At 56.6% G+C, this 65,229-nt stretch overlaps 5 protein-coding genes and 1 long non-coding RNA gene across 8 annotated transcripts; all 6 read left to right on the top strand.

The window, feature by feature from the left end:
• Nucleotides 1-18,966: 18,966 nt before the first annotated feature.
• HOXB9 (homeobox B9) lies at nt 18,967-24,141 on the top strand. 2 transcript variants are annotated; one of them, XM_054708917.1, is made up of 3 exons: nt 18,967-19,505; nt 22,124-22,355; nt 23,208-24,141. In XM_054708917.1, the coding sequence occupies exons 1-3, from the start codon at nt 18,983-18,985 to the stop codon at nt 23,227-23,229; spliced, it is 777 nt and encodes a 258-aa protein (XP_054564892.1). In that variant the 5' UTR covers nt 18,967-18,982; the 3' UTR covers nt 23,230-24,141. The 2 variants fall into 2 exon arrangements, with proteins under 2 accessions (XP_054564892.1, XP_008151970.1); XM_008153748.3 differs by lacking the exon at nt 23,208-24,141 and having other exon boundaries at nt 22,124-22,359.
• A 981-nt stretch (nt 24,142-25,122) lies between these two features.
• On the top strand, nt 25,123-30,262 carry LOC129147315 (uncharacterized). The gene is made up of 4 exons (XR_008554679.1): nt 25,123-25,187; nt 26,289-26,576; nt 27,731-27,789; nt 30,060-30,262. It is a non-coding gene; the product is annotated as an uncharacterized LOC129147315 (long non-coding RNA).
• Nucleotides 30,263-30,576: 314 nt separating this feature from the next.
• On the top strand, nt 30,577-32,174 carry HOXB8 (homeobox B8). 2 transcript variants are annotated; one of them, XM_054708918.1, is made up of 2 exons: nt 30,577-31,036; nt 31,863-32,174. In XM_054708918.1, exons 1-2 carry the CDS (start codon nt 30,613-30,615, stop codon nt 32,168-32,170), a joined length of 732 nt encoding a protein of 243 aa, XP_054564893.1. In that variant the 5' UTR covers nt 30,577-30,612; the 3' UTR covers nt 32,171-32,174. The 2 variants fall into 2 exon arrangements, with proteins under 2 accessions (XP_054564893.1, XP_027984514.1); XM_028128713.2 differs by having other exon boundaries at nt 31,866-32,174.
• Nucleotides 32,175-34,412: 2,238 nt separating this feature from the next.
• HOXB7 (homeobox B7) lies at nt 34,413-37,810 on the top strand. The gene is made up of 2 exons (XM_008153751.3): nt 34,413-34,891; nt 37,010-37,810. The coding sequence occupies exons 1-2, from the start codon at nt 34,492-34,494 to the stop codon at nt 37,261-37,263; spliced, it is 654 nt and encodes a 217-aa protein (XP_008151973.1). The 5' UTR covers nt 34,413-34,491; the 3' UTR covers nt 37,264-37,810.
• Nucleotides 37,811-46,182: 8,372 nt separating this feature from the next.
• HOXB6 (homeobox B6) lies at nt 46,183-49,134 on the top strand. Its single transcript, XM_028128714.2, has 2 exons — nt 46,183-47,259; nt 48,268-49,134. The coding sequence occupies exons 1-2, from the start codon at nt 46,842-46,844 to the stop codon at nt 48,525-48,527; spliced, it is 678 nt and encodes a 225-aa protein (XP_027984515.2). The 5' UTR covers nt 46,183-46,841; the 3' UTR covers nt 48,528-49,134.
• A 2,054-nt stretch (nt 49,135-51,188) lies between these two features.
• HOXB5 (homeobox B5) lies at nt 51,189-52,689 on the top strand. Its single transcript, XM_008153753.3, has 2 exons — nt 51,189-51,750; nt 52,442-52,689. Exons 1-2 carry the CDS (start codon nt 51,189-51,191, stop codon nt 52,687-52,689), a joined length of 810 nt encoding a protein of 269 aa, XP_008151975.1.
• The last annotated feature ends 12,540 nt before the right edge of the window (nt 52,690-65,229 follow it).

A 65,229-nucleotide genomic window follows, 5' to 3' on the forward strand; every position in this document is an offset into this window, starting at 1 on the left:
TGGAATTATGTGCTCCCGATTGTGCTCAATAATAAAGGTAGCGGGTGGGAGATTCATGTCATCACCTATATATCCTCATTCCAAAGTACAACAGTGCGCAATACAGTTCCCATATTCCACATGTCAAATGTGGAAACATACAGCATAGAATAGTACTTTCTAGAATCAAGAGAAGCATAAAGATACAGAAGTGGAAGTTTGCGTTTGTCAGTGTGCTTCCCTGATCCTTGCAGGAAGAGAGCCAGGGCTTTTCCTGATATAATCTTCCCTCCGAAACCCCCTTTTCCTAGTGAGACAGAGAGGCCTCCTCACTCCCCCAGCCCAGGAGGGGGGAAGCCTTCTTCGACTCCCAACCACATGGCCCTGGGCTTCCCAGGAGGCAAGTTGCCCGCCCCCTGCCAGGGCTAAGACCCACCACCCCAACACACACATACACACACACATACACACGCACATACACACGCACACTGCCCCAGAACAAGTGCGAGAAAAGGCTTTCCTAGCCCCAGGCAAGGCACTGTGGGAGACCTCAGAGTCCCCTCACTCTCACACTGCAAATTGGACACCCAGTCCCCCACCTCTACCCCCAGCAGATGGCTGGCAGTTCTGCCTTATCACCCCCAGAAAGCACTGATCCTATGACGGGAGCATCTGTTAGGCCGGGACTTCGTCTCCAGCCCACCCCGCCTCCGACTTCTCTTCCTGGCCGGATTCAAACAAGCACCAGGCTGCAAGTGCTGCTGGATGAGACAGTTTGGTTATTTTGATCTGTTGGAGTTTTCTCTTGTTTTCTCCTCCCTCGTTGCTCTTTTTTTCTTGGGTTTTGGCTTCTGTTTCTCTCGAGCATAGAAAGACAGGAAATCCTAACTTCTCTGGGCTTGGAGGGAAGGGATAGAGAAAGGAAGGAATAGTTGACCCTCCCAGGAAGCACCCAGAACTGTGATTGGAAACATGAAGTCATCATAGTAGACCCTTCCCTCCAAGGCTGAGAGGCCATGAAGTTCCACAATCACCCCATCACCCCCCCCCCCCTCAATGCTAGCATCTTCTCTGAGAGGAACTAAGAATGTGGAGCTTCTGCAGTTTTCAAAAATAGGAAGAGGAAAAAATTCCTGAGGTTATTCAGGTGCCGGATGTGGAAGGAGTCTGCAGTTTGGCCAGGAGGCCTGGGCTCACAGAAAAATGAAATCCTCGGGGCTGACGGCACTGGGGCAAGTCCTGCTTCCTGAGCCTCGGGTTGCGGGCAGGCTTGGCCCTGACCTGGGCTCCACAGGGGAGCTGGGCTGCTCCCCAGGAGGAGGTGAGATCAGGGGACTGGAGGTCCAGGTCCCTCTCCTGCCTGCATGCCTCATGGGCCCCAGAACCTATTCTGAGCCAAAAAGCAGGAAAAGCTGAAAGAAAGAACATCCAGATCTGTAATCTGCTTAGACGCCCAGAGCCATGCTGAACGCAGTGGGGATAAGCCTGTCTCCTTGACCCCAACTCGCCTGTTTGGATGGGGTCGGCTCCAGGTTCGGATCTTGGCCTCTAGAGCACAGTGTCTATGGAGCTAGTTTATAGGATTTGTGGCTTCTTACCTCCATTCCCCGTGGCTCCCCTTGCTTCCTTCCTTCCCTCCCTTTCCAGAGCTTCTCAGAAGGTGACCAGGGCTTTCTGTAGAGCCCAGATCCCACAGTTTCCGAGGGTTTAGACCCCTGAGACAGCAGGTTAAGAACTTCTATTTGGATTGATCAGAGGAGTTTATGTCTGGAAAGTGCCGAGACCAAATACGAATGCTCATGTGGCTCTCCACTTTCTGCTCTTTAGCAGATGCCCGGTGCTTACGGGGTCCACCGCCCGTGAAAGCACCCGGTGGAGGCGTTCCTATCCGCCCCCCAACTGTCTGGAAAGCAAAGGGCAAAAGACACCCCGGCCTGAAAGGTGGTCACAAATCTCAAGCCTTTTCGTCGGGAAGATGCCTGAATGTACACCCTCACGCAGCTCCCTCTCCATCTTCCCCAGCCCTCTCCTCAGCCCCTGACAGGAATAACAGACAGCCTTTACCACAAGGTAAAGCGCCCCTATCCCCATCCCATCGCCCCTCTTGGGGTGGCCTTGTTGCCCCCTTCTGAGCCCCCCCCTTTTGAAGTCTTCCTGGGCTAGTGTTCCAGGCTGAATCGGAGGCAAGGGCTTAGTTCAGAATAAACTGGGTATAAAATAATAATGATGAGAAAAATAACCATGAACTCCAGAGCCTTCTCCCTCCTGAGAAGTTTCTCCTTAAACTAGGGCGGAGGCCGGTGCCGTGGCCCAGCCGTCAAGGACTGATCCGAATGCCCCAAACTCTGTCAGAGGGAGAGAAGCCAATATCCAGAGACCTCATCCTCGAACAAGTTGAAAGAGAGAGGATCCAAATGTCTAGCTAGTAAACTTCTTACCTCTTCCGCAGTCCATCCCTCCTCGCCCCGGGATCGGTCTCCTGGGCGGGGTGGGCCCGAGGGAGGGAACTAGGCGACTCCTGCGAGCTGAGACTCTCCGCTCGGCCGCTCGGCCACTCGGCCGCTCTGACGGCTCCGGGAGAGACCGCGTCCCTGCGTCGTTGCCGTGGGTCCAGGGTGCCTGGGGGTTGGGGTGATTGGAGAAGTCGTGGTGAGGGGGTTTGAGATCGCTGCGTCCTTCAGTCCCCAACTCCGCCCGCCTTTAGCAATGCGCCCCACGTCCCAAGTCCTGTCTAGGGTGCCCTAGCGCGGGGCCAGCGCGGCGGTCCCCCACGGCCGCACCCCGAAGTGCTTTGCCGAGGATCAGCAGAGTGAAGCTCCCTGGGCAAGCCGCTGGCCTGCACTGCGACTGTCCCCGCTGCGGCCGGAGGACAGGAAGATCAGATCGCGGGCAGGGCGGCGGCTGAGTCGGAGCCTCAGAGTTGGGGGCACCTCAGGACTCCGTCTCCAGCCCCGGGTGCCTCCCGCTCAGCCGAATTGGAAAAGGGGGGTTTGACATGGAGCTGCAGTGTCCGGAGCGACAATCACGCGGCGAAGGGAGGTTGCAATGAACACAGGTGTCCCTCCCTACGCTGTCCTTGCGAGCGCTGCTGTCTAAGGAGGAATGGGCTGGGCGGGGGGCTCTGTCCAGCCACCAGCGTAAGGAGAGGCTGGGCCAGCGCCTTGCCCCAAGCGGATCCTGGATCCTCGGTGGCGCGGGGGCCGCGCAGGCTGGAAGGGGGGGGGGGCAGTGAGTAGCTTCTCCCCGCGGTCGGCCCCCGAGGAGAGTGGGTCCTGGTCTCTGGGCCTCGGCTCTCCCTCCAGGCCGCCGCCGGCGCCAGCACCGCTGGCCCCATTTCCCGGCTCTGGATTTTCCTCCCAGGTGCGCCTTTCCTCACCACAAGCCCGCCAGCTCCCCCGCGGAGAGGCACCGCTGTCCTCCTGTACCCACTCATTAATCAGAGAGCCCTGGGGAGGCCGAAGAGTTGCAAATGGGAGGTTTAGAGCGAGGGGGCGCTGATGAGGCCAATAATCTCCCGGTAAAGACGCGAACCGAACCGGAGGCGCGCCTGGCCCCGGAGCCGGCACCTACGCGCCCTTCTCAGCACGCGGGTTTGGCCGCTCCACCTGCCCCAGCTCCCGCCTCCTGTCGGGCTGTTCCCCTTCTCTCTGGCCACCTTGGAGGACCCCTTTCTCCGTGCCTGCTTCTGTCCGCCAGTCCAGATGTCTCTTGCGCCCTTTTCCGTGCCCAGCCTCGACCAAGAGAACTTGCAGGTCAGGGCGAGAGGTCTTGGCCGGCGGCCTGGCTCCCGGATCTCCGACGCAGCACCGCAGGCTGGGCTGGAGCTGAGAGAGCTAGAGACCTGGGGAAATATATGCCCACCCCCACCCCCAAGAGCGAGGACATTTGCAGGAAAAACAGACCCTGAAACTTTTGGTTCTCTTTCCGGGTGGACCAGCTCAGGACAAGGCGGCAAGTGGCAGGAGTGATCCAGGCCCCAGGGGAGAAAAGCTCCGTTTTATTTTTGTTAGAGACGTAGAGGCTTTGTACGCGCCTTCTCTGTGTGGACAAGGGGGACAAGGTAGGGCCTTCTGAGTCTCAGCACAGTGGATCCTGGGGAGGCCTGGTGAGACTATCACCCAACTTTGTGATACACACAATGTTAGTCCTCTCTCTTCATTTATCTTGCGGGAGACCCAAGTCTATTTTATTGCCTCTCTCTGCAGCCCATTTGTGATATCTGTATGTGAATGGTGAGTGAAAGGTTCTTAACATTTTGGGAGGGGGTGTCACTCATTGATCCTTTAAATCTGATGAAAGTTATTGATTCCTACCTCCCCAGAAAAAAATGCACTTATGTAATAGTCACCAAATCCCACAATTTCAGAGGTTTTCAGACCCTTGGACCCAGGTTAAGATCTCCTATTTGGATTGATCAAAGAAGCTGGTATCTGGAAAATGCAGAGACCAAATATGGTCCTTTAATGTAGGTCTCACCTCCCCCCCATGCCCCCCCGCAACCTTCTGTGGCTGATATCTTGGTGTTTGCCAGGTCAACCTTCACCTTTATTTTTTAAAAATATATTTTATTGATTTTTTTTACAGAGAGGAAGGGAGAGGGATAGAGAGCTAGAAACATCAATGAGAGAGAAACATCGACCAGCTGCCTCCTGCACACCCCCTACCGGGGATGTGCCCGCAACCAATGTACATGCCCTTAACCGGAATCGAACCTGGGACCCTTCAGTCCGCAGACCAACGCTCTATCCACTGAGCCAAACCGTCAACCTTCACCTTTAAAAGTACTCCTCTCCCCACCACTACTAGTGGGGTCTGGTTTCCCTGTGGGGGTTTGTCTTTCCTCCCTTCCCAGGACAAGGGGGCTCAAGCAAGGGGGAAAAGCCTTGCTGGGGAAAACTGATTTGGGGCTGGGACCATCTGCTGGAGGGAAGTTGGGCTTGGGCAGCCTCCCAGGGAGTAAAAAAACACTGAAACTCCTGGGAAGAGAAGGCTATCTAGAGACAACCCCCTAGATAATTTTGTCTGTGAGTCAAATAAAGGGGACCAGGCAATAGAATGTTCTAATCTACCTGTTTCGTTTCCTCAGAGACTCTGGGCTTAGCCAAGGTTAGAGGCTGGGGGATACCAAACTCTGGGCTGAAAGGGAACAGATTTGTTCCGGAACATTTGTGTAACTTGTTTGTAGGAGCCAAAAAAAACCAAAACAGGTGACCCCTGACAAACCAGGGTGAAGGGGTAGAGGTTGAGTGGGAGTGGGAGTGGGGTGGGAGGTTTAGGAACCTCCTAGTCTCACCCAGCCCACTGTGTTTGGCTTACGTAGATGTAGCTCTTCCTCCCCAGCCAGTACTAGTAAAAGCTCCTGACCTCCTCCCACAGTCCTGTGAACTGACCAAGCTAGGTCTTTCAGAAGAAAATCAGGTTTCCTTGAGGTCTATGATATGAATAAACTTCCTTCTTTTAGGACGATATTCAGATAAATGAAGGGAACTGGAAATTATCTGGTTTATTGTATCCTCCCCCTACACACAGACATACACATTCCAAACCCAATCCCGCCTGGCTGGTCCTGAATTGCCTACACATCTCAGGCAAATGTGACTTGGGGCAGGAAAGACCCGCACCCATTTCTGCCTGCCCCTCTCTGAGCTGGCACAACCATCACCTACCAGCCCAGTAGTTCTGGGCTGTAACAAGAAGCCCATGATTGGTTGGCTGATAGTATTCAGAATCCTGCCTGGGGGGAAAAAGAAAGAAAGAAAAGAAAAACAACAACAACACGATTTTCTGCTTGGGACAACTTAAACTGAGTAATTCTGGCTGTGAACACCTTGCCTAAATGCTTTTAATCAGAGCAGAAGAACTATATGTCTATTTGTTTCCGACTTTCCTAATTAAAAAAGTTAATTGGTGTTCTCAGGAACTTCCCACTGAGGGTCAGAAGCCTCTAGACAGTTCTTTGCCCCGCCCACCGCAAGGCCATCCCCCACCGTGGAGTTGGCCTCTTTCTGACAGACAGTGGGAGGGGGTGCCCTCAGACCCTCTGGCTCCACCCTTGCACCAGGACTTTGGCCCTGAGAAGGCAATGCTGCCAAGGCCAGACGTTCTTGCCCAGCGAGGTCGCCCCCTCCCAGGGTTCCTGGACTCCTTTCCTGGAGCAGACACCTCTCCCGGACCCTGGCTGCACGTCAGCACTCTGACCACTGGTGGGGTGCAGCTCCGGCTGGAGCCCTGGAGCTTAGCCCGCTGCTGGGCACACAGTAGCCACTCCACTCGGGAAATGTTGTTGAATGTGGAATGAAAGTTCGCACCAGGCAGAGGTCAAAAACTTGTTTGGGGCGTCTCTGCGGCTGATGCACGGAGGGCTCCGAGGCCTCCTGGCTGCCCAGGAAATGAGCAAGACCTCGATGTGTTAATTCCAGCTTCCTGGGCCCCCTGTTTCTTTTCTACTCACTCTCTAAGGCGGGATCTGGCTACTCCGGCAGAGGGAAAAGGCTCATTGAGAATCTCCATGAGAATATGCTGCCACTCCCCAGACCTTTCCCCCACCAGATCCAGATATTTCAGGCTAAAGGGAGTTTGAACCTGAAATGAGCCAGATAATTGCCCCAATTCTCTGTTCCTCATTGAAGAGGGAGTTACAGGCCAAGGGGTTCAAGTGGCCTCACTTTTATGGACATTGCTCTAAGTCAAAAGAATTCATTATGCATATGCAGGCTGAGGGGCACACACTCCGATCTAGACTGGTTCTCTGGGAACAAAGCAGGCTCTTCCTCTCCCCCTCTGCCTCCTCCTCCACCTCTTTCTCTCTCTTCCTCCCTCCCCCCCCCTCCTTTTCGTTATTAATAGTTGCTATTTACTAAATGCTCCCTGTTTACCTGGCATTGTGCTAAACCCTAGTCACATTGTACATTAATTAATCCTTACAAGGATCCTAAGAGTTAAGATAGCCAGATTTTGCAGATGCAGAAGCTAACTTATTTTTCCAGGCATGAAGCCATGAAGCCCGTGTGTGTGTGTGTGTGTGTGTGTGTGTGTGTGTGTGTGTAATAATGTTGCTGTGATACTGGCAGATTTGAATGCTCAAGAGGTTTAACATGGAATGGAATGGGAATAAAATTGACAATGAAAAGCTCTTAAAGTTTTTGAAATTTGGAATGTTTCAATAGAGTACAGATAGTTTCTCCTGTCTTAAAGTGAACAAAGAAGTGATGCAATTAACTGGCTAATTCTGAGCCCCAAATGCTTTCCCTTGAAATGGGCGGATAATGAGGCTGACAGAATGTTCCCATTTGAATTTGCCTGATGTTGTTCCATGTTTCCCTCCTAACTTGTGAGGCGTACAGACGCGCGCACACACACACACATTCACCCACACAGGAATGCTGACGCACACAGACCTAGCTCTATCCTGCCTCCAGTCTTTTATGACTCAGCCCTGGGAATGAAAATAGGGTTTGAGCAGAATAACATGCCCAAGGCTCCCGGATGTGCTCTCAGCAATTAGGCACCCCACCCGGGACAGCCCCTGCCAGGCTGGGAAAGATGTCTCTCCAAGGCCCCAGCCCTGGGCAGGCCCTGCACCCTCGTCTACCATGGTAGGCAAGTGCCCTTTGCTGGCCCTCTATCCCTTTCCTTCCCTTCTTTCCCTGCAGAGTATTCTCCTCCGGGACCACTGTCCTGAGAATAACTTTGGAGAAACGTCTGGAAGAGGGCTGTGAAGTATAAAAAGGCATCTCTGCCTTAGGGGAAGGGAGAGAGGGACCCCCATTTTTCCTACCCCACTCTTCTCAGATTCTGGATGTTTCTGAGCTCAGAGTCAGAGGGGCTGAATGCAGAACAAGGCTTCTTTTTCCCTACCCCACCCTATAACTCAGTCTCCATTCGAGTCAAGGTAGTGACCCCACTGTCTGCCCTAAATGACCTTCTCTTTTTGGTTTATGGGACAGTCATGTATTCAACACCTTCTCTTAGTCACCAGAGCCTCTTCTATAAAGCATTCAAACCTCACAACAACCCCTTTAAAGGTCTTTTTCATCTGGGCCTTTGAGGGCCTCAGGCACTTGCCCGCAATCACACACAGCCAGGGAGGTTGTGAGCTGGCCACGTCCTGGAAGGGAGGGGGCCATACTTGTCTTGGCTCCCAATCCTAGCTGAGCTGCTCCTATAGTGGCTTCCAATTCCCTTATATGCTCCCCCAAACCTCAGACCCAGAAACCCCTTAACTTCCAACATAGACAACCGACAAAGGCTGCCTTTCTGGAAATGAATTTTGCTTACAAAAAAGACATTGTTGCCAAGGTCCTCAGAGTTTGGGGGTAAGAACATTCCATTCGAGGAGAGGACACATCCTCCAGTTCTGCTTCACCACTTGTAACAGCTGCTCTGATCTTGGCCAACCACTTCATCTTTCTTTCTTTTTTAAAATATTTTTATTGATTTCAGAGAGGAAGGGGGAGGAAGAGAAAGATAGAAACATCCATGATGAGAGAGAACATTAATTGGCTGCCTCCTGCACGCCCCCCACTGGGGATGGAGCCCGCAACCCGGGCATGTGCCCCTGACCAGAATCGAACCTGAGACCCTTGATTCCACAGGCCAACACTCTGTCCACTGAGCCAAATGGGCCAGGGCCGCTTCATTTCTTGGGGCCTCCGTGTTTTCTTTTGTAGGTTAGGGAAGGGGGATGTTGAAGATTCTGGCGCTGCCCTTGGGCTGGCTACTGGGGAGATCAAAGGAGATGTGGTCTGTGGAAGGCTCCCTAAAGGATGGGGGTAAAGGGTAGGGAGCGGATGGAGTGATTCCTTTCCCAGCCTTCACCCGTTTAATGGTGTTTCTTTCGCTTGGCAGAGGTCGCCAAAGGCGCCATACCAGCGGCCAGCTCCAAGCCAAGCCCAGTGAGTCTGCAGGAACCAGACCCTTCACCCTTCACCTGGCTTGGGACCCGGAGCTGCAGGAAGATCTTTCTAGTTCAGCGTAGACTCAACGCCAGGGCGCCGCCTAGAGGCCAGCCGCGGCCTCAGCGTCACCCGTCAATGACCATCGAGCTACTCCAGCCTCGGTCAGAAATTGGGGGGGAGAGAGGGAATCCAGCTTGTTGAGTCTCAGGGATGTGGCTTCTGCACTTCTGACTTCTCTGAGACACCCCCAGCCCTCACCAGCGAACCCTAAGAAGGGATCAGGAAGGCCCAGAAATATTTATTCTTGCGACTCTCACTAAATGGAAGGGAGTGTCAATTTCCGTTTCTTTGAGGATCCTGTGTTTTGCACTCTGTGTCTATATTGCCTCCTCTCACCGTCCAAATTGCCCAGCCCCCTCCAGTTATGCTAAACTCTGCTTTATCTTCACGGAGGGAGGGAGTAGGGAACCCTTACCCCTAAATCTGACAGCATGGTTACCTTCATTTTTAATTCTCTGAATAATTTGAAGATCGACGTGCTTTTGGAAAAGCCGTCAGAAAACTTTTGAGCGTGAAAAAAAACCCACACCATTGTCTAAGTGGCCTTTACTCGCTGAATGGCCATCAGCTCAACTAGTGTATGAATGACAGTCTGGAGGGTGCTTGTGGGCACTAGCGCCCCTGTCGGTGGCTGTCTGTGCTGACCATTTGAAAGGTGACTCCTTTGGAATGAGAAGGCTGGCTGACGCCTCTGGGAATGGGTTTGAGCTGTTGTTCCACGACATGCAGAGAGTTTCCTTTTTAAAACTGGGATCCATGGCCTGGGTCCTGAGAATGGGGGTAGGGGGAAGCCACAGAGCCCCTGAAAAGTGTATGCAAAACTTATATGTCATTTGAAGGCCATGGCCTCTTCAGATTTTCTAGAGTCTAGGACTAAAATAGTCCAATCCCCTTTCCTTGGCCCAGGGAGTCTCTGACCTCCCCCCCCCCCACACACACACACTGCAGGCCCCTGGGGTGGGTCAGGGCCTGGGTAATAGTCTTGAATGGTGTGGAAACTGCTGGTCCCTCAGTTCTGCCCTCTGCCCGTTACTAACAGTTCCCAGAGGCAAATCCTGAGAGGAGGGGTGACTGCCAGTAGCTGCCATCACAGTATTTTTAATAAAAATATAGCATGATAAAGTGCAAGATGAGGGAGTTCGGGCAAATAATGGGGAGGGGAGCTGGAGGGGCCTCCCCACGCATATCCTAGAATATGAATGTTGGGGTGGAAACAAGCTACTTCTTGTCCTTCAGCTGTTAGTTCCCCTCTTCCTCCTCCTTGGTGCAAGGAAGGGGCCAGTGGCCCCCCTGACCCCTTGCGGCAGAGTGGGACTGCCTGCATCAGTTAGCCTTTCAGAAAATGCAGGAACTGTAGACCACAGCCTAGTATTTTTCTGCCCATTCCACTTTTTTCACCACTGAGAAAGAAATCCCCAGCAGTTCTCAGGCACCTGTTTGGTGTGTGTGTGTGTGTGTGTGTGTGCTTTAAGGAGGGGTATGGAAGGCCACACCTGTGTGTGTGGCTGGGGGGGGGGGGAGAGGAAGGTGCCTTCCAGGCACCAAATCCCCACCTGAGTCTGCAGCTGGGTCCCACTCCTGTACCTGAGCCTGAGCTCATCTCCGCTCTCCAGCGCCTCTTAGACCTGACCCGTCTGGTTCGCGGGTGAATGACTGTGAGGTGTGCTCAAATTCCTTCGCTCTGCCACCCAGAAGCAACCCTCACCAGGCCCCTCAGCAGACCAGTGAGCAGGAAACCAGTAACTTCGCTCCCAGTTATCTGGAACCCACCGCGCACAGGGTTTTTTTTTTTCCTAGTTGTGGTGTATGATGGCCTAATAGCGATTCCAAACGCGGATTCCACAAAGTTTTATAAAAACCAAACCCGAGTAGAAAAGAACCGGGGCGCTCTGGAGAGGGTCCTGGGCATCCAGGTAGCGGCTGCTTTTGTTTGATGCTGAGGCTTTTTAAGAGCCGGGGAGAGGAGCCGCGGCGGAGCTCGGCGCGGGCGGGTTTGGACACTACTCCGCGCGCGGCGGGCGCTCCACTGCCCCAAGCGCAGACCCTCGGGGTTTCCGCTAGCAGCCCCTGCCCTCAGGCCCCGACCCCTCTCCTCTTCAGGCAAGTACCTGGCAACAGACGGGCGGGCGGGGCGGGACCAAGGTCTGGCCGCTGGAGACGGAAAGAGAAAAACAAAAAAAACCCGCTTTCAGCGGACAGATGCAAAGAACGGAGTGGTCCAGGGCATGGTGGGCAGCGCCGGGCTTTAGCCTAGAAGGGCCGGCCGCCCGACCGCGTTGGTGAAGATCCGGGAGTCCCATTCGGGCCGGTGAGCCCAAGCAGTGGCGTGCGCGGGGCCCGGGACTGTGGTGCAGGCGGTGCGTCCCGTCCGGGCCTCGGCCCCGCGCCCGCCGGCGGGGACAGGGACAGCGCGGCGGCTCCTCCGAGCGCAGGGCACGCCTGGCAGAGCCCGGGGCCCGGGGCTGCCTCTCTCGACGCAGAGTCTGCTGCCGCGGGGGGGAAAAAAGGGGGGGCACCGAGGCGGGGGATTTTGCGGCTCGTAAATTTGTTTCCCCTGCCTTTTAACCCGCCCCCCGGCCGTCTGTCTTTTCAGGACGCGAGGGGATGTAAACCGTTTGAAGTTCATCAACACGGTGAAGTTTTATTGTATTTCCGGTCCCCAAGATTTATACCCGGGAGGGCGAGCGGGCGGCCGGGCGGACTTCTTCGCTCCCTAGGACTTCCCCGCCGGACACGTGGCCGCTCGGACACTCACCTCCCGGGCGAGGGCGGGAGGGAGCCGGGCGGGACAGGACTCGCATCCGCCGCACCTTCCCGCAGCCGCTCGGGTCCAGCGCCTTCGCCTTCGCCGCCGCCGCCGCCGCCCAGGTAAGTCCGACGCCGCGGCCAGCTCGGCCGCCAACCGCGCGTGGGAGAGTTTGCGGGAGCACCTGCGAGGACGCGGGTGTCTGGAGAGGCAGAGGTGGCGGTAGCGGGCATCGGTGGCGGCCTGGAAGCCAAGGGCCCAGGCTGAAGGCCGGGAAGAAAGAAGCAAATCTGTTCTCCGAGTCCGCAGCCTCCCTCCCGGCTTCGTTTGTGAATTCCGAATAGATTGTCTTACCTGGGACAGCTCCGCCTCGGCGGGGCCAGGGCCCTGGGACCTTCCCGGCAGCGGGACTTCCCAGCGACTGTTCAGGTCAGCAGCCGGCCTTCCCTTCCAGTCGCTTCTTCTGTTTGCTCCCTAGTCTTCCCGATAACTTTCTCGCACTCCCGCCCACCGTCATTTCTCCGCACTCCTCTCCACTCTCCTGTCTGCGTCCCAGCCTTGAAACCGGGGTTTGGTGTCGGGCTTGAGGATTTGGCTTCTCAGAGCTACTACCCTGGGCCACCCTGGAATAGAGCCTCACCTGGACAACAGTTTGAAGTTGAGAAATCTTTTTGTCTGTGGAGACCTCCGGCTGCATACACAGAGGTTGATAAACCAAGCAGGAATATCCACCCACCCCGGAGGCCCTGTCCAGGTCTGGGGTTGGGCCCGGGGCCCCTCCGGCCAGGGCTCCTGAAAGACAGCAAAAGTTCCTGGAATCCGAGCTGCCAGGACGCGCGAGCTCCAGAATGGTTTTGCCTGGAGTCCTGCCTCCAGTTCTTTGGATATGTTGTTTAATGGCAACTGTGTTTTGTGAGGGAAGAGGTGGAGGGAAATGAATGAAGTTAGCCCGCTGGCCGTTTTGGCCCACAAAATGGCTGCAGGGCCCTGCCCCCAGTGAGCCCTTGACCCCCCGGAGCCCGAACTGGAACTGCTGAGTGAATTAGGTAGTTTCATGTTGTTGGGCCTGGATTTCTGAACACAACGACATTAAACCACCCGACTCACGGCAGTTACTGCTCCCCGCTTAGCTGGAGGAGTAGGGGCGTGGGGAGGGAGGCAGAGTCAGGACTATGCAAAACAGTGAAGCGGTCTGAGGTCCCTCAACCGGGAGCAGCCAGGGTGTTCCACGGAGAAGAGATCTCAGAAGTTCTAGAGTGCCTCCCCACCTCTGCATTTTTAAAATGTGTATTGGGAGGGAAAGGAGGAATGGGGCGCGCTCCACCCTCCAAAGGGCACATTGCTGAGCTGTTCTGCAGAGCCCAACGGGTGGTAGTGGGGGCTTTGAGCTTCCTTCCTTGGGGTCTTGGGCTCCTGTCTGCCTTCAGATTTCCCAATAAAAGTTCCCCCAACTTGGCAAATGCTAGCTTTCCAGAGACACAGGGCGTCATTGAGGTCTTGGTAACCCTTTGAGGGGCAGGGCTCCAGGCAGCTTTACTTTAGGTCCTTGAGGAGGGCTCAGCATAGCTCATCCCCAAAGGGAAACATCAGGATCCTTTGCAATTTCAGCCTCTGGGCCTCCAGGCTCCTTCCTAGAGCCCCCTAGTGGGACAGCGGTGGGTTTAAAAAAAAAAAAGTCCTTTGCTCAATCCCACAGTTGGCTCCTGCCCTACGGAGAGGCCCAGGCTTCCTCATAGACCCTTGGTCTGGCTGCAGGTTTACCTAGGTCTTGAGGGCCAACTCCTGGGACAGAGGTCTGACTTGTAGGCTAGTGGGGAGCTCAGTCTTGGGCAGTTCATTCAGACTGATAGGGTGACCGGTGATGGAGCAGGGGGTGGGGCAGGGGCAAAGCTGTGATACCCTCTTTGACCCCAGCCCTCTCCAGGCTCCTGGCTCTCTGCCCAGGGAAGGAATAACTAGAAGTGCTGGCGGAAGGCAGGCGTGGGACGGTCCAAAGCATAAGCTAACTTTTGTTCCCAAACTACCCACCCCCCCTGCTTGAGGCAGAGGAAATGTAGAAAGGGGCCCAACCGGATGGGGCTCCGTGGCGCCAGGCTGACTTGGATGGCAAAGGAGGGGGGTCTCTGAACAACAGGCCTCTGCTAGGGTGGAGGGGCCCTCAGGAGACCCACCCCCCACCCAGAGGAAATGCAACCTTCAACGCCGTCCTGGTGAGCAAGGCCCACTCTGCTGCCCCCTGACATTTTCTTGTCCTCGGTCTGGGTCTGGGTGAAGATGGTCTGGAGCGTCCTGCTGCCTTACCTTGCTTCTCCCTGGGGCTCTCACAAACCTGCCCAGCCACTCGGAGCCTCACTGTCTTCCATCCCTGGCGTCCCCTGGCCACCCCCTCCCAGGAACAGTGCTGTAAAAAGAAAAAAAGGGGGATGTTAGAGAGAAAGGAGGAAATAAAGTCTTTGGAAAGCAGAGAGTTTTACAACAGCCACAGGTTTTATGGAAGCAATTTCGTAATAACCTTCTACCTGCTCAGCTCCTTTCTGTCCCGCCGGCTGCCCACCCCGTTTGGCCTCCTGGATGCTCCCTCCCAAAGAGTCAGCCCCACCCGCCCCCACCTTCCAGATCCCTGATGGCTGCGAGTTGGTAAGAGGAGATTCCAGAGATCTGCCTGGGCCGCTGACCTCTCAGGCCTTCCTTTCACCTCTGACGCTTGGGGAGGGAGGTTGAGCAGAAGAGTTCGTTGCTTTTCAATGAAAATCCCCACTCGCAGGGCGTGGAAGCTCTGAGGTTCGAACTCGTGTGCAGAGTCGATGTGACTCATTTTGGAGGCCGTTTTGTATAAAGGGTGAGGGTTCTGGGGTCCTTGATTTCTCCCCGCCCTGGAGCAAAGTGTCTCCACATCTCCTTTCCCAAAAAGGGACTGGACTCTGATTGTGGGTCAGAAGAAAGATCTCAGGGTGCTTGGGGACAGAGACTCAGGGACTTTTCTGATTTCGTTGTACACAGCAGTGCTTTTTTTGGTGTGACCTCCACAGTTACCCGAGAGCTTTCCCATTAAACTCAGCTCTACCTACTGGTCCAATGCACCCTTGTGTGGAACATACTCATGCACAACTAATAGTGTCTTCATCTGGTGCCCATCACCACCATGAAATAAGGATCACGCGACGCACACTGCCCCTGCAGCTTTGGGAAAGATACGCAGTAAAGGATTTCATGGTCGGACAAAAAAGTCACAAAATTCCATGACCTCCCTGAACCAGTTTGAGGCATTTCCTTCACCTTCCAGAGAAATATTTTAGAAGGAAGTTGTAAAAGAATCCAGATTTAAGTCACATGCATTTGTTGGAGAATACGGACGGTATATATATTTTGCCTGAATATCAAGTCAACAGGCAGATTTTCAATGGAAGCTTCCGAATCAACTAATGTTTTATAGCTGCAATTCAAGTATACAAATACTCAAGTTTTTGCCCTTTTCATAGGGGTGTGATGGTTATAAAAACGTACACAAAAGCTTTTGGATCATAGATCTTATATGAGTAGAGCTGTAAATCGACATTACAGGCGTTATTCACACATCCATCCACATACATCCCACTAGATCTTACATACAAATGCTTAAGCAATCCAGTATTATGGTTGGGCAGATTTACTCATTACATATTCTATATGCAGCATAGAGTACAGTATATTTGCACACTAGGTTCAGTATTGATTTGAAATATACATATAGGATATACACATCTATTCAAACACAGCATGCATAAATTTCAGCTTAGCTTATCGATTAAAAACAATCTTTCCCCCTTTATTATTTTTGTTTTTACTTTCTTCTTTTTTTGTTTTTGTTTATTTCCCCCTCTGTTTAAAATTTTCTCTTGCTGACAAGGACCCTTCTAAAAGCCACCCCTCAACCTAGGCACTCACCAGCTGGTCCAGGCCAGGCTTGGCCTCTGCGCTTCCCACCTCGGCCTCACTCGTCTGCGCTCAGGGCCCCCGTGTGACCAGGGCTGCAGCCTGTCCCTGCCTGCTCTTCCCGGAGCCACCAGATACCAGCCCAGCTGTGTTCAGGCGCGCTCCTGTGCAGGGAATGGCAAGAGGCTTGGAGGGAAAGCGGGGTTTCCCTTCTTCCTCTTTGGGATTGGGGGTGGGGTGGGGTACAGTTTGCTCTCTCAGGACAAGGTGACCCCCACTCAAGGAACCCCTCTATTAGACATCTTTAGAAACTGGGCATCACTGGCTGAAATCCTGTTTGCCTCCCTCGGTCAGGGTAGGTAGCATTGTCTGGGTGAGAAAAGAAGGGTTTTGTGGTTTTTTGGAAGGGGCGGGGGAAGGCCTTCAGAACACCCAAACAAGGGGCTCCCTCTCAGCCAACCCTTTCGGCATTTGTCTAAACTGGAGTTGAGTTTCAATTTGGAGCAACAGTGTTTTCTAGAAAGCCTACCTGGGTGGGGCTCAATGCTTGGTTGCACCAGGGTCCCCACCTGGAGGGAGATGAGCTGAGGGGCTAGTTCATGCTTTTCCTTTGAGAGTCCCCTCTCTGAGGAGACTGAGACCCTCAAAGCCTGTCATTTTGACATCGTCCCCATTTCCCAGCTTCTCTGTGAGCTAAGGCTAAGTTCTGCTGGCAGGAAAGAGCCTGGGTCCCCTCCTTATTCAGCACCCAGGAACCACCCAGGGTGAGGGGCAGACAGCAGCCCACAGCCTGGCCCCTGCCTGCTGGGACACTGCACCCCGGTAGGGCACAACCCGTGAGCCCCAACGCTCTTCTTCCTCTCACTTCTCCCCTAAACTAAGTGGCCCTCTTGACTTGTCTCTTGCCAAGGACAAACCCAGAGTGGGGCATGGCAACCAGAAGGGCTGCAGGCAGAGTTCAGTGCCTGCACAGCCTGAGTCTTAAGAACAGCCCAGTGCTGTGACTTTTCCATAAATAAATAAAAAAAGTCTCTGCCCACAGTCCGAATGTCCTTTCGGGCCCTAATTTATATGCCACAGAAAGCCATGTCCGCAGCCCACCGTGCTTCATGGCACCAGTATTGACGGCAGGAGAGACTTCCCCCCTGAAGAATATATTTATTACAGGTGAAGCCAACAGCGGACTCCATACAGCTGGCAAATTCCGAACAGGCGCTGCGCCTTAACTGTGCTTCATCCACTCTGCGCCCAGCTTCCCGCTGGCCAGTCCAGGTAGCTCTCTGGACTTCCCCAAGCGCCCAGCGGCTACTTAGAAGAGTTGGCATCGGGGTTTATTTTTTATTTTTTTTGCCTCCGCCGCACTTGGGTCCCCTGGAAAAAGCAGATCTTCCTGCTGCTGGTTTCGGATATGCCTGGCTGTCACCCTCGGAGAGCTGGGGTGGGAGAGGAGGGGGGCGGCTGGGTGCCCGCATTGATCTTTAAAAAATCATTTTGAAATCGCCATAATGTGAAGAAATATGGCGCTTTGCCCTCGTATTTCACATGTAATGACACGAGATGGCTTCATTTGGAAAGAAAAGCTGGCGGGAGGGTGTGTGCGCGCGGAGGTGATCTGCAGCCTTCTGCACAGCAGAGGGGTCCATGGGCAAAATGATAAAACCTCAAAGTAGAATCGCCCTATTTATTAAAATAATGGGGCTGGGGGCGGCCTATTTTATCAGGGCCCAGAGTTGGAGAGTGCCGAGAAAACCAGCCCCAGCCTGCCCCTAAACCCAACCTGAGGAAGGAGGGCGAGGGGAAGAGAGGAGAATCCTCTGTGCGGGGCTGCCCTCCCTGAGTGCTCGCAGGCCACTGCACCCAGGGCAGAAGCGGGGAGAGCAAGGGCTGGGAGGTGAGCCGGAAGCCAGCCAGTGGCCCCCCAGGGAATCCCAGCTCAGGGCCCCAAGAATTGATTCCAACAAAACAGGGGATTTGGAAACTCCAGCCAGAGAAGGCGGCGGGTGGGCGGGAGACTCACCCCCCAGGCTGCCTATGCTGGTTGGTGCCCAACACTCGTGTTTGGAGATCTTTCTGGACGGCAGTGAGGGGTGAGAGGAGTGGGACAGGAGAGCCTTGAAAGGCTCCATCCTCCCTGGGTGGCAGGGGAGGTAGCTGGACCCCTTCCCACACCTCTGCTCGCTGACACCTTAGGCAAGTCCCCTCAATCCTTTGTCACATCCAGCTCCCCATCTGGGCAATTTTAAGGGCCTGGCCTGTTATTCCGTGGAGGGAAGGAGAAATGGCTGTGCCCTCCCCCCACCCCAATCCCATACTTCCCTCTGGCCAGGGCCAAAGAGAGGTCCAAGAAGTCTGAAGGAGCTTTGGCTAGGTGTATTCCACTCTTCCAGAGGCTCAACTTCCCAGGGCCCGATGAATCCCTTTAAACTCATGCAGGTTCTAATTTTAGGACAGCTAAAATTTTAGGACAGGATTTTGGGACACTCACCCCCCCTTATATTCCCCTCTCTCAGCTACTGAGGGGTCAGGAGAAACTCCCAGGGCAGTAACCTTCCTCAAAGAGTCACAGAGAGCCCCCCTCCAAAGAGGATACCCGTCTTTAAACCCCCCAACTTCTCTCCCCACCATCTCCAATGAATGGCTGCTGCGCAGTTGTTTAATACACATCTTGTGACAAGAAGACAGAAAAGAGGAAAGGAGGACCCCGAGGGATGGAGTGAAGGTGTGTGTATTGGGGCGGGGAGGGGGGGAACACTCCCCCGGTTAATTATGCCGTGGGCCCTTGTAGCTGCTCCCAAGCTGGGGCTCCGTCCCTCCCACCGTCCTGCTCTCCCTCTCTCCCTCCCCGACCCGCCTGGGGAGAGGGCTCCGCAGCCCGCGTCCCTCCAGAGGCAGCCCGCCGCTTCCCCTCCGCCTCTCCTCCGCCCCCGCCACCACCCCCCCCCCCATCGAGAACTCCACCCCCCTTCCTGCAAAAGGCGGGGGGACCGGGCGGCCGGCTGCTCTCGCTGAGGTTACGTGGCCGCCCGAGCCCTGACGTGGTAGCACATTGCATCAGCATAAAACAATCCATCCTCGATATGGAATGCGGTGCGGACGGCTGACAGCGAGCGCGGCCCCCTCGCCGGATTGATTTACGCCGGAGCTGACGCTTTATCAGGCAGTCGGAAAAACTTTGACCAATCATTTTGCAAGGAGCGCCGAGCCGGGCTGCTCCACTGTACTTTGTTGGCTGAGAAGTTGAGCAGGGGGTGGGGGTGGGAGGGTGGGGGGCCGGGGGGGTCGTGTCCGAAAGCCCTCACCCCGGTCTGGGTGCCACCTCTCCCTTGCCTGGGCGCCGCCGCGCGAGCGCTTCCCTTCCCCCTTGCTAGCGCCCGGATAATGTCTGAGAATGTCCATTTCTGGGACGCTTAGCAGCTATTATGTCGACTCGATCATAAGTCACGAGAGTGAGGACGCGCCTCCAGCCAAGTTTCCTTCCGGCCAGTACGCGGGCCCCCGGCAGCCGGGCCACTCGGAGCACCTGGAGTTCCCCTCCTGCAGCTTCCAGCCCAAAGCGCCGGTGTTCGGCGCCTCCTGGGCGCCCCTGAGCCCGCACGCGTCCGGAAGCCTGCCGTCCGTCTACCACCCCTACCTCCAGCCCCAGGGCGTCCCGCCGGCCGAGAGCAGGTACCTCCGCACCTGGCTGGAGCCGGCGCCGCGCGGCGAGGCGGCGGCGGGGCAGGGGCAGGGCCCGGCGGCGGTGAAGGCGGAGCCGCTGCTGGGCGCGCCGGGGGAGCTGCTGAAACAGGGCACGCCCGAGTACAGTTTGGAAACTTCGGCGGGCAGGGAGGCCGTCCTGTCTAATCAAAGACCCGGCTACGGGGACAATAAAATTTGCGAAGGAAGCGAGGACAAAGAGAGGCCGGATCAAAGTAAGTTATAAAAAGTGAGGAAATACCCAGGCCGAAGGCCAGGCGAGGGGGAGGGGAGAGGCCATAAACTGCGGACAATGTGAAGGGAAACCGCGGCGCAGCCGGAGAGCGAGCGGGGGGCGGAGGGACGAGGGCGGAAGGAAGGAAGGAAGCCGGCCGGGTGTCCCCGAGGGGAGCCCGGGGCCGCGGGAGGAGCGACGCCCCCACTGCGCCAAGTCCGGGAGGAAACGGGGGAGCAGGGACCAACTCGCTGCTCTCTCGGCCTCCCTCCCTCCCCCCACTTGCCCGGAGGCCCGGCGGAAAGCTCGCGGGGAGGCTGGGGACGGCGGGCCCGGGGAGGAGCTGGCGGGGCCGGCGGCAGCCCGCGAGGCGGAGTGCCCGCGCGGGCAGGGAGGGAGCGCACGCGGCGGCCCCGGCCCGCGCGGCTGGCAGGGCTCCCCGCGCCACGCGCGCACCGTAAAAGCGGGCCAAGGGGAGGTGGGAGGGGGCTCATTAGGATTTTATTTGCGATGCAACAGCTTGGCGGAGGACGGAGCCCAGCAGATTTCGAGCTGGAGCGGCTCAGGGTCCGCGGCCGGCGCTGGGAGGGGCGGGGAAGCCCCGGACCCGGGCACTGAGCCCCTCCCCGGGTGCGACGGCCCCTCCCCGGGAGCCTTCCCTCCGGCCGCCTCCTCCTCTCCTCCGCTTCCTCTCCCGGGCTGCGGCTTCCTTTTCCTCGGCCTCCCGCTGCTCTCCCGGGGCTCCCTAGCCCCAGCCGGCGCTGTCCGCCTGGCGGGGAGTCGGGAATCGCTTCCGAACTTCGGGACCGACAGCCAGAGTGGAAGAGAAGAGACCCCGAAGGGACCCCCGGGGAGAGGAAGGGTGGGGGGAGAGAGGCTTACGGAGAGGCGCAGAACTTTACCCTCTGACGGCAGTTTCTCTTCACCTCCCACTCCTCCGTCAGCACCCCCTCCGGGAACCGAGTCTGGCAATTTCCCGGAGGTGCTGCTGACTGAGGGTGGGGCGGTGGTAGGGAGGGTCCAATTTTTTTGTCTTTAAGGTTGAGAAGAGGAAATTGGTTGGGGACTCGGCCCCAACCAATAACCCTCAGGCTGGTGGGGACAAGTCCTCACCCCTTCCTCTTTTTGGAGAGTGGGGGGTCAGATGCTTACTCTCTGCTTGCTTTGCCAGATTTCCCACAACAGAGTGGAGCACAGGCCCTTTGGGGTGTTCCTAGGGCCCCACTCCCCTGAGGGCCCTGTGGGGTCCCACCTGCCAGAGCTGGCATTTGGGTAACACCAGGCTCTTCCCCAAACCCTCCCTGCTCACACCCAAATGGAGCCCCCCACCCCCAGGCCCCCCAAACTCTGCCTGGAAAACCCATTATTGCAAGGCAGCAGTTTGGTTAGGATCAATTATTAACATTTTTTCCTCTTTCATATTTAATGCGAATGTAGGTCCTATCACAGGCAATCACATTAAGGAAATGGCGCTGCAAATTGGTAAGACATGGTACTCAGTGTAGGATGGACCAGATTATTTTTTAAAAAAATATTTCGTGCTTTTTTTTTTTATTTGGGGAGAAGGAATCTAGTAGAGGGTGGCTATTATTTTTAATAGCTCGGCTTTATTTGGCAACTTTTCTGAGTTCCAGGATAGGGAGAGAGAGAGTAAGGAGAAGAGAAGCCGGTAAATAGTTCTATCCCACCCCCCTCAATTACCCCTTTCTCTGTTCCCCTTCACCACACGGAGCCAGTGGGATGAAGTGTGCTGTGAAGAGCGCTCTGTTACCCCCGCCCTGTCCTTACCCCTGGCTCCCCGCCTTGGGACTGGAGCAATCTCGCTTCCCAATTTCCCTGAAGTTGCTTTCCCCAAACTGCGAGCTGAGCAGGAGCGGAAAAGGAGAGACTATTGCAGCCATAAGTTATCGGGGAGCCCCCGGCGCTCCCTGGTCCACAGACTGGAGCTGATATATGGTTGCAATTGGGGTTGCTTGTGAATTGGAGTGTGCTGGATGTTTGCATCTCTAAGTGCGGACACACATTTGTGGTGTGTGTGTGTATATGGGGGGGGGATCTCTACATGGGCATTACATGCCTGCTACCATGTGGCCAAGAGACTAGAGCTTGTGACCGAGGCACGGTGGACTGGGACTGGGCTGGCGGGCCAAGAGGTCTCTTGTCTGTGGCTGAACAGAAGCTGCTCTCCCCCAGCCCAACCCGCTCACCTCCCAGACCTAGAGCGAGGACCTTCAGATCAGCCACCCCTAGTTAGACCGGTGGTGCAGGGGGCGGCGGGGGGGGGTCACCATGCTGGGCTCTGACTTGAGTCCTTACCTGTTTGGACCCAAGTGTAGGAAGAGATAGAAAGAGGACCGCAGGCGGGCAAAGCTTTGGCCATGCGGGGCGGCCTGGCATCTGGTTGGCTCCCTCCTACCCAAGTAACCTCCACCTGGAGATGTCCACAGCTGCTCCTGACCCAGTGCTGGGCCCCTTTCTGGGAACTTGAAGGCCCCGGTGCCCCTTTCTCCAGTGCCAGATGGGGAGTAGATTGCCAGGGGTGTGCCCTCTTGGAAGGAGAACCCTTCATTCCCCCACCCCCCCTTCCTTTCTTTGATTCTATCGCTGCTTCTCTTTCAGCCAACCCTTCTGCTAACTGGCTGCACGCTCGCTCTTCCCGGAAAAAGCGCTGTCCCTACACCAAATACCAGACGCTGGAGCTAGAGAAGGAGTTTCTGTTCAATATGTACCTCACCAGGGACCGTAGGCACGAGGTGGCCAGACTCCTCAATCTGAGTGAGAGACAAGTCAAAATCTGGTTTCAGAACCGGCGGATGAAAATGAAGAAAATGAATAAGGAGCAGGGCAAAGAGTAAAGACCCCCCCTCCCCTCCCCGCTCCCTCCCCATCTCAAGCTTATTTATAAGTGGTGGCTGCAAAGCCAGTGCTGTCTGGGATGTATTCAAGTGGGTGGGGAAGGGAGTCTTGCTCTTCAAAGTCCTTTCCCCCCCGCAATCTAGAGCCTCCTTTCTGCCGCCCTCACCAGCCCTCTTCTCCCTAGAGCTCAGGAGAAAGTTTTGTTAATTTAGAAGGTAGATGTAGTTGGTTCTTAAGAAGGGAATGGGCCACAAGGAAAGAGAGACCCTAGTTGAACCCCTAGCAATCCCCTCCCCCGCCCCCAGTTTTTTCGGGGAAGCCCCAGCCCCTCACTTCCAGCCTGCCTGTTTCCCTCTCCACCTATCCCAATGCCACCCAGGGACACTCCAGCTGCACACAGCCCAGCACATGCCCTCATACATGAAGCCTGGGGCCCACAGTAGTGACAGGGAGAGCTCACAGCCAACAACTCCAAGGAAGTAACCTCCCAAGTGCAGACCATCCGGGCACCGCCAATCTGTTGGAACAGCCAGCACACCATCAGGCAGATTCTACCCCTGATGCAAACACAGAGCAGGATGCCTAGAGACACGCTCCTGAATGAGGCATCGCAGCCCAAGGGGCTGAATATCACCATGCCACCCCCACAGAACCCCCAACTCTACCCCGCCACCGGGCCCAAGGGCAAAGGGGATCAGCTCAGCCCCCAAACTGGTGGGCTAGAGGGGGTAAGGGAAGGCAGCGGTAGTCTTAGGAGGGGATCTTAGGTTTTATGAAGGCATTCCACACATTTTGTTGCAGGAAACGTTTAATTCTGCATGTTGTTTTCCTCTCCTTCCCACAAAAGGAGGTCAAGTCGTGGGTCGTAAGCCTTGACAATGTTGTCCATCCGTTCATCTGTGTCCCGCTTGTCTGAGACTGTAGCTCCTCTTGCTCTCCACCGGCCCTGCATCCTTCCGCATCCCCCCCAGCTCCGAAATCAACTCTGGTTGGCCAAATCCACCTTGCACCAGCGAGTCAAGCCGGCCCCTGTAGGAAACCCTCCGCCCTCCACCCCTCTAGGTCAGCCCTGCCTCGGGCAGGAAAGCCGGGGCGGAGAGTCCCGTGGAGAATTGATTGAGAATCGATTCCTGAGCGCCCTTCCGGGATAAGTTGCGGCGGACAAGGAGGAGCAAAGGCTCCCGCGCGCGCGCGGCCCGGGGCGCACGCCTCCCCGCCCTGCCCAGGTCCGGACCCACTCGGAGGAGTCCCGGGAATTGGCGGCTGCCCGCCCGGGGGCGCAGAGAGAGACCGGCCCGGCGCCGATCTGCGATCCGCTCCGGGCCTGGATGGCGACCTGCACGGCTGCTTCACGCACGCTTCTGGGGATCAGTCCCGCGTGCAAAGGAAAAGGCGGATGGCACCTAAGCTTCAGGCCGAAGCTTCTTCCTCTCTCCTTCGCTTCCGCCCCCCTTTCCCCCACCTCTCCAGTCCCTTCAATTCCATGGACTCTTGCTTCTGCGTCTCCCGCCCTTGCAAGGGGACATTCCAGTAGAACTTTTTTTTTTTTGCTTTGTCAGTGGCTGTGAAATTGTGCTGTGTTTTGTGATTTCTTTGGGGGTGATTGTCTCGCCTGTTTTCAGTTGTCTCTTATGTGGGAGGGTGGTGGGTGGGAGTGGGGAGGGTAAGGGGCCTAGAGCTCTGATTGTTTTGGAAGAAAAAAAAAAGAAAAAAGAACAAAAAATATATATCACTCTAGAAAATAAACCTCCTCTTGTGTCTTATTCTGCGCTGGCTCTTCTCACCTGGCCAGGACTAGAGGGTCTCGTTCCACGAGGGTGGCCTGGGAAAAAGGAAGTTTCTCCTTAGACGGTGCAGAGCAGGCTCCTGGTGGAGCTGAGAGCTGGGCTGCACCCAAGGGCCCAAGACCACTGCTTCCACTGAGCAAGAGCCTTCCCCGGGGAGCTGGGAGCTGGGGGGGCAGGAAAGGGAAGAGGATCGGTTTGGAGAGGGGTCTGGTCTCGCTTCCTCCCAAGTTGCACCAGGGACCTCCCACAAGTTCCAGAGCCAGAGGGAGGGCAAGGCCGGGCCCTGTGGCTCCTGGAAGCAGCTCTGCTCTCAGCTGCCTGAGAATGTCACCGTGGTTTGGTCACTTTAAAAATCTCATGCCAGTAAGGAAGGCAGGAACTTCCTTCTGCTGTTCCCCGCAGCCGCCGGAGGAACGGGTTAGGCAGAGAGGCCTCCGGGAGGCTGAGCCCTCCTTTCTTCCATTCAAGAGGATCAAACCCCTTAGGGCTCTCGGTTCCCCTCCTGGAATCTGAGGCTCCAATTTGAGCCCAAGGTAGCTCCCTTGGTATAAAGCGGGTGGAGGCTGGTAGAGGCGGCGACCTGGGCAGGCAGCTCCCAACGGCGGCAAGGAGAGAGGATTGAATGTGGAACAGAATTGTCTCAGGAGAGAGAGAAAAACATTCCCTTTCCAATCAGACCCCAGAAGTAAGTTCTGCTGGGAGAGGCACCTTTCTGTCCCCCTCAGACGGCGGTGTCCCCACCAGCGCCCCTTTGGAGACTGCTGTTCTGGGGGCAGTTCTGTCCTTCGCATCCAGGCTCTGGGACTGGGCTCGCACTGGGCTGGCGCTGGGGAACCCGCCTCCCTCGGAGCCTCCCACCTGGCCACCGCCGCAGCCCGGGGCGGCCGGCAGGGACCCTAAGGGTTGGGGTAGAGGTGGGGACAAAGCTGAACCTGAGTGAAAGGATCCTGGAGTGAAAAGGCCGGGCCTACCCCTCTCCAGCGAACAAAGGGATGCGCTAATCAGACCGCTAGCCGGAGGCAGGAGGAAACGGAGCTCCGGTACACGGCACCCGCCTCGTCCAAGGGTTCCATTCGGGTTATCGAATGGATCTGGCTTTAGAGTCTGTGTAGACTAGGCTCCCTCCTCCTCCTGGTCTCCCCGGAGCCAGCCGGGGCTGAGAGGGAGCCGGGAAGGCCGGGTGCCGCCCAGAGCAGCGCCGCGGGGCAGGGGGCGACCGCGCAGGGCGAAGGCTCGGGCGGCATCGGCGTCCTCCGCGGCGCTGGCTTCTTTCAAGACAGACAAAGGCGAGGGTGCGGAGGCCGGGGAGCCGGAGGTGGGGAAAGCTGCTGCCATAAAAGAAAGCGAGAGACTCGGAGAGGAAGAGCGCGGAGAGTGCCAGACAGAGAAGCCGGGAGAGGCATTCAATGCCGTGCGCGCAGCCATAAAAGAATATGACCGCTATAAAAGTTTATAGCGTATAAATTTCTGAAGGTTAAGAAACTAAACAGCAGCAAAGCAAACAGTGAGGGGAAACTTTCCGGAGCTGAGAGAGCCGCAGCTGGGCCTGGGCTCCGGGCCTGGCGGGGGGTGGGGGGCGAGGGGGGCGAAAGGTAGGAGGGGGGACCGGCTCCCAAGCACCCCCCCCTTCCCCGCCCAGTACCGGGTTTGAGGTTTCCGGGGGCCCCAAGGGGCAAAGAGGGGAGAAGAGGGAAGGGAGAGAGAAAAACACTTCGTTGTCACCAGTGCTTTAGAGAACGCAACTGGAACTCTGGTCTTTGTTCTTCACACCCCCCCGCCCCCCCCCAGAATCGGACGTCATAAAGAAGCCCCCTGCGCGTACACACACACACACACACACACACACACACACACACACGTCCGGCGGGGCCAGACGTCTGGGCGCGGGCAGCCTCTTGATCCTTTTACAGTCCCATTCCACCCTCTCAGGCCTCCTCTCCCCCCACAAAAAGCCCAATTGTTTCTTCTCAGAATCTGAAACAATCGTGTTGGGTTTGAAAAGTGCTCTAAACGGCTCACTGCTGGGCGGGCCGCACCAGCATTTCGGGTCTTGAAATGGGGGATTGGTGTCAGCCGCGGCTTTTCTTTTTTTCTTCCCCACCCCCTCACCCTGTGTTTTGGTTTGTTTGTTTTTTTTTTAGCTTCTCTGCACAATTCGACGAACCGTTTTCTGATTCCTTTTCTCTCCCCGCTTTTCTGCCAATAACGAGAAAGTTTCTCCCCGCTTCTCGCCCGGGGTGGCTGGCTCGCAGAGAAACTGGCCGAGCCGGTGGCGACGGCGCCTTTTCTCAGGACGGCCGCTAGATGGCAGCCTTGCTCCACGTGAAAAATCCCCGGTGCGGCGGCTGCGGGCGCGGGCGGCTGCACTTCGCACCTTCGGTGGGCCCTGAATCTACGAAGCGAGCGCTGCAGAAAGTCATGAATAATTTGTGCGTAATAAAAATATAGGGTTCATTATGGCCATTTCCCCCATTTTATAGATTTCAGATGTACTGATGTTGCGCCCCCCCCTCAAATGGTCAATTTTATGCATTTCCCCCAGGAGAAGGGCTCAGTGCTTCTCATTCCCCCAGTTCCTGTTCTGTGGGGCAACAAACGTAAATAGAACTGGGAATAGTAATGGTAGCAGTAGTAGTAGTAATAATAATAATAATAATAATAATAGGAATAATGGGTCTAAATAGAAGAGAATTGGTTCGGGAAAATGAGAGTTTTCCGGGGAGGGGAGCAACAGGAATGTCTGCGGATGCGGGTGAGCAAGTCAGGTGAGAGGGGAGAACCGGCAGAAGAAGGTCAGATGGAGAGGAAGCTGCGGGAAATCTGCTGCCAGATCCGCAGGAGAGGGACCTGGGTGAGCTAGCCCGGGAGGTGGGGGGGTAAGGGATGGAGGGGGGACAGTTTTTTGGGGGAAATGGATTCGTGTCTCTGGTGGGATTGGAGGTGCCCATAGCCGGCGAGGTGGGCTCCGCATGGACTGAGGCTCCAACAGCCTTTGTAAGTGTCGGGGTCTGGGCTGGGCGCGCGCCGGGTCCACCCCGGAGCGGGGCAGGGAGCGGGGCAGGGGCTCCCCGGAACGGCGAGGTGCGGAAGGCTGCCTTGTTTCGCCCGGAAAACGTGCGCGTTTTTCGGAAACGCGCGGGGCGGCCCGGCGGCGGCGGCTCGGTGTCACCCGGGGTCCGTGGTGTCCAGGTGCGAGCTCGGGCCCGGGCTCGGGGCGCAAACGTGGGGCGCACGGGTCCTTTCGCAGTTGAGCAGCTGGAGGCCTGGGCTCCGGGTGTTTCTCATTCTGAGCCCCGTGCACTGTCTGCCCATGGGCTCCTCGATTCCAAACCTCCCATTTCCTCCGGACCCAGCCCGGTCCGCGCCCCTCCTTGGGACCAACCTGCGCGAGAAAGAGACCCCCTCCCCCCTTAGAACCAGCCCTCTCCTCCCCCAGGAGCGGGGGCGCAGAGGCGAGCGGAGTTTCTCAACTTGGGTTTCGCTAATAAATCTGCGCTCCGTTGGGTGTTTATAAATTATCTCCTCGCTCTTTCTTGTTGCGTGTTTTTCTCTTCTTATAACAGAAACATTTTCCTTCCATCAGGAATTTCTGGCACGGTGTAGGGATGATTTAGAACAAGTCATTGAATTTCTACCTCACCGGTGAGTCCTCAAATCGTGACCATAAAATCCCCCCCCCACTCCCCCAGCATTTGATAAAAATGTTGCTTCGGCAACAACTTAACTCTCTCTCGCTTCCACTGCCTCGCCGCCCTCTGCGTCTGGGGTTGAAGATCCAACACTTTCCCTCCCTCTTCTCCCTTCTCTCTCCCTGGTCGCCCCGCTCCCATTCTCCAGATTCACCTTTGAAGGGCCAAGGGGCCCCGTGGTCACTTCCCCTGAGAAAGGCGATGGTTTGCTTTTTACAAAGGTTGGGGTGAATCGGATCCCCGGAATACATAGCAAACCACTCTCCTGAATAAACAACGAATGGAATGTATTTGTAAAACCTCCACTTTTGTTGCTAGAAAATGTCTCTTCTCTCTCTCTCTCTCTCTCTCTCTCTCTCTCTCTCTCTCTCTCTCTCTCCCTTCCTTCCTTCCTTCCTTCCTTCCTTCCTTCCTTCCTTCTTCCCTTCCCTTCCCTCCCTTCCCTTCCCTTCCCTTGGCCAGTGAGCCCCTCCGGAGCCCATTGGTTCAGACCCTCAGACCAGGGCCTTCTGGAGCCTGGCCACCACCATCACCAGGCCAGGCAGGCCAGCAGAGGCCACCCGCTTAAGGGCATGGCACCAAGTCGGTTCGGATCTGCCGTCCACATTTCAGGCCCCAGGCCCTCAGGTCTGGAGGGAAAGCCAAGCCCAAGGGGGAGGAGAGAAAATGGGGGACCCGGTGGCCTTGCCACATCCAAATCCCCTCTACTCCAAGGTCAGTTTAGGCGGTGACAGTGGCTCACGGGACGCTGAAAGCTAAAAGGTGCCCCCTTCCTACTCTCCCTCCGCAGCCAAGGCCTAGGGCCGAGGAGGGCGCCCGGCAGGGGCATCAAGGCCAGGTGCCAGGGCCTGGTGCCCAGCAGTGGCTCCAGTGCCCTTTGCTCCCTTTGATGTGCTGATAGGCTTGGCGGTGCCCTCTCCCCCAAGGATGCTGGGAAGGCTGGGAGGCAACTGGGCTTGGTTACCGGGTCCCCAGGCCTGCGTGCAGGAACGAGACAACCCAACTGGGAGGCACCTTGCTGGTGGCATCAGGCTCCTCTCCCATCACAGGAAGTTGGCCCCCCAAAGCCCTGGCTGGGCCCAAGTGTCTTCTAGAGACCTCCTCCCCATTCCAGACCCCCCCCCCCCACCAGGCTGTACAAAATCTGCAGAATCCTCGGTTGCAGGGGGAACTTTGCTCCGTGCCCATTAACCAGAAAGTTTCTTCTCCCTCTCCCGTCCCTCCTCACACCCTCCCAGACCCCTTCTCCAAAGGAAAGCCTGGCTAGTGTGTTGAATAGGGAACCGTTGGTGAGTGGTCTGGAGGTGTCAGAGCGGGTGGTGGCCTGGGGGCTCCAGAGAAGGGGGTGGGGACAGGTGCTCTCCACAGCTGAAGGAGGCAAAAAAAAAAAAAAATCTCGGAAAAGCCACCGTTTGCACCGAAAAAAAAAAAAAAACCCATAATCATTTTCATTTTGGCTTTGCCGCCCCCACCGAGCTGCAGCCGTGCAGCGGGGCGATCGAAGCTGCAGTTTTATAGCTGTAGAGGAAAGAACTCGTAAAATGCTAACAGCTTTTATGCGCTGCGGCATAAACAACAACAGACTCCGGCTTTATTGCGTTTTATAGTTTGTTAAAGAGTTTACAGGCGTTTTTCTGGGGGGGGCTGGTTACCCAGCCAATTCCCTTCACACGACAGTTAAACCTTTATCAATAATAAGGAAATTGATCATTAAAGCTTTAAATATGACTACCTCGTTTGTTGGAAAATATGTTTAGGAGAGGAAGCTGTATGATTTGATAACTTGTATTAAAATACCAATTACATTTATCGGACCTTTTAAAACTCAGCGCAATTAAGCCGTGTTCTTTTACATTTTTCCGAAGCGACCCTGACATTTAAAAAGACTCCAACTGCCTCGTTAAAAATCACGAAATTAACAGCGTGCCTGCGTCTGGCGCGTTGGGTCTCTGTGTGTGCGTGGTTGTGTAGGGTTTTTTTTTTTTTCCGTGACTCCCCCACATCAGCCTTTGGGGGTGGTCTGCGAAGGTATTTGATTTGTTGTGAGGGGAGAGATATCTCATTAATGTAGGTAGTTAAACAGATTTAATCCGTATTCATTCTCTCTCCCCCCTCTCCCTCTCCCCCTCTCTCTCCCCCCCCCTCTCTCTGGGTGTTTTTTTTTTCTTCCCCTCCTCCCCCCCCCTCGCGCTCTCCTCACTCCCTGGCGCTCGCTCGCTCTAGCTCTCTCGCTCGCTCGCTCTCTCGCTCTCACCCTCGTTCTGCGTTCTGTCCGGGAGGAGTACGGAGAAGCCAATAGGATGCGGGGTCTCTAATGGATGCAAATGATCATGAAAAGACAGTGCAAAATATGAAACAACTCATTTGCAGGGAAGTAAATCACCGAAAACTGTTTATGAACTGGCATCCTTTCTTCGAAATGTAAAGCGAGGACCTCTTTAAGTGGCGGTATATTTTTGTTTGGGGGGTGGGGGGTGGGGGGAGGGCGAGCGAGCCGGCTGCCATGCGAGCTTAGACTTTTGGAGGATTCGCTGTCCTTTTCTATTCCTGGAAATCACAAAAAGTGTGGCGGCTTCGCGGTCTTCTTCGCCTTTTTCCCTTTCTTTTCTTTTTCCCCCTCCTCCCTTTCCCTCTCCTTTCCTGGCGAGGGTGACTGGGAGCCGGCGAATCCGCGTTTTTTTTCTCTCTCTCTCCCTCCCTCTCCCCCTCCCCACCCCCTCCCCAACAGCCCCCAACTACAGCCGCCGCCGCCGCCGCCGCCTCAAAATTCAATAAAATGAGCTCTTATTTCGTCAACTCACTGTTCTCCAAATACAAAACTGGGGAGTCCCTGCGCCCCAATTATTATGACTGCGGCTTCGCCCAGGACCTGGGCGGCCGGCCCACCGTGGTGTACGGCCCCAGCGGCGGCGGCAGCTTCCAGCACCCGTCGCAGATCCAGGAGTTCTACCACGGGCCGTCGTCGCTGTCCACCGCGCCCTACCAGCAGAACCCGTGCGCCGTGGCGTGCCACGGGGACCCCGGCAACTTCTACGGCTACGACCCGCTGCAGCGGCAGAGCCTGTTCGGGGCGCAGGACCCGGACCTGGTGCAGTACGCCGACTGCAAGCTCGCGGCCGCCAGCGGCCTGGGCGAGGAGGCCGAGGGCTCGGAGCAGAGCCCGTCGCCCACCCAGCTCTTCCCCTGGATGCGCCCGCAAGGTGAGCTCGAGGCCGGGCCGGCGCGGGGGGCGCGAGCCCAGAGGGGCCCCGAGGCCGGGCAGGGGGCTGGCCAGGCCGGGGGTGTTCCCTCCGGCTCCTGGGAGACGCGCCTGCTGCCTCCAGAAGGTCTCCCACTGCTTTCCTTCCTCCCTTTCTTCCTCTTTCCTTCTCTCTCTCTTTCTTATTCCTTTTTGTGTGTGTGTGTGTGTGTGTTTCCCTTGAAGGAGGGTCGCTAAGAGACATTTCCTGAACCCATAAACCCCTCACCCCGCCTGACTTTTCTTCTTCTCCCCCTTCCTTCCCCCCTTTTACTGTTTTATGGGGGGTAGTGGAGAGAGGGTGGTGGGAGTGGGGGGGGCGCTCAACTTTTGCACTTCTCAATTGCTTTATAGTTTAATTACCCTGAAGAAACTTTTCTTCTGGGGGCTTTTCAAGGTGGGTCCATTCGTCCCCATCCTGGCATTTTTATTCTTATCCCCCCCCCCTTCACATCCTTCCTTCTAAAGTTTATGGCACTTTTAATAGATTTGAACCCCCACCCCCCCCCCTCACTCTCTGGTGCTTGTTACCAGGGGAGGTGGCTCCCCCTTTCTGGCTCCCTTAAATTCAGTGGTGTCTGATCCCCCGCACCCCCCCACCCCACCCCCCACCTCCAGCTGACCGCGGCCTCCTAGCGCCCCCTCCCCCGCGCGGGGTAGAAGGTCCCCTGCCCTTACTGATCACACTGGTCTCCCAGGCTGGTTCACGAATCTTCCAACCTTCCCCGTCTCTGTCCCCTCCCCCACCCGCCCCTTCCCTCCGTCTCGCCCTTTTCCCCCATTCCCAGCAGCCGCCGGACGCAGGCGAGGCCGACAGACCTACAGCCGCTACCAGACCCTGGAGCTGGAGAAGGAGTTCCTATTTAACCCCTATCTGACTCGCAAGCGGCGGATCGAGGTGTCGCATGCGCTGGGACTGACAGAGAGACAGGTCAAAATCTGGTTCCAGAACCGGAGGATGAAGTGGAAAAAGGAGAACAACAAAGACAAGTTCCCCAGCAGCAAATGCGAGCAGGAGGAGCTGGAGAAGCAGAAGCTGGAGCGGGCCCCGGAGGCGGCGGAGGAGGGCGACGCGCAGAAGGCCGACAAGAAGTAGGCTCCGACTGGGACTGCCAGGGCCGCGGCCGCCCTCCGCCCGCCGGGCCCCCCGCCCGCCCGCGCCGCCGCCGCCGCCGCCCGCCCGCCCGCGCCCGCGCCCGCGCCCGCCCGAGAGCTCCGGTCCCGCGAGCGGGGCCCGGAGCCCGGCCTCCCGCCGCAGCGTCCCCACCGCGCCAGTCCCCGCTAGTGGTAGTATCTCGTAATAGCTTCTGTGTGTGAGCTACCGTGGATTTCCTTCCCTTCCATGGGGGCCGGGGGGAAGACAAGGATTGGGAGCAAGGACGCCCTCGCCCAGCGAGGGTGAGCGGTTGCTGCTTGGCCGAGCCCCCCCCCTCCCCGCGCCCCCATCCCGTGTAAAAAGCCTCCTTGTGCAATGGTCCCTTTTCCTTTGAACGTGCTTCCTTGTAATGACCGAGGTACCGATTTCTGCTAAGTTCTCCCAACAACATGAAACTGCCTATTCACGCCGTAATTCTTTCTGTCTCCCCTCCCACTCTCTCTTTCTCTCTCTTTCTCTCTCTCTCTCTCTCTCTCTCTCTCTGCCCCCCCCCCCTCCTTCCTCATTTCCTCCTCCCACCGCCTCTGTCCCCGCAGCCCTACCTAGCTCGCTGGCTTTCTCTCTTGCTTCTCTCTTTCCTCCCCCCCACTTCTTTGATTTGACAATTTCGTCTTAAGTGTTTCTCAAAAGAGGTTACTTTAGTTAGCATGCGCGCTGTGGGCAATTGTTAAAAGTGTTCTTAGGTTTACTGTGAAGAGAATGTATCCTGTATCCGTGAATTGCTTTATTGGGGAGGGAGGGAGGGCTAATTATATATTTTGTTGTTCCTCTATACTTTGTTCTGTTGTCTGCGCCTGAAAAGGGCGGAAGAGTTACAATAAAGTTTACAAGCAAGAACCCGAGACTGGCCGGGCCTCGCTCCTCATTTGCTCCAGGCGCCTTGCAGAGCTGGGGGGTAGCTGGTCCCGGGGGCTCCTGCGCCCGCCAGGCCGGGACGTGCGGAGGAGGGGGCGGGGGCTGGAGGCAGGTGGTGCGAGTCCCTCGACCCAGGGGCGCAGGGGGGCGAGGGAGGCGGCTGCTGCGTGATTGGAGGAGAGAGGGACGAGGGAGGGGAGCCAAGAGAAACCCCCACCCTTTGCGTTCCGAGACTGCGTGGCCCTGGAGACCCCAGCCCTGGCCAAGCAGGAGAGATGCGCCTGGGCCGGTGGCTGTATCCTCGCCACCTTCTTTGTTTCTCTGTGCCCTCGTGTGTGTGTGTGTGTGTGTGTGTGTGTGTGTGTGTGTGTGTGTGTGTGTAGGGGAGGGGGCGGAGGAGGAGTGCAGGGCTACTGAGCAAGCTTACATATTTTTATTTTTCCGGACTCTGATGGGGGGAACAGGAGAGGTGAGATGCTCTCGCCTGCCTCTCCCTCGCTGGGACTTGGCCACCCAGGCCCAGCTCCGAGGTCTTGGCTCGCCGCCTGCCTTCCTTCGCTCCCTCTGCTTCTCCGGCAGCCGGGCAGCCGCTCGACGGAGGCATCCGCCTCCCGGAACCAGAAGAGCCGTGTACCGGGCCGCCCTCCTCCCTTCCTTTCTCTTCCCACCCACCCCACCCCCCTTCCTTTTTAAAAAACATTTTTAAATTTTCAAACCTTTTTTTTTTTAAGCCACCAGAAAAACGCAGCACCCAACACCCGTGGGCTGGATCCGGCGCCTTCAGGAACACCCACGAAGTCTGGCTCCTTCCCCGCCCTAGGTCTGGGGCGCCGAGAGAGCCAGGCTCCCCGCGCTCCTCACTCTGGAGGACCGGGCCGAGCCCCCCCAAAGGCCCAGCCAGGCCGACCTGGTCCGGATTAATAAAGACCTGACTTGCCCACACCCACCCGCCCCGTGGCGTGCAATCCCCGCACTTGCTTCTCGCTGGGCAGCGGCCTGGGAAGGAAGGGTGGGGGGCGGCCACACGGGTGGCTCGGAGGTTATTTATTTTCCCGGCCCCTCCACGCCTAGCTCCCCGGATCTCGCCGGCAAGCGGCCTCCAGCCCACGGGGGTCGGCAGCGGCCCTGCAGCCCCCAGCCCCAACCCACAGAGCTTGTCTTCCCCATTCATTATTGATCATATTTTATAAATCCAACGCCACACAATTTTTTCCACATTACCGGAGCCGTGGGGAGGCGGCCCGGCCATTGGCGGAGGGGACGTCACGTGGGCGGGGTCACGTGGCCCGGGGAGGAAAAAGGGGGTCCTTTTTGGTGTAAATCTGGACTCTAATTCTGTAATATATCAAGGAATCTCGTAAAACCGACACTAAAACGTCCCTGCCTACAAATCATCCGGCCAAATTATGAGTTCATTGTATTATGCGAACGCTTTATTTTCTAAATATCCAGCCGCAAGTTCGGTTTTCGCCACCGGAGCCTTCCCCGAACAAACTTCTTGCGCGTTTGCTTCCAACCCCCAGCGCCCGGGCTATGGAGCGGGGTCGAGCGCCTCCTTTGCCGCCTCGATGCAGGGCTTGTACCCCGGCGGGGGGGGCATGGCGGGCCAGAGTGCCGCCGGCGTCTACGCGGCCGGCTACGGGCTCGAGCCGGGTTCCTTCAACATGCACTGCGCGCCCTTTGAGCAGAACCTCTCCGGGGTGTGCCCCGGCGAACCCGCCAAGGCGGCGGGCGCCAAGGAGCAGAGGGACTCGGACTTGGCGGCAGAGAGTAACTTCCGGATCTACCCCTGGATGCGAAGCTCAGGTAACGCCACGCACCGAGCCGTCCCGAGCCGCAGTGGCCTGGGGCACAGTCCCCGGCAGGCGCCCCCTTCCCGGCCAAGCGCCCCTTTCCGCGTCCACGGCGCTCCCCCGGCAGGAGGTGGGCCCTGGGGACGCGGCACCCCCTTGGCCGCGACCCGGTTTGGCTTGGTGCTCTCAGGCTCGCTCTGCTTCCCGGCGGCTCTCTCTCCGCCAGCAGCACAGCGCTCGGCTCCCCCAGCTCGCCCCGCACCCTTCCTCTCAGCCTTTTAGCTTTAAATATTTATCAGCCGCGCCCGCAAAGGCCGGAGCAGAGGCCGTTTGTCTTGCGGAGGAAGGCTAGGGTTTGCAGAGAATAGCCATTAGGGTTCTCCCCCCTCCCCGCCCCCCTTACCCCCGCTGGGGATCTCAGTCTGTGTCCCCCAGTCTCAGCTTGGAAAAGGTCTAAGGGAGGGGGCTGCAGCGATGAGCACTTCTCCCCTCCCCCTTCCTTCCCAGCCAACCCTGCTCCCCCATTATTCCCTTCTGGACAATTAGAGGTGGGCTCTAGAGGGCTGGCGGGAGGAAGGGGTATGAGAGATTAGGATCCAGCCTGGGACACAGAGCCAGAGAGGCAGGTGGAGAGAGGGGGCAGGCTGAGGCCAAGAGAGATGAGGCTCCTGACCCCCCAGTGAACTTGGGAAGGGGGAGGCAGGAGAAAGAGAGAAAGGGGCAGAGGCCTCATGGGAGTACAACGGGCTTACTCAGGTGCCCTCCCTAGGGCTCCCAACCCCCCCCCCCCCTGGAGAACTGGCCAACAGGTCTGCAGGTATTATTCCAGAAGGGTGCCGGTCCTCTTGGGGGAGGCACTAGGACTTTACAGAGCCAAATCAAGAGTTAGAAAGTACAGGCCACTGAGCCAGCTGCTGTAGGAACCCCAAGAGTCCAGGTGCTCCATGGAGTTCCCTGACAGGCCTTTCCCAGACATTCTGCCCTGGACTCAGCGGTCAACCCCAAGGTCCAGAAGGCCCAAGACTTGTGGTCAGACGCTCCCAGTCCAGCCGGGGCTGAGGGCCAGGAGCAGACCAGCTTCTACCCCATCAGCATTGGTGGTCACGCTCCCCATTACCTGCTCCGTAATTCAACTGCCTTTCCAGTTGATTTATCAAAGTCCCAATTTTTCTGCTCGTAAACATTTCAGCTTGGCTTTTATCTTGACTTGAAATTAGGGCCCCCAGTCTCTCCTCCCACCAGCTTCTTCCCCGGAGGGCTGGCACCAGCACCTCCCCCAGTTCAACCTCCCCCAAGCCGCCTCAGGGTTTGGGGCCTAACCTGGGAAGCCCTCCTCTGCCCCTCAGCCCCCATCATCCAAATACTTTATGTTCTACCCCCAACCCAGGCTGCTGTGTGCACTCTCCCCTGTGCTTCCCTGAAGGCCCAAAGATTGCGGTGGAGAGCTAGGTGGTGGGGCAGGTGGGCAGGCAGGACAGCCTGTCCCTGTGAGAGCCTCTGCCACTCACTGGAAAACAGTCATCAGCGGGCAGCTGCTCTCAGACCAACTCCATGCTCCAAGGAAATCTGTAAATTCTCACCAACTCCTCATTCCACAAGGGAGGGGGCGGGTGGGGAAGGAGGGGAAGGACTGGACATATGAGGGTCCTTTGTCTCCTTTTCCTTTTGGGAAAAGCACTCAGGCCAGGCCTAGTGCTTTCTATCAGGGTCACTCACATGGTTTCCATTGCCCCCTTCCCCAAAGACCATCAGAGCCAGCCTCCAAGGGCTTGAGGCCTCTAGTCCTGAGGGTGGTGGAAAGATTAAGGTCCCTTCATCCCACATACATCCCTTGGGCGCTGGGCCTTTAACAGGCAGCAGTTTAGACGTTGGGTTCAGAAGCCCTGGGCTGGAAGACTTCTTAGCTGGAAAATGGGAATATTTGCCTGCGAAGGCCTGTAGCAATGTCTGCACACCCAGGAAGAGGGTGGGCATCGGCTGGGGTATGGAAAGTGAAATGTTCGTTTAATGGGAAAATGGGCTCTTCCAACCACTGACTCCAAATCACACCCTAGGTCTAAGAGGGAGATGGGCACTCTCCTGGCTTCCCCCCCACCCCACGCACTGATTTTTCTCTAAACACTGTGCGCAGGGGCCGACCGCAAGCGAGGCCGCCAGACCTACACGCGCTACCAGACCCTGGAGCTGGAGAAGGAGTTTCACTACAACCGCTACCTGACTCGGCGGAGGCGCATCGAGATCGCGCACGCGCTCTGTCTCACGGAAAGACAGATCAAGATCTGGTTCCAGAACCGCCGCATGAAGTGGAAAAAGGAGAACAAGACGGCGGGCCCCGGAGCCACTGAACAGGACAAGGCTGAGGCTGAGGAGGACGAGGAAGAGTGAGGGATGGAGATCGGGGTAGAGGAAGAGAGAGATGAGGAAGGGAGAGAGGGAGAAGCCCAGCTTTGGGAACTGAACCAGGAAACTCAGATCAAATAGGGGAGGAAACCCTATTTAAATGGAAAACCGTTAAATTTTTTTTTAGGAGAGAAGGTGAAATTTCGGTTTCTTAACACTGAAAACAAAAACTACCTATAGAAACGTCCGCCGGCTCTGTTTTGTACAGCATGGGAAGGACACCATCTACCTGTTCTATAGCTTTCTGGAATTTGCCTCCCCTTTTCTATGTCGCTATTGTAAGGTCTTTGTAAAATGTTGCTGTTTTGTAAGCCCCCTTCTCTGAGGCTGTCTTTTGTGGTCTGTGGGTCTGGACTAACGTGTTGTTCCCCCGCCCTCATGAGCCCACCTTCCCAGTAGAGGCACTGACGGGGCCTTAGGGAGCCCCAAGGACCTACTGACTAGCTCCATTGTCCTCCGTGCACCTGCCCTGCCCCACGCTCCTTGCTCCCGCCAGCGCTGTGATCCTCTTTACATTCTATGTGTATCTGAAGAATGGAGAAATAAAACACAATTTAAAAACAAACGGATGCTCTATTTTCTGTGTCTCCCTAAGGCAGGGTGGGGGTCAGGGCTAGCCATGCCTCCCAGCACCCCTCTGCTGTAACGTCTGATGCTGGCCTGTTTCTTTCTGCGCTGGGGTCTGCTCTTTTTCCTGGTGCCCCTGCTCTGGGGGCTGCCAGCTCGTGAACTCCAACATCATACACACATCCCCTTTACATTTTTTTACAGACGATGACACACACAAATGCACACCATCCTATATTTATAGGCGGACATCACATATAAAGAAATATATGTTGTCACATACAGTCACAAAGAAACACTCATCTTTATCTATTCACAAATACATGTACAGGCATCCTCACATCCCAACTTCATGCCCAGATACGTGCATTCATGTTCACACACACTCACAAGTAAACACAGATCCACACGCACTCCCAGACACATTGATACATACCAATGTACACTCACACACTGGCTTATAAACACACAGATTCACATTTGCCCCCCACTCCCCCAAGTAAACACATCCCCGAGCCCACATGCTCAATCACACACAATCACAAAACCTAACTACCCCCTCCCAGTTCCACAGACTTCCTCCACCCAGGCCTTGCACCCGGGCCGAGGGCTGGGCAGTGCCGCCAGGGCCCCAGCTGACTTGCAAAGTGCTGGGCCCCGAGCGGAGGGCGAGCGGAAGGAAAGGGAAAACGACCACCCAATTCCACTGCGATTCTTGGGATTCCTGGGCGGCGGCGCTGGGCTGAGGCCAGACCAGAAGCAGGAATCCGGGAGGCCTCCGACGCCCGGCGCTGCCAGCTCACTCGGCAGATATTTTCTGCCAGACCCATGCGGTTATTTTATTTCCATTCATTTTTAACTTCCATGGAATTTCATTTATGTGTTCCAAATGAACACAGTGACCCAGATGAAACTTTAAAATGGGGGCTGGGGGGCCGAGGGGAGAGAAGGGAGCCTGGGCAGCGCGAATTTACCGGCTGGTGTGGCCGCATCCCGGCGCCCCGAGCCTGCGGCGCCGCCCGCCCCTTCGCCGCCGGCTTCTTCGGCGCCTTTCGGCTCGCGTTTGGCGCCGCCAGCAACCTGCAGTCTCCTCCGGAGCTCAGGGAAAGAGAGAGAAAAGAGAAACATTTGCGGGGAAGTTATTTCGTTTCCGGAATTGGGGCGCTAGTAGCTTAATTCAAAATAACGGAGGATTTTAGGGGGGGCTGAGAAACAGGAGGTGGATTGTGTTGTTCTTGGGGTTGCTTTTGCTCCAAAAAACTTACTCCCTAATTGAGGGACAAAGCCCCAGAGGCTGGCATCTCCGAAGCTAGACCTGCGGCGCCGAGTTTTAGTCTGTATTCGATGATAAACCCTGGATTTTTATTTCAATGGAAAGAGCAGCAGTCGGCAGACTGTAGGAAGAGGATGGGAAGGGAAGGACGTTTTAAAATCTGTTTGATTGGAATTTGTAAGTAAAAGGCCCCCTAAACCTGCAATTCCCCCCATTAATGACCGCAGAACCCCCTGGAGAGCACATGGAGTTGTCGCTGGGAACCTGGGCGAGTGGGCATTTGGGTGGGAGAGGCAGGGATCCCGCCTTAGCCTCCTCCAATTCGTGGGGTGCAAAGGAGAGAATCGGGTTGCTACACGTCCGCCTGGCCCTCCATCAGGGCCACCTTTCCTCCCTGGGGGAAAACTAGGGCCCAGGGGATCTAGGGCCCCCACACCCACAATGCTGCAATCCTCACAGGTGGGGGTCCCGCCATTAATAGAGCTGGGAATGAGGGGGGCGTTCAGAGAAGCAGAGGGGGGCACGGAAGCTTTCATTTTGCCTCGATGCAATTGGCAACTCAGAACACCAGCTGCTGCTCCCGACTAACCCCAAAATTGCCTCAGAACAGTCCCCGTGTGGAGTATTTGGGGTGAGTTTTTACTAGAAGAGGGGGCAGAGTTCCTGTGAGAATGGGGAGGTTCCAAAAAGAACCCCCTTCCCAGCTGGACCCTTGTGGCTCCTCGACCTGATTGCCTGCACCCCAAATATCACCCCTTCTTAGGGTGGGGTTTCCCCAAAAAAGCGAGAAGGAGAAGAAAAGAAGATGGCGACTGAGAAAAGGGTTGCTGGTGGAGCAGCCATGAAGAAATGCAATAAATTCCTTGTTGTTTTATGAAAATTTACAACTTTGTGATAGAAGTTTATGAGTGGTTGAATCCAGCGATTGGCCGGCGCCGGTCATGTGGCCGGGCGATCGTGAACATGAACTTTTTATCATTTCCCTGGTGGTTATAATGCAGCATTCTTTTGGACACCACACCTAGGTCGGAGCACTGTCGTCCTTCAGGGCTCCAGCCTCTTGATATTTTTATACTTCAGTATCAGTTCGATCAAGCAAAAGAGAGAGGGAGAGAGAGGACGGGAGAGGGGGAGAGGAAAGAAGAGAGAGAGGGGGGAAGGAAGGGTGGGAATTACACAAAAGAGAGAACCTAAAATAATTTTAATTCCTAAGTTAATTTCCTTGCTGATCTGGGATTTTAGTCACCATGGAGGGTAAATGGACAATCTGCCCAGGACTGCAGGCTGATGCCATTTTTCAAAGCCAGAACTTGCTCCATTTTCTATGCAAATATCAGAAAAAACGAAACACCCTCTCTCCCAAGTCAGAGAAGGGGAAGCGACGGCTCTCAGGTTGGGACAATATTATCTGGAAGATGAAGAAGAAACCGAACGCTCTTTTTTCCCCCCCTCCTTCCTCCCCACCCCTTTCAATCGGAGGACAGAAACCTCAAGGTCTGCAAAGGTAAGGGAGATTCTACAATTCTCTTCTTATTCTTGTGCCTCGATTTTGTAGGTGGGGCTTGGGTTTGTCGCCCCCCCTCCCCTGTCCAAGATGGGGCTGAACCCCACCTCTGGGTGCTGCAGGGAGAGGCTTCCCAGGAAATTCGGCGGTAGAGAGAGGGGTGGCTGCTGCCTGGAGGAGGAACGAAGGCAGGGAAGCTGGGAGGAGGAACCGAAAGGGGCCACAGAGGCGAGCTCTAAGTCGCCCATTTAAGCTGGGAGGAGAGGCTCCAGCGAGGGGGCTTCGAAAGGGAGGATGGGGGTGTTTGGGCTTCAGGGCACTCGAAGGAGCCGGTTGCTACAGCCTCTGTGGGTTTGCGCCTCCACCCCCTCCCACCATCCCTCCCTCGTTCTGGCCTCCCCCCAATTGCCCCGGTGCAGTTCTCTTGCCCGGTTCGGGTGTCGGCAGTTTCCCGGCAGCATTGGCACGAGGGGCGGTGGCGCTGAGGGACGTCCTGGTCTCTGGAGGGCCTGGGATCTCCGCAGAGGCCACGGAGGGCGAGGAGGCGGCTAGAGAGAGGCAGAAAGAACAATTTACGGAGAAACACGCTCATTCTCTCTCTTTGGAAACATTTCTGAAATTCAAGGGCTGTAAGTGGAGGCACCTAAATGGAGTTACTCCCCTCCCCCCCGCCTGCCTCAGAGTGCCCAGGTCTCTGGCCGCTCCCGAAGGAGGGAGCCTGGCTCTGCAGGGAGACAATTTTGTGGTTTTTTAACGCGGTAGGTTACAATGTGTTGGTTTCTGGGCGACGCTGATGCTATTACTTGTGTTTTGTCGGTTTTGGGGGGGGGGGTGAATTTCGGTGGAGGAGAAAATTGTCATTTGCATAACTGATGTTGAAACATTTCAAACTTTCCTGGATCTAAACCTGGTGATTGTGAAGAAGCTGTTTTGTGTGTTGTTGTTTAAGGCTTGTAAATAAAATTTTTTAAAAAAGGAGAAGAAAATGAAAAAGAAAGCCCAATTAGGGGGCCTAATGGTGTCCGGGCTAGAGGGCTGCCTGGCGCTGAGCTCAGACAGCTAGTCCTGTCCCTTGGGCGCCAGATTTCATCCCCCAGCCAGGCCTTCTGGGGGTGAAGGGGAAGCTTTGGGCTGGAGAGGGAGATTCCTAAAGTAGATGGTGGGGGTGGAAGACGGTGCAAGTCTCTGGGTGTGGAGTTAAAATAGAGTAAGAGGGCTTCTGGGGAAGCTGCAAGCCAAGAGGTAAGCGACTTTGGAGAGATTGATGCAGTTTGGTTTGCACGATGCGGTGATTGCTTCTCTCTTCTTCAAGACCAGAGGCCGAGTGGTTAGCCTCAGGCCCCTGGCTGCCTAAGGAGGTTGTGTACGGGGATACTGGCCCCCTTGGTCCCCAGCTGGGAGAGAGGGACTCAGCCACTTGTGGCGAGGGAGGGGTCCCTGGAGGCCCAGGTGGAGGCCCTCCCAGCAGGCCGGGGTGGGGTGTCCGGAGGGACCCCGGCGCTGCGCATAGCCAGAGAAGTTCTCGGCTAGCACCCACGGCTCTTGGAGCCTATTCTCAAAGGGAAAATCCCCCCAAACCCACCCAGACGAAAGGTCTTTTTCTCCTGTAGCCTCGGCGGGGTATAAATCATCCCTTAGTTTGCTGTGATCCCCAAATTATGCGGTTTGCTGCCATCTACCGTCCGTTCGGAGACATGCGGCTTCGGCGCCGCTAGCCCCGCGACGCTGCCCGTACCGTGCCCGACGCCCGGAGCCCGGTCTGGCGGGATTTGGTTTAGGTTTGGCGGGATTCGGGGGCTTCGGGGCCCAGATTGTCACTTCCCGTTGGATCCCGGTTCCCGCCCGCCCGGGTGTGGATTAGAGAACAAGTGTCCTCTCGCCCTCGCCCGCCCCATCCTGGCTCCGAACCGTGTGGCTGGCGGGGGAAGCGGCTTTTTCTGGGGGATATTTAAAGGGACTGATACTGCCTTCCGCGGGCAGGGGGGCCCCCCATCCACCCACCGCGGGCGCTAGAGGGGACCCTCCGGGCCTCTCGGGAGATCCGAGGCCAAGGCTGTTCCAGGTTTATTTGGTTTTCTTTTCGGCCAAGGGAGGGGCCCGCAGAGGAGGCGCCGGCCCGGCAGTTCCACTCGGTTGTCAAAAGACAACCGGGTCTGTGTTCCCCGGTTGGCTGGTGGGTCTTGCCAGCTCCTTGGCTGGTGAATCGGTGGTGAAGGAATTGAGCCTAATTTTCTGGAAACTGTCGGTGTCTGCAAGTGAGTGTGGGCCCCCTCCCTCATTCTCAATCGTTTCAAGCGAAATAATCGACAAAGATGCGTTGGGGGGCGGGGGGGGGGAATTGGGAGTGGGAGTAAAGATCAATCATGGAGGAACCAGACCATTGTGATGTTCGTTCCTGCCGGACCCCTCACACCCGCTTTCCCAGAAGGGGTGGCGGGGGCGGGGGGTGGGGGGTCCGCGCCGCGGCCGCCTGGTTGGAATATGGGCCCCTGTCTCTCGGGTTACTGATTAGCTCGGGCTTTCAAGCCTCTGGAGGAGGCTCTGGCCATCCCTTTCAAGGTGCTGTGGCCCCGGCTGCTGGGCGGGGGCTCCAGGAAATGGCCTGCGGAGCCGGGCGGGCCGAGGTGTTACTGGGGTCTGGCCTGGAGCTGGAGGGGCCCCGGCGGGGCTGAGGGCAAACGCCAGGGCTACCGCCCCCCGCGCCCTCGGCGCCGCCTCGGGAGTCTGGGCCGCAGGGGCAGCCCTTTCAGGTTCTCCGCTGCGGGAGAGATTCTCCTGCGGCTGGAAGGCCCGGCCCAGGGCGGGAGGCCCCGAGGGAGCGCGCCCCGAGGGAGCGCGCCCCGCCGGGATGGGCCCCTCGGGGATTTTTCCTGTGGGCAATCCAAAGGTCAGGTAGGGAGGAGAAGGTGGCTGGTACCGGGGGCTGAAACAGTCCAGGGCTCCTACAGTGCTGGTAGACCTGGGGGTTGGGGGAGCGGGACCTGAGCACCGAAGCCCGCCCCACCCCGAGATCAGAGACGAGGTGGTTCATTTGCATATGAAAATGAGGTCCTTGCCCCGAGCTCCGGCCCGGCCCATTTCAAGGCCCGGTCCCACCTAAACAGCTCGCAAACGTTGGGAAGCCGTCACATTGCTTCCTCTGGGAACATTTATGCTCCCCAAACCCAGAGAATCACAGAATTGGGTCGATAGGTTTCAATCTGCCACACCCCAGCCAGAGTTACAAGTGGGGTGGGGGAAGGTGCCCACAACCCAAAGAGCTGGGGGGGGGGGCACGCTTTGTAGCTGAGAGGAAAGGGGAAGCCTGGACAATGTCTCAATCCCCCCCTCCCCTCCACACACATGCAGGCGGACACCCCTCCCTGAGGTTGCTGGTGCTGGGGAATTTTCCTCCTGAGCTGAACACAACTGAGGCATTTCCCTGGGAGCTGGAATGTGTGTGCGTCCACAGGGCTGCAGATTGGAAGCCCAGAAAACTACAGTTAGAAACCCTGCCTGGGAGGCTTCTGTGCAATCCTTCTGTTGTGTACTCAAGACTTGGTACACATTTCTGTCCACCTCTCCATACGCATGCTTCCTGGTTGAAGCAGGGAGAGACCCTACCCGCCCCCCCCCTCCCAGACGGGCAGCCGGCTGTGCCCGCTGCTGTGTATTTACATATTCCCCCTTGGAGACAGACAGATGGGACAGTGGACTGAACCACAGACAGATTCGTAGAGATCTGGCTCCAGAAACCAGGCGGCCTCTGGCCCAGCTCTGCCTGCCTGCTCTTTCTCCCAAACAAACGGATCAGAGGAATAAACGCTCATAAATACCTCTGGGTTTAGATAAGAGCGATGAGGCGCTATTTCCTTTCATGCTGTACTACAGGCGCCCAGGCCCTGCCTTTTCGGCTCCATCTCACGACAGGCAACCTGCAGAGGTGAGGTTAATTTGGGGCTGTGACTCTAAGGATAAGGGGGTTATTTTCCTGCTTCTATCACAGGGGAATCTTACTTTGTCCAGACTCCACAGGCAAGCCTACATCATCCAGTCCCAGGATGGGGACCTAGTGGCCAGCGAGGGGACAGGGCGGGCTGAAACCCAAGGCCCAGCTTCAGTGGCAGGGGAGGAGGGAGGTGCACACAGGCGTTCTTCCACCTCGCTCACCTCGCCCAAACGTTCCACGTGCCTCTGTGGGAAAGGGCCCAATCACAGCTAGATTGGAACATTTATGGGCCTGATCACAGCTAGATTGGAAACATTTATGATGCTCCATCATTAGAGGGCTTGAGTTTATTTTTTCTTTAAATCTTGATAAAACGACTGCAGAGTCAGGCTAGGAAGGGATCACCACTTGGCCATGAAGGTGCAACCTAGAGGTTGTCCTGAGTTCAGGAAGCCTCGGAGGCCATTTTGCAACCAAACAGGTCCCCACCCTTAGTCACCAACCTCAGCCCTCTACCACTTTCCCTGGTGTCTTGTCCCGCCTTCAGTGGGGAGAGCTGGCCCACAGAAAGGAGCCCAAAGAGCAAGGGAGAGAGGAGGCGCAGCCTGGCCCCTCCGTCAGATGTTGTCCCACACCCTGGCCCGTTCCCAGCTCCAGGTCTGAAGGTGGTCACCCTTTACCTCCTCTACGTGAATATTAGAATTTTGAAAACACACATTGTGGCTGTCTTCCAGCCTGGCTTCAATGTTCATTTTCTTTAGGCGAGAGAGCCAGGGACATACACTCTCTCACACACTCAGGCTTGTACTGCCGCAAAGCTGGTGCTACAGAAATGAGATGGGGGTGGGAGGGATTGTAGAGATGCTGAGAGAGACAGAGGGTGGCGAGCATCTGGAGAGGGGATGTGGGCTGATAGTTCTAAGCTGCCTGCTGAGACCCAGAGACTCTTCCCTCCTTATAAAACTAAACCAAAATTAAGTCTTGGGAAATGATTTTTAAAAAGAACTGCCCGCTTCTAGAGAGACTTGGAAAAGGTGTGAGGACCCCTATTTCCCTGGTGGTCTCTAATCGCCTCAAATGTCAGGAGGGTTTCAGGACCCCAAATTAGAGGAGGACCAATTTCTTTCCTATACCCTCTTTCTGAGACAACCTTGATTCCTAAGAATCTGTAGCCCAGGATATTCTTATGTCTTTGTGGGGGGTGGAGGTTGCAGGCAGGATAAGTAATCAGACAAACCTAGGCTGGGGGATGCCCCTCGCACCTCCTCTCTTTATCCCTTAGTGGAGAGGGCTAGGCCCTCTCCCCAATGCCCCTTCTGGTGCCAAGAGCAAGCGGTACATACTAGAACCGGGCATGATGTCTTGGGTAGCAGCCATAGTGGTCCAGGAGGCTCCTAACCTAGCCGCAGAGCCAGAGGAGAAGGTCGGGCTCAGACCCTCCTCCCATTGACCGGCCTTCGGGGTCCTCTGGCAGCAGGCTCTGGCCTGCCTCTCAGACCATGAGAGTTGTGGAGAAGCAGAAATAATCCCAGGCTTGGAGAGATAGAGCAGATCTGAGAAACAAGGCGGGGGGGGGGGGGGGGGGGGGGGGGGGGGGCGCTTCAAAACCTGGGAAGGAGATGGTTTCTTTTTCGCCTCTCTCTCTTTCTGCAAGGATGCTAGTTAGCGGGGAACTCTTCTCCCCTTCGACCCACACAAAACCCCAGAAATAAACCGCCTTTGGTTCTCTCCTGCCTAGGTCGAGATGTGAGATTCAGGGATGGCTGCCCACCCTTCCCTTGAGGGAATGGGGCTCGAGCAACGCAGGGGTTAACTTTTCTGAAAACACAATTAACTTTTTTCCTATCCTGCGTGGGGAGGGAGGGATGTATTTATTTAATCACTGGGGGACGAGGTGGTCTCCGTCAAAGCCCCCTCCTCCCGCACAGACGTCTCTCTGGCAGATCCTACGTAGATGGAACAGAACGCGTAGTGTTGTTGGGGGGGAGAGAGAGAGAGAGAGAAAGGAGAAGGAGAGGAAGGAGGGAAAAAAAGGTTGATAGGTTTGTGCGCGGGTCCCTCGCGCGGGCTGCGCTCCTCCTGGGTGCTATTTGACAATTCCTGCCTCTGCCATTGGTCAGTGTTGGATCAGATGGTTGTATTTCCTTCTGGCCCTCACTGGCACCTCGCCATCCCCCCTCAGCTAAAACCCAATCTCAGATATACTACTAATAGGCGCGGCGCTCGGACTATAAAACACAACAAATCATAAACCCGGCGGAGCAGCAGCGGCCGCGCGCGCCTCCCTGCCAATGAGTTCCTATTTCGTGAACTCCACCTTCCCCGTCACTCTGGCCAGCGGGCAGGAGTCCTTCCTGGGCCAGCTCCCGCTCTACTCCTCCGGCTATGCGGACCCGCTGAGGCACTACCCCGCGCCCTACGGGCCCGGGCCCGGCCAGGACAAGGGCTTCGCCGCCTCCTCCTATTACCCGCCGGCGGGCGGCGGCTACGGCCGCGCGGCGCCCTGCGACTACGGCCCGGCGCCGGCCTTCTACCGCGAGAAGGAGTCGGCCTGCGCGCTCTCCGGGGCGGACGAGCCGCCCCCCTACCACCCCGAGCCGCGCAAGTCCGACTGCGCGCAGGACAAGAGCGTGTTCGGCGGCGAGCCCGAGGAGCAGAAGTGCTCCACGCCCGTCTACCCCTGGATGCAGCGGATGAATTCGTGCAACAGTGAGTGAGCCTCCGCCGCGGCCCCATCCCTGCGGGCACCCACCCCGGGAGACAGGACTAGTGAGCCCCCCACCCCTTCTCGCCCTGGGTGCAGGCTGGGCATCTCCGTGAGGTCGAAGGGCAGACGGGGGCGCCTGTGCAGGGTCCCCTTGCTCTGCCATCTCACCCTCAGGAGTTAGAAAGTTTGCCAAGTCCCGGCCGCACTCTGAGCCAGGGAAGTGAGTGGGCTCTCGGGGGGGGGGGCAAGGCCAACCCGGGGTTGCGGGTCAGGGGTCGCAGCCACGGGCTTGGCTTTCCCTTGGGCCCCCAAGTCCTGGTCGGTCCCCCCACCCCAAGACGGTTCCACTAAACACCGAGTGCGTCACGGGAAGGGGGGCGGTGCGACGCTAGCAAGGGAGAGTGCAGTGTGTCCCGGGCTGTTTCCCTGGGGGGGGGGGGGGGCTGGGGAAAGATGAGGCACCAGGAAAGGGGCGGTCGTCAGAGGAAGGGGGGGAGAAGAAGGGGAAGAAGCAAAAGAGTGGGAGCAGACGGAGGGGGTGAGTGGGAGAGGCAGGCGCCTGGGTCTCAGGGTGGATTATTTGTCGGCCTTAAGTCCCAAATTGATGTCCATTAGCGGGACAAGAAAGTGAGGAGCCGTTAATGCCCACTGTGGATCGATCCACGTCATTACGGATTAAGGGCTGGAATCTGTCACCGGGGGCGGGGGAGCCAGATGTAAGGAAAGAGACGCCGCCGCCGGGAAGAGACACACCTGGGCGCCGCTCCCCCAGCCCCTCCCCCTCGGCTCAGGTGGGATTTTTAAACTGCTCCTCCCATCCCCCCGCGGAAAGGCCAGCAGGGAGGCGCAGGCCGAGGAGGCCCGGAGGGAAGCTGGAGGGGGCGCTGCAGGGACCCGGAGAGTGCAGGGCGTCCCGGGACAGGCTGGAGTCCCTGTGTGAGGGGTCGAGTGGGAAAGGGAGCTCCGGCCCCGGTGACCCCAGGCCTCAGCCTCTCCTCTCTGCCTCACAGGTTCCTCCTTCGGGCCCAGCGGCCGGCGCGGCCGCCAGACCTACACGCGCTACCAGACCCTGGAGCTGGAGAAGGAGTTCCACTACAACCGCTACCTGACGCGGCGGCGGCGCATCGAGATCGCGCACGCCCTGTGCCTGACCGAGCGGCAGATCAAGATCTGGTTCCAGAACCGGCGCATGAAGTGGAAAAAGGAGAGCAAGCTGCTCAGTGCGTCTCAGCTCAGCGCGGAGGAGGAGGAAGAAAAACCAGCGGAGTGAAGGCGCTGGGAAGGAAGGCTGGGGCGCGAAGGGAGAGGCCTGTGGGCAGCCGAGGGCATTGGAGAGCTGGAGAGGGCTCTGCGGGCGGGGGAGCCGGGGGGGCCCGCTCTCCAGCACGAGGCGGGCGGGGCCCAGGGCTCCCCGGGTCGCCCCCGCCCGCAGAGCTCTGGCGGGTGCCGGAAGGCCGTGCAGCCGGAGCCCACCCGGCATCCTCGGGCCCCTCCGTCCCCGCGGACCCCGCCTCAGCCGGCCCGGGCTCCCTCCCCCCGCCCCGTGAGAACTGAGGACCGGACTCACTCGATGTTTCCTGGAGGCAGAGCAAAACACTCTTGTCCGTGTCGCATCTCATTTCGTCCCCGTCCCCCGTGCACGGTTCGATGGTAGCTTCGCAGCCCCCTCAGCGGGGGCCTCGAAGACTCCCTGACCCCAGACCTCTGGCCCATTCCCTCCCCGAAGCCACTGGAAGGAGCACATACTACCTAGAAGTAAGAAGAGGAGCCTGAGAAGAAAACAAAGTTCTATTTTATTAATTTTCTATGTGTTGTGTTTGTAGTCTTGTCTTAGCTCTGGACGTGAAATACTTCCGTAATAATATTAATATTATTAATAATGATGATGATGATGATAATAATAATAATAAAGACATAAAAAACGCGCCGCTTGGTCACCTCTGCTCTTCCCGGCCACGCCCCCACCCCCGCGGCCACCCCGCGGTCCCTGGGCCGGAAACGCCGCGGCGCAGGCTGGGGCGCGGTGGGCCCCCCCGGGCCGGCTGGACTCGGAAGTCACAGTTGAGATAAAGGCTGGAGCCGGCCCGCTCAGCCTCCAGCGCTCAGATCGGCCTCTCTCGGTGCGGACTTGGGGGACCCAGAAGGGCCGTTTCCCCCGTATTCTGCAGCATCCCCCCCGCTTGCCTGTGGCAGGAGGGACGCCCCCCGAGGCCCCCGAGGCCGGGCCCCTGGAGAGACTGAGCCAGGAGGGTCTCGCGCCTGGGCAGCGCTTCTCGGTCCTCCGAGGCCGTGGCCTTTGGCCTGCCCACCTGGCCCGATCTCTGCTGGCCTTGGCCCTGGGCTCTTGGCTTGTGGCTCCGGGGACCAAACCAGGGCCGTGTGCTGTCTCTTCCCCCGCAGCTGGAAGCTCCAGGCTGCCTTTCCGGCCTTAAGCAGGAGCTCAGTGACAAGTAGGGGGATGCGAAGCCACGGGCAGGCCAGGCGCCGGCGCAAGGGCACGACTTCCTCCTGCTGGGGAGACCTGCGCAAGCAGGAGGCCAGGTTGGGGGGCAGTCTGGTCTCCTCCAATCTACCCAAAACGACCCGTTCTCTCCTCCCCTCACCCGCGCCCAGGCGGCAAGCTGTGGACGCTGTTTTCCTTTCTTCCTCCTCCCTCTCTCTCTCTTTTTTATTTTTAAAGAAAATAGCCTCTCGGCAGAAAGGGCCCAGCTGCGGCTGTCTCTGGCCGCCCAGCGAGCTCAGCAAGGCGCCGCTGGTCCTGGGAACCCCTTCCCGGGAAGGCCTGGGCCCCGCGGGGCACACTCAGAAAGTACCCAGACGCTAGCGAGGGGGCCTCCAAACGCAGCAGCAGGCGTCTGGTGCGGAGGCCAAAGGCTCCTGCCTCGATCCCGAACTCTGAAAACCTCGTTTCCACCCAGACCCCAGACGCCCGACGCGGCCACCGGCTCCGTTTTCCCCTACAACTAGGCCGTTTCGCCCCAGCCAGGATCCTCCTGGGGTCCCCGCCCGGCTCTGCCAGTCCCCCAGCTGGGCTAAGGATGGGAAGGAGGTCGAGAAGAGGACCCCCAACTTCTAAGGGACACAGGAGAAGCGAAAGTTTTTCCTTCCAACACTCGGCCCAGCCCTGCCTGCTCGGCCTGAGGGCTGTGGACGGGCCACTGCGGCCCCTTAGGAAGCTGGCCGGGCCGCGCTGGGGTGTGAGGGTGTGGGTATTCCGTGCCAGTAATTGTTTTTCACACGTATCTTCCGACCCTCTCTCCCATTTCCGCGCCCCACTCGGAGACTTGCAAAAACCAGAGTAAGGGAAAAGCAACTCAATGTTTGATCATCTCATCCAGAGTTAAAATAATAATGACAGAGCGAAGAGCCCAAATAGAGAGAAATAACCGCACTCCCAAGAAAGTGAGTAAAGGCTCAAAAGGGTCCCTCCTGTCAAAGACACAACCCTGTGGGTGACCCTAGGCCGGGTTTCTTTCTCGCCTGGCGCTCGCGGGGAGCAAGCAGGGAGGCAGCCAGCCTACGCCGCCATGGCGGTCTGCGGCCGGCGCTCCCGCCGACGGCCGGGAGGTGGCGCGCTCTGCTCAGAGGCCGCTGCCAACCTTCTCCCTGCGTCTCCCCCTTTCCCTGTTTCCCCCTCTCTCGGAGGCTCGCATTGAATCGGCCCTAACGATTCTCGGATCGTCATTATTTGTAACCATAGAGCATGAATTACCTCTTGAGGTCATCAGTGAGAATTTACGACTGGTCAACAAAAGCACGTGATTCCCTAACGCCCCCCCATCCCCCTTCCAACCCCCCCCCCCATATTTGGCCGCATACATAGCAAAACGAAGTACAGTGCATCGCTATAATTCATTAATACATCATAAATCGTGAAGCACAGGGTTATAACGACCACGATCCACAAATCAAGCCCTCCAAAATCACCCAAATGAGCTCGTACTTTGTAAACTCCTTCTCGGGGCGTTATCCAAATGGCCCGGACTATCAGTTGCTAAATTATGGCAGTGGCAGCTCTCTGAGCGGCTCTTACAGGGATCCCGCTGCCATGCACACCGGCTCTTACGGCTACAATTACAATGGGATGGACCTCAGCGTCAACCGCTCCTCGGCCTCCTCCAGCCACTTTGGGGCGGTGGGCGAGGGCTCGCGCGCCTTCCCCGCGCCCGCCCAGGAGCCCCGCTTCAGGCCAGCGGCGTCGAGCTGCTCCCTGTCCTCGCCTGAGTCCCTGCCCTGCACCAACGGCGACAGCCACGGCGCCAAGCCCTCTGCCTCGTCCCCCTCCGACCAGGCGACCCCGGCCAGCTCCAGCGCCAATTTCACCGAAATAGACGAGGCCAGCGCGTCCTCGGAGCCAGAGGAAGCGGCGAGCCAGCTCAACAGCCCGAGCCTAGCTCGGGCGCAGCCAGAGCCCATGGCCACCTCCACAGCCGCGCCCGAGGGGCAGACTCCGCAGATATTTCCCTGGATGAGGAAGCTTCACATCAGCCATGGTAATTCTGGCTCTCTCCTCTCTTTTTGTCTTCTCGGGCGTTCCTTCTCTGCGTTTGGGGGTGGGGGGGGGTGCAGGCGAGGAGAGGTTGGCTTTCCTCAAATATAGATTTATTTATTTTTTCCAGGGGGGCAGAAGTCTCTAAGAGAGTCCTCACGGCTCCGGGGACAGAGCCCCAGAAGGTGTTTAGCTGGGGGGCTGGGGAGGAGTATTTGGAAACAATTTGTTCCCAGACTCGGCTTGGGTTTTCTTCGCCCAGCTGTACTAGCTTTGGGATGAAGGATGGGGTTTCTGGAAGGTGGGGAAGGGTCCTGCTTGCTACCGAAATGTCCAGGCTGCCACTGGCAGAGGAGGGGCGAGGAGTCCAGGAGCTTCCCAGGGCAAAAGTGCAGCCGCTCTCCTCCCTCCGGGGGGCCGGCGGGCCGCCGGAGCCGGGCGCAGGGTGAGGCGCAGGGAGGGAGCCAGAGACAAAGCCGGGCGCCTCGCTGCCCGCAGAAGTGGGGGCTGCAGGGAGAGAGGGTGCAGAACGCGAGCTTGGATTCGGGGCCTCTGGAGTGGGGAGGATTGGAGCTGCAGTGAGCTGGTGGCCGGGGACGCCTGGGTCCCGCTCCACGCCCCCCCTCCCACCCAAGGGCCCCCCCCTCCCTTAACTGGAGTAACGTGGCCTGGCGGCTCTGCTCTGTCTGCTCCAGATATGACCGGGCCTGACGGCAAGAGGGCCCGGACCGCCTACACCCGCTACCAGACCCTGGAGCTGGAGAAGGAGTTCCACTTCAACCGCTACCTGACCCGGCGGCGGCGCATCGAGATCGCCCACGCGCTCTGCCTGTCCGAACGCCAGATCAAGATCTGGTTCCAGAACCGCCGCATGAAGTGGAAGAAAGATAACAAACTGAAAAGTATGAGCCTGGCCACAGCCGGCAGCGCCTTCCAGCCCTGAGTCCTCAGGGAGGAGCCCTGGGCGGCCCCAGAGCCCAGGCCGTCCCCAGCCCCGGCCCCTCCGAGCCTCCCCGCGCCGCCGCCGCCGCCGCCGCCGCCGCCGCCCGCTGGGGACTGGATCCCATGCGCCTGCCTCGCCCCAGCCTCGTGTTACCATTTTTCGTTTGGTCTTAGATCTTCCCGTGGCTCCCTCTCTCCTGGACTGATGGATCTTGTTATTATTGTTAATAATAATGATAATTATTATTTCCCCTCCACGCTCCTTGCTCCCCTCCGCGCCCCCCTCAAACCCACCAGTGTTTCTGAATGTTCGTGTCTGTGGTTGCACTCCTTCCCCCAGGAAGAAAAGAAACTCGCATGTGTAATGTGAACTTTCCCCTCCCCATCTTGTTCTTCTAACTTATTTATAAAAGGATGATCGCTGTATTTTTGAGTTTCAGCTTGAAACTTCTCTGAGGGGCAGCAGTGCCGGGCCCAGCTGAGCTGGCCTCGGAGATGGAGTCCATGACTGTGTTTCTTTCCGCCCTCCTCTTCCTCCTCCCTCTCCACTCCCCAGGCCCAAGTCTCTTGGTGGCTTGGTCCCGGGGCGGGAAGGGGCCAAGGGAGGACCAAAGCGGTGATGGGGAGAAGAGGGAAGGTATATAGTGAGATTTGAGTTCCTGCCGCCTGGGTAGGCCCCACAGGCCTGATCTGGGAGTGTGCGGAAACAGAAAGAATCCTCAGTGTAAGATGTCTTGTGTATTCCTCTGTGAATCCATGGGTCTGGTGTAGAGAGGCCCAAAGCTTGTAAATATGGGGATACTCTGGGTAGACCCATCTCCTTCCCCCCACCCTATCCATTTTGCTTCCAAGACTATTTGTAGTGAGCGAGTGGACGCTGTGCTACGTGTGAAATCTGTCTTTGCCGGGCCTGTCTCAGTGATTCGCTTTTGGTATTTGTTTGTAGCTTTCCTTAAAGTCAAATAAATGTTTCCCCTCCTCCACTGCCCTTCCACTTGTCTTTTCTCTGAGGGGCCTGCCTCTCCCATCACTGGGCACACCCTAGGCCATTCTAGATAGGTCTGGGGAGCAGGGAACGGAAAACAGGGTGCTCACCAGCAGCCCCTCTCAAGTACCTCAGCCCCTGGCTTGCTCAGCAGTCAGTGCTTGGGCCAGAGGACAGGCCTGCACACCTGGGCACTGAGGCCCAGAAACCCCACATGGGGCTGGGGCGAGGAAAGGCTGAGCTGGACTTCACCCTGGCCTTCCACCAGCGGGTCAGCAAAGCCCCTGGAAACCTCTTCAGGGAATGTAATTTGGGCCTAAGTTCTGAGCAGGAGGCTCCTGGCCAGTTGGGAGTGGTACTGGGGTACCCAGCTCCCCTGTCCCCTGCTCCAAATCCCAATTCAGTTCTGCCACCCACTAAGGCAAAAAAAAAAATAAATAAAAATCTGCTGGATTTCAAAGGTTTCCCTCACCCTCGATCTTCTCTGCACTTTTCAAGGGCTCTCTCTCTCCCTCTCCAGGAGCCTAACTGACCTTTCCTCTTGATTAGGAGTTGGGGGGTCCCTCCTGGAAGACCCCTGGTTCCCCCTCCAGTCAGACTGGCCTAGGCCCAGGGCCCAGTCCTCCTCCATCCAAGTCAGCCTCCACCCTGAGCGCAAGAGTCAAGTCTGAGCACTTACCCGCACATCCCTTCCAGCTTGGCCCAACTTCTTACTGGACTTGTGGGGGAGGGGAAGCTGGTGAGGAGGCAGCAGAGGGTCTTGGAGGCTCTACTGGGCCCTCTTTCCCCCTCACCCCTTGACTTTGTCCCCCTTTGTCCATAGCAAACTATCCCAAAAGTCGCTATGACATTTAGATGTCAAATGGATAGGGGTTTTATCTCGAAGTTAGATCGTAAAAATCGCGGAGAAGTCAGACAGATACCCCTCACTGGCTCGAGAAAGTCACGTGAGGTCCATAAAGTTAGTTTTATGGTTTTGGGGAGTTGACACCGCACGGTATATTTCACATTCTCCAGAATGTTAAGTGACACTTTAACTGCTCGCTGTGGTGGGGAAGGGGCAGAGGTAGGTGAGGGCTCTCCCAGCCCAGAAGGCAGTGGCGGCAGCGGAGGCCCAGCACTCCCGCAGTAAGTGGCTTCCAGCTTTTGCTTTTTCCCCTTGCAATTTTGGGGCTTGAAACTGGGGAAGGAAATCTTGCCTCCGGCAGGGCTACAGGATAAGTGGGCGAAATTTGGTCTGCTTTTTGCACCAAGATCTGACAAACTGGGTGTCTGAATGTGGGGGGGTGGGGGGGTAGCTCTCAGTTCAATAAGGCCTCAGTGGTTGGGGCACCTGGCTTTTATTTGCAATAGTGTCTGACTCTTTGTGGGGGGAAAGGGTCTGTGTGGGTTCCTTCAGGGTCCTTGGGAATTTAGGTGGCAAGAAGGAGGGGTGTGTACTACTGAAAGAAGGGCCTCTGGTGGGGGCCAATTCACTGCTGGGTCTTCAGACATCTCCCCCCCCCCAGGAAAGAAACTTGATGACATTCATTTGTTAGGGGTGTGTTGGGGGTGCGCCGCTAGGCACTTTTATCTGGATCCATCTGAACTGAGAAAAAGCACCCGGAAGGCTAATGCAGCTGCCTTGCACTGGAATATTCTTTGGTTTTCAGATCTTTGAACCCCACGAAAGGGGTACCTCTGATTCTCTATAGCCTCATCAGGATTATCCAAGATGGGGAGCATAGCGCTTTTGTACCCCACTTCGGCCTGTTGGTCCCAAGCCTACCCTTCTGCTTGGCTCTAGGTAGGGTCCTGAGATCAGAGTGGGGAGCAGGGAGCGGACAGAGCAGCAGCGGGCTGAAGGGGAGAGCTTCTCCCCTTGCCTAGAGGGGTTAGATGCTTCAGGAGGTCCCTGAAAACCCTTCCATAAATAAAACTGGCTCCAGCAAGTAGATCCAACTGTCCGGAGGGATAAAAGGGACTCAGGAGCTGGGGGAGAAAATTGGAAAGGTGCTTTCTTTCCCGTCCTCTCCTTTTCTCTTCTCTCGCTACCAGATCCTTAAATGCCCTTTTGTTTTGCGGCACCACAAACCAAAGGGATTCCATTATTTGACCCTCAGGAGCTTGTTATTTTCCAAGGATAAGTCACCCTCCTAAAAACCAGAGGCCTCTTCTCCATCAAATTGACCCCCCGATTTTGAGACTTATTGGGTCAACCACCCTGTCACTCCAGCTTTTGCCAGCCTGCCAGCTCTGGCTTCCGCTTACTAATTCCTGTGGATAGTGCCTGGAATTGGACATGTGGCACCTTAAGACGCTTCTGGTCTTCAGGACAAGGAGCGGGTCACAAGATTCCCTCCATTTCCCCTTCAAGGACCTTCCCACTCCCTCCCTCTGCCCTCTCCCACAGCCACCCTCTGCTTCCTGAGCTCTTCAATCCCTGCACAGGCCTGACTTACAGGAGAGCCTTCACAGGCTCTGAGGGCAGAAAGGACAGAGAGCTTGGGGTCCTCACCCTGATTTGAAGACACATCTCCCCAAGAATGATGTGTGGGGCATTTGTACACTCGGGGAAGGAGGCTCTTCTCCCAGCAGATTCCCAGCACCATCTCAAATACTAATAAATGTCGGTCACAGCCTCCACAGGCTTCCGCTTTGGGTGAGGCAGATGAGTTGAGTGAGGTGCAGAGGAAGCTGCATGGGGGCAGAATCCGACCTGGGGCCTCCGGGGAAGCCCTATCCTATTGTGAGCCTGCCCCCTCTCTCAGAAACTCCAGACCACCAGGCCTGCGTCCCTGAAGAGTTTTTGGCCCTCTCCCACGTCAGTTCTGCAAATTCTGATAAAGAGTGTAGGACCTACGGCCCAGGGACATCCGCTGGGCATATCTAGACAGATTTTCCGGAGTGGTGAAGAGCAGCCCGGAGCAGGCGGATTGCCCATTTCCGCTGCGGAGGCCAAAAAACGCTTGGAAGGTCTTCTGCTCTAAGCGGGTCCTGGGGAAGGCGCCCTCGCTGGGCTTTCCTCTTCTCCACTTGAGTAACAACAGTCTCTGGATAACAGTCTTTCTTGAACCCCAACAAGGACCTGTTTGGGGAGGAGATGAGAGGTGAGGAGGGGTCTCTGCTGCAAAGGAGCTCTGTCCTCTGCCCCAGACCCCCACCCTTCCCTCCCACCTTCCTCAAGACATTCTGCAGGTCTCTCTGGGACTCTTCACTCCCTCCTCTCCTACCAGCCACAGCGGCTTCCTCTCCATTCAGGCCTCAACCTTCTGAGCCGCCGGCTGGTGCCATCTGGCCAGGTCCTTGCGCCCAGCCTCCCAGCCAACAGCGCACCCTCACCTCGGGGCAGGGCCCAGGAGGCGGCAGCAGGACTTTGAGGCTAAAGTTTCCCTTTCCCCCTTGGAGGCCAGCCTGACCATCACTCAGTAGACAATTTGATTGTTTTGTTTTATTTGGTTGTGTTTTTTTTTGTTTGTTTGTTTTGTGTTGTTTCTCCTTGGCCACAGGGGTGGGAGGAAGTATAAAGAAGTGTAAACAGGAAAGCCAGCCGGGCCTGGAGTTCCGAGGGCCCATATTTCATTGGCTTCCTCTCCATAACTGCAGCCGGGACACTTAACCCTTCCCTGGCTGTGAGAAGGTATTCACTGGGGGCTGGTGAGGCAGGGTGTGGGGAGGAGAGCCACGTTGGAAGCTCCTTTCTGGCCCTGATCCCTTTATCCCGCGGGTCTGGGTGCTGGGGTGGAAGGCCGAGGATTCAGAGCAAGGGAGAAGACAGGCAGACGGCACTGTACAATCGCCCAAACTCGGTCCCTGCGGGGACAGAGAGGAGAAGGCTCATGCACTTCACAGCCTGGGGCCAACCTGGGCCAACCAAGGAGGACAGGGCTGGCAAGAACCCCTCCCTTCGGATAGGGGAGAGCCCACTGTCACTCTCCTCATTTTGGGAGATTCTAGGAGTAATCAGATTTCAGGCTGGGCCCTGCCCACAGCGGGATTTATCGATTACTGCAGCACTGTTACACATCCATATTAATTAACCCAGACACCGCCTAGAAACCAAGGAGGGGGAGGGGAGAAATAGGGGCTCCTTAAGGAGTAGGGACAAATCTCTCTAAGTGTCCCTGGGGCCCAGATTGGAGAGTCATTCCCCAAAAGAATCATATGGCCTTCCCCGGCTCATTCCCTGCACTGAGCAGGTATAAGTGAGACTTACTCTGTACAGTCGGACCTCACCCCAAATCTCCTGGGGGTGGGGAGGAATTAAATACCTACCCCCAGGCCCGACGGACTTTTCCTAGTCAGAGTTAGGGTGCCCCAGCCCTCGGATGGCCGTTTTTTTTTTTTTTTTTATACTTGTTCCCTGCTTGACCTTTATGGAGGGGTTAGTGCCCCTCCCCACCTTTTTTTCAACTTCCTCAAGGTAGAAGCTTTTTCTGGTCTGGAAGCTTGTTTTGTTTTAGTGTTTGGTGGTGGTGGTAGTGCTGGCCTATCCCCTCCTCCTGCCCCTCCCTCCAAAAAGTGATTAAAATCTGTTAAAGGATTTAATTAAGAGAGTTAAATGAAAATGAAGGAGGCGCAAATGAGTTGGGGGAGAAAACCCACACCAAAGCTATTCTCAACGATTAAATCGCCATTTTAACAATATAATGGAGTTTGCATCCTGAAAGGGGAAATCAACGCTCATATCTCATCAATAATTCATAGAGTTCGGGATCACGCAGAGGTCAGCAGACAGGGCCAGAGCGCCGGCCTATTTGGGGCTGCCAGCCGCTGCCGCATACATTATTCGCCGGGTGCCAACCGCTACCTCCACCGCTCAGCCCCGGGGCAGGGGCATGCCGACAGGTTTAGGCGGATTTGGCGTTCTTTCATTTTGGAGAATTTACTGAGCCCCACATTTCGGGCTCCAAGAGGAAATGGGATTTTAGGAGACTGGAAAGGATTGAACTTCAGGCAGTTGGGGATCGGTCCGACTCCCAATATGACCACCTTCCCAAATTTTACTCTCTCTTCCCCTTATTTCTCCTCCTTTTCTCTGTTTTAGGTGTCCTCTTCCCTTTCTCTTCTCTCCTTAACTTTCCTCTTCGAGAGGAAAACGCACTCTCCGCAGCATCTTCTAGCTTTTCCTGCTCGGAAACGCTGGCTTCCAGGCTGCCGCCGGCTGCGCTGCGGCCTTGCTCTCTGAGTGGATTGGGGACCCCCAGGCTGTGGCCTTGGCTGCCGCCTGGAGCTGGAGCTCGGAGGCCCCACCTGGGTGACAGGGATCCCTGAACCTCAGAGCCCTGTGGGCTAGAGATGGACGCATCTGGGGAGAAACGTTGCCTAGCCAGGAGATGATCCAGGTCAAGTGGAAAGGAGGGATTTCATCCTGGAAAGTAACATCTAGGGGAGACGTGGAGGGAGAGTCCGAGCGAGTGGGAACATCTCATTTGGGGACGTGGAGGCAGCAGCGAGGACAATCCCTGTCTGGCAGGTTTTCTGCAGGCTTGTTCCATTTTTATCTTTCTCTCTGGGTGTGTTTCTCTAACTCATTCTCTCTTTTTTTCCTATTTTCCGACTCTCAAAGACCCCTAGGGAAAGAGGCATGAAACCCTTGCTTGGGAGAGGTGAGGAGCCTGGGACGAAACATTTGCGCGCGGGGGAAGCCCAAACAGCACAGGTTGCCTGCGCGGCCGCTGCGCGGGCCGAGAGGCACAGGCTGTAACGTCCCCGAGCTGCCAGTAGAGTCCGCCTTAGACCAAGTTCACAGCCAGGCTGGGGCCGCGGAGGCGCCAGCGAGCGGCGGCCGCGCAAGGTGACCCGGGGCCCGCGGGGCCTCGCATGGCGCGGGTTCTGAGCTCCCTCTTCCTCTCTAGCCCTGTGGGGGACTGTCGCCGCCTCCGCTCCCAAGGAACTCTTGCTCCAGAAATACCCTTCCTTAGGTCAGACCATTCTACCGCTCCCCAAACGTCTCCTGCAAAGCAGTCGCCCCCACTCTAGGGGGACAGGAGTGGGGAGAAGGGGGTCATCAAAAGCTCTTCCAGGCACCCTAACAAGAGGCCGGTGAAAATGCGGGAAGGGGGGGGGGTCAATGCGGGAAGGGGGGTTGGCGTCTTTTTCCCTAGACGTTATTTAATAATCAAAAGACTCCTCTTCCCCAGGTCTAAGGCCCCTGGTGTGTGTGGTGGGGGGACGTAGGGGGAGGGGCAGGGAAGGCGGTTTGCGCTGCGGTTCCAGCAGCCAGCGCAGCAGAAGGAGACCCTGGGCGGTGAGGCCAGTGTTATTGCCGGAGGGGTCGGAAAGTTGGAGGGTCAAAAGTTTACGGCTTGCGTGAGCAGGCGGCGGTGGCGTCTAGCGGCGGGGGCGGGGTGGGAGAGGGGAGGAGGCTGTGTGTGAAGAGAGAAGAAAGCAAGCAAGGGATGCTGGAGGTAAGGAAGGCTTGTGGGCTGTGGGGTGGGGGGAGTGGAAGAGCAGAGCTGGGGAGGGAGGAGAGGCAGATGTTTGGGGGAGGAGAAACGGAGGGAGGATGAAACAGTTCTCAAAACAAACAAACAGCAGCAACAACAAAACCCCGCAACACCAGGCGCTGGTGGAGTGGGGAGCTGTACCAAAGGGAGCGCTGGGGGTATGGCGAATCCTCGGGCGCAATTTTCTCTGCCAAAGATAACCTTTGAGTCACCATATAAAATTTAATTATAACCTGCTTAGGAGCACACATTTTAAAAATCCAATTACCCACACGCCCTTGCAGGAGGTTTGGTGGGGCCAAGAAAGGCTTCCAAGGTGAAGGCCTGAGTCCCAACAAGGTCAGTCCTTCGCAGCTTCCCCGAAAGGGGCCAACCAGCTGGTCCCCCAAACCCCTCTCTCCCCTGGCAGCCTGTTCTTCAGGCAGGGTTCGGCCCTCAGGCTGGGTACAAACAGCTGAAATCCATGACCAGGGGCCAAGACGGGACGATTTCTAAACTCCCATCCCTCTTTCAAATCGCTTGCAGTTTAGCTTGTTAAGGCTCTCACTCTCCCAAACCTCCACTTGTATGTTCCTCCAGATCCTCTCTTCCTATTTGGAGGAGGGAGGGGAAATGAGAGGGAAAAATACTGAATGGTCTCAGAGAGGGCTTTTTAAGTGGAGTTGAAACAGGCGACCTGAAATGAACCTTGAGTTGATGCATTAAGCTTATCTCCTAAGTAAAATGCTTAGAGACTTTGTAATTATGACACCAGGGCATATGTCTATTTTGGGTCTTTAAACGACTGTTTGTTGCTTTTATGAGATGTCATCATATTCTCTTCTAAGCATTCAATACAGGAGGTGCACTCTGGGTGTTCGTCCTGCCAGAATAGAGATAACCTAAGAGTTTCCATAAAGATGCCTTTTGAAATACGAGAGAGAATGGTTGAATGTCAAATTTCAAATATATTTGACCTCATTTTTTTTTTTCTCACTAAACTAGCTGGGTATGGGTCCCTGTTTCTACGCAGCCTTTAGGCAAGTTTCTCCAGGGAGTCAAGCCAGGAAGGAATTCCTGGGGTCTAGAGGAGGTAGAGGTAAAAGCCTGAACTGGAGGGTCTGTCTCCTCCTTCTCCTCCATCCCAGGACATAATGTTAGCAAATTTACTGTTAGCAAATCCTGTGGGATAGACCGGAGCAGCCCAAAGTCCTGGGCCAGAGGGGGCCTCGGGATGGGGAAGGAGAATCCTCTGCCATCCCAGGCCAAGCTGGGTACCTTGGGACGCCCTCCCCGACCTCCCTGTACTAGGGGGATACCAGTTCACTCCTCCTAGACTTGAACTGGATGGAAGGGGAGTCACCTGCTCTGCCTTTATGGGTCCCTCAGAGGCTGCAGGAAGGGGATGTGTTGCTGGCAGTCCACCAGATTCTGGTCCTACAGGGACAAACCAAAGACAACCTCTGAATGTTTTGACGCCTCTTTGATTTGCCCCTGAACCTCCTTGTGGTGGGGATAGGGGCAGGCGAAGGAGTTACTGTACCGATAAGTGGTTTTAATCAAATACTGCAGGCTGGGAGAATATTGTTTTGTTTTCAAGGAAGAATTAGAGTCTCTGCAAGCCGAGTCCTCAGCTTGGACCAGTGCGTTTCTAGCTGTCTTCCCCAAATTTACTGACCTATGGGCCAAATCTCACCCCCTCCCCAGGTGGAGGGGTCCTTCCTGGGGCTCTGGGGCCTCCAAAGTTTTGGCAGAAATGGGGGCTATTCCTGACATTGGGGGATAGAATAAAGTAGATGGCGTATGCATTAGGGTTGAGACACTGGCCCGCCAAATTCAGCCATTTATCGGGGAGGCTGTAAGGAAGGGAGCTCTCTGGCCTGCTCTCTGGAACACAGATCCCCAAGGCCATAATTCCACTTCTCCGGGTGCCTGCTCCTTCCCAGGCCACACAGGGAACCCCCACACAATCCTACCCTCTTCCTCTTTGCTGGGAACCAGAGCTGACAAAAACCCAGGAATGACAGAATATTAAAAGTGGAGGCCGGGCGGGCTGAGTCCTATCCAAATGGGACGTTTTGTGAGATGGGGGTTACGTGGAAGTGAAGGGAAAGTTCTGGCAAAAAGTGAGCTGGAGAGGATGCACTGAACCGAAATTCTGCTCTGTCACTTTTTCCGCCCGCGTAATGACCGGCACAAAATTCAGGATGACCTAGCGAACTGCGCGACTGTATTATAGTAACTGCTTGTTCATGGGGGAGGCCTGGAGAGGGGTGAACCGCAGGTCACGGCGTCTAAAAATTATTAAAATGTTCGAGAGCCTCGTGACGCGCCTAGCTGTTTAACAAAGACTGCCAAAGTATGAGATTAATACGAAAACTTGCGCTTCAAAAACACACCAAAAAAAAAAAAAAAAAGTCTTGTTCCGGCCTCCAAGGGGGCCTAGAGCTCTTCTGCCGGCAGCCGCGGGCCGGTTTTCTGGACACACGAGAGTGGACAAGAGCGAGCTCGGCCGTTGCCCGTCGCCGCGCCGATCCCGGGCGGGTCGGTGGCCGGGAGGTTGGGGAGCCGCCCCGTGAGGACCCGGCCCCGCGCCCGCTCCGGGCCTCCCACTCCGCGGCTGCCAGTGCGACCAGCGGACCGGCTGGGGCTCGCCTCCGTGGCCCTTTGGTTTCCTTCCCTCGCTCGGTCTGTCCCTCCCACCCCGCCGACAAAAGGTAGATGATTTCTCGCTGGCTGGGCGCGATCGGGCCGGCGGAGGGGCGCTGAGCAGCGGAAGGTCAATCCAGCAACCTGTGGCTGCCGGGAGAAGGCGGCCCCGCCAGCCGCTGGAGCTCAGGGGAGGTGCTCTGTCCCTTTCTTATTTTTATTATTATGCGTATTGATGTTAGGATTCTTCCGGGAATGGAGGACGGAGGCAGGCTCCTGTTCTGGTGAAGCCCATCATGGGAATCGCTGATAAACCTTATCCTCTACCCATCGGGGCTGGACTGGGCTGGGGTGGGGGGTGGGATGGGTGGCATGGGCAGGTGGGCGGCTCCCAGCGCGCAGAGGGGAAAATTTCCGTGCTGTATACCTAGGATCAGCCATACACAGCCCCTCGGTGGTTTTGCCTCCCATCCCTCTCTCCTGGGGGGTTCGGGGCACCTGGGCCACATCCCTTGAGAAGTGTAGAGCAGCAGAGATGCCGGGTGACCAGCTCAGCGGCCCTCCCATAATTTTGAAAAGCCAAGGGCTGGACGCATTTCAGAGAGCTAGGGAGCTGAGGAGGAGGTATGGGGTGGGGGAAGGGCCCAAACAGTTGGAATGGGTTGTGCGGCTCCTAAGTGGCCTTTGACAAGACTTGGAAAGGTGCTTGCTTGATGCCGGGGCCTGGTGGAGGTCCTACTTAGACTTCAGTCTCCCTGGGTGCCCAGATGGGGGTCTGAGATTAAGATAACTACAGTAGAATTGTGTGTGTGTGTGTGTGTGTGTGTGTGACTTTTCAAATATATGTGAGTCCAGCCTGGCTGGGAGGGTGTTGGTGGTAGAGAGCAGGCCTGGAGGCCAACATGAGCAATCTAGATTTGGGACGGAAAAGAGAGTCTCTGGACCTAGTTGCAGGCAAATGGGAGCTCTCTGCTTAGCCACCTGCAAGGGTCCCAGGACTGGGATGGGCAAGGACTTCTGGAGTGTGGGCGGTTAGAGGGTCTTTTTTTTGTGTGTGTTACTGCAATATTTGTTAATGAAATTGATATTATTCTGACTTATTCACTAGGGATACAAAAATTTTCCAGACCCAGGGAGATGGGTAGGGAGCCTGGGTGGGGAGGCTCCGTGCACTCTTTGCCTTACAATGGGAAGGCTGTCAGCTTGCGCAGTCTAGGACTCAGTTCCCTCCCGCTCAGCCCCCTGGCTTCCAGTTTAGTACATTTCCTGGTTGCTGGAAGCCTTGGGAAATTCATTTGGAAACCCCAGATACCCCAGGTTTCCCAGATCCCCTTTTGGGTCCCACTGTCAGCAACCCTAGCAGGTGGCAGAGTGAGCAAGTTGAGAGAGAGAGAGAGAGAGAGAGAGAGAGAGAGAGAGGACGCCTGCCTGGGGCTAGGGAGGTGGGGAAACGGGGTTCCTCCTCACACTTCAGGGATTATCCTCCATTTCTGGCCCCAGGAGGTTTGGGAGGTTGGGAGGGACCGGAATATCATCTGGCTGCATTTTTATGGTTCTCCATTGCCCTTCATTCGGAAATGAAATGCCTTTGATCTTTTTCTCAGGTTGTAAACCGAATTGCCCGTCATTAAATACCCAGGGCCCCATCTGCTCGGTCTCCCAGCATTTTTCTTTACAGCTGTTTCTCCCTCATTTTACCATTGAATTTTTCCAAAAGGACTTTATGACACCCCCTTCACACCCAGCCGCCTTTCCCCCCCTCCCTTGGCTAAGAGGCGCCTTGAAAAATATATAGATATTCGTTTGATCGCAAACGAAAGGCTGCAAGGGTCACCGGAGGAGCCCATTGGGGTTTTTGTTTTTCTTTTTAAAAAGTCCTGGGGGGATGGGAGGGGCGGGAGGGCACCCAGAAGGGCCCGATTCTGACTTGCCGCAGCCTCGGGATGACCCTTCCTCCTTTTGTGCTTAGCTAATGTTTACATCTCATAATTCATGCCCCACCGCGGAGACTTGCGCAGCGCCGCGAGGTTTGCGTCTCTTTGCCAGACTCGCTGCTTCTAGTCCTCCCTAAAAGAAGAGGAAGAGAATTGAAAACCTTGTAATTCCAAGGATGGATCCGCAGTATCTTTTCCTGTTCCCAGAGCTCACAAATCAGAACAGAACGAAATAAATTCAAAGCATTCAAACCACACCCCAAACGAAGAACACTCGGAAAGTAGGAGAACTGGAAAATTTCTGGGCCAAGAAGATCTCTCTGTCTTCTGTATATACCCTGTAGATCCGAATTTGTGTAAGGAATTTTGTGGTCACAAATTCGTATCTAGGGGAATATGTAGTTGACATAAACACTCCGCTCATTTTCTTCCCCCCTGAAGAATTTTTTTTTTCTTCCTAAATGAGGACCATGCGAAGACTCCTTCCTTCTTTCTTCTTCCTTCTTTTCCTCCGGAAACTGGTTAGAGAAACCATCTACCTGAAAAGCTCCCCATGTCTGTCCCCG

This window comes from Eptesicus fuscus, chromosome 20, assembly GCF_027574615.1.
Source record: "Eptesicus fuscus isolate TK198812 chromosome 20, DD_ASM_mEF_20220401, whole genome shotgun sequence".
In the NCBI taxonomy this organism is placed as follows: Eukaryota; Metazoa; Chordata; class Mammalia; order Chiroptera; family Vespertilionidae; genus Eptesicus; species Eptesicus fuscus.

Excerpts from the sequence above, each read along its gene's own strand:
- HOXB9 (XM_054708917.1), top strand. The coding sequence starts at position 18,983 with ATGTCCATTTCTGGGACGCTTAGCAGCTATTATGTCGACTCGATCATA. Across the intron at positions 19,506-22,123 it reads CAAAGAGAGGCCGGATCAAA|CCAACCCTTCTGCTAACTGG; the intron begins GTAAGTTATAAA and ends CTTCTCTTTCAG. Across the intron at positions 22,356-23,207 it reads AATAAGGAGCAGGGCAAAGA|GAGGTCAAGTCGTGGGTCGT; the intron begins GTAAAGACCCCC and ends TTCCCACAAAAG.
- HOXB8 (XM_054708918.1), top strand. The coding sequence starts at position 30,613 with ATGAGCTCTTATTTCGTCAACTCACTGTTCTCCAAATACAAAACTGGG. Across the intron at positions 31,037-31,862 it reads CCCCTGGATGCGCCCGCAAG|CAGCCGCCGGACGCAGGCGA; the intron begins GTGAGCTCGAGG and ends CCCCATTCCCAG.
- HOXB6 (XM_028128714.2), top strand. The coding sequence starts at position 46,842 with ATGAGTTCCTATTTCGTGAACTCCACCTTCCCCGTCACTCTGGCCAGC. Across the intron at positions 47,260-48,267 it reads GCGGATGAATTCGTGCAACA|GTTCCTCCTTCGGGCCCAGC; the intron begins GTGAGTGAGCCT and ends TCTGCCTCACAG.
- HOXB5 (XM_008153753.3), top strand. The coding sequence starts at position 51,189 with ATGAGCTCGTACTTTGTAAACTCCTTCTCGGGGCGTTATCCAAATGGC. Across the intron at positions 51,751-52,441 it reads GAAGCTTCACATCAGCCATG|ATATGACCGGGCCTGACGGC; the intron begins GTAATTCTGGCT and ends TGTCTGCTCCAG.
- HOXB7 (XM_008153751.3), top strand. The coding sequence starts at position 34,492 with ATGAGTTCATTGTATTATGCGAACGCTTTATTTTCTAAATATCCAGCC. Across the intron at positions 34,892-37,009 it reads CCCCTGGATGCGAAGCTCAG|GGGCCGACCGCAAGCGAGGC; the intron begins GTAACGCCACGC and ends CACTGTGCGCAG.